Below are 71,563 nucleotides of genomic sequence, written 5' to 3'. Positions count from 1 at the left end.
TATAGTAGAAACCTTCCCCAGAAGCACACTCATATCTGCAGCGCACTTAAAAATGCATTTTGGAAACTGCACCATCAGGAGGATAGAGGGAGGGGCGGATGTGTGATAAAGCAGCAGGTAACACGCTAATGGTGGAGTGTGGGTGGCAACCATACGGATGTTCACTGTACAATCCTTTCAACTTGGCTGCAGGTTTGGAAACTTTCATAATAAAATGGTGGGGGATGGAGAGGGGACAATTACCCTCTATAGTGACCCATTCTAAATTTAAAACAGACTCTTGACCAGTGTGACCCCTGAGGCTGGAGAGTGAAGGGCTTGTGCAGATTGGATTCGTTTCATTCGGGAAGTCTTCCTGTGGGGGGCAGCTTCCTGCCTGCCAAGGCTTGAAACCCGCACTGTTCACAGACTGGGTGAGATTCGCAGGCCCCCTCCCGCGGGAGCCGTGCACTCTGCCGCCAGTCCCTGCCAGCCCCCTGCCTCCACCTTGTGCAACCCTGGGTAGGGGTGCCTCTCCCATGCCTCACCTTCACATGCCAGCTTCCAGCCGTCCAACTGCACTCACAGCCTCCTGCTGGCCTGCGCCTGGCTTTCCTCACCTTTCCCAAAGGGCTGCCATATGCCTCGGCACTGCCCTGGAGACGGGTGGGGACTCTGGCCTGCACAGTATCTGCTGAGGCTCTGAGCCCCGGCTTGCCGCAGAAAGGCTGTCCGAGCCCGGGGAACGGTTGGGAGATTTGGTCACTCCAGATGGCCTCCCTCCTGCCTGCAGATTCTAGGCACTCCGGAGCTGACAGCGCAGGACAGGGCAGGAAGAAGGGGCAGGTGAAGAAGCTCTCTGGAGTTAGATCCTGAACTAAATTGTGGGTCACACTCATGGGCGGTCTCACAGAAGGTGGTGGGATCCAGCTCCAGGATAACTGGCACAGGTGTGGGAGTAAAATGCAAGGTGTCCACTTGTCTGATGCTCCTCCCCCACTACTCTGATCTCCTGCTAGTCTGTAACTGGGTGCTTACTGATACAAATTCTTGGTTCTTTTTCTTTTTAATGTTTGTTTATTTTTGAGAGAGAGAGAAAAGAGCATGATCAGGGGAGGGGCAGAAAGAGAGGGAAAGAGAGTGAGAAATACAGAATCCGAAGCAGGCTCCAGGCTCTGAGCTGTCAGCTCAGAGCCCCTATGCAGGGCTCAAACCCACAAACTGTGAGATCATGACCTGAGCCAAAGTAGGACGCTTAACCCACTGAGCCACCCAGGTGCCCCAATTCTTGGATCTTTTAGTCTTAGCCTTAGCAAAGTGTCATCAGGAAGGAAAATATGCTGCCATAATAGTATATGGGAGACTTTGTAAAGTTAAGGACCATAGATAGAACTGCCTTCTGTCTCTGCTAATGCGGGGATGGAGAATCCACTGACAGGCTCTTGGCCCCCTTGGAAGATGGCGCTCTCCATGCTTTTTTCCCTGAGCGACCATACTCACGTTCACACTTGTCCTGTGAGCCGAGTGAGCCTCTGCCCTGGATGCCTGCAGAGCTGCGGGGACACCCAGCCCCTCGCCCTCCTACAAAGGAGAGCGGGACAACCTTCCGCTGGCTGTCGACTGGGCTAGGGCCTGCTCTGCTGTCCTTCCTCCTGCGAGGCGGTGGATGCTGGAGCTCAGGCTCCCTGGTGTGAGTTTTGGCTCTACCCCTGACACTCGACTTTCAACAAGCAGCTTCGTCTTTGCGTCTCAGCCGCGTCAGCTGTGACATGAGGGAGGTGACAGTCCCTGCCGAATGGCCCACTTGTAGGAGCTGCTCAAGTGCATGCTGTAAAACCTGATGTATGTCTAGTGAGTGCCATTCGGTTAGCCACTGCTGTCCTCAGCACCTGCGCCCGAATCATCCCGCCCTGGGCTGCAGGGCTGAGGCCAGAGCCAGAACTCAGCATCACTGCACACCGTGGCTGTAATGAATTACCACAACGTCAGTGGCCTTTAACAACACAGATGTATTCTCTTGAATTCTGGAGGTCTGGGCTAACATCACTGTGCTGACCAAGCCATACTCCCTCTGAGGCTCTGGGGAGGATCCATTTCTTTGCCATCTCCAGCTTCTAGAGCTGCATTCCTCACATTCTTTGGCTCTGTGGCGTCTTCCTCCATCGTCAAAGGCAGCAGCTAGCATCTTGCTTCTGTTGTCCCATCACCCCTGTGGTCCAGTCTCCTTCTGTTTTCATCTTATAGGGACCCTTGTGATGGCATCAGGGCCCACCTAAAGAACCCAGGAGAACCTCCCATCTCAAAACCCTCCACTTAGTCACATCTCCAGGAGGAAACATTCACAGGTGCTGGGGATTCGAAAGTGTACATATTTGGTAGCCATTCTTCACGTGACAACCGAGACAGGAAGAGGCTCTCTGGAGTCATGCTCCCATGGCTTTGGCTTGGTCAATTCTGGACCAACTTGGAGCACTGCCCCAGACTTGGCTGGGCCACACAAGCTGCGTGGCACCCTGTTAGGCAAGCACGTGGGCCCCGGGCCCTGTCTGTCTGCCCAGAGTTGGAGGGCACAGTCAGCGTCTCATTGTATTGGCTCCCAAGTGTCCTAGGGCACGGCAGATGCTAGGCGGTCCGCTGTGTGTTTGTACAGGCAGGCGCTGATGTGTTGTGTGTGTCCCTTTAGGCCATGGCGAGTGTCACTGTGGAGAATGCAAGTGCCACGCAGGTTACATTGGGGACAACTGTAACTGCTCAACAGACATCAGCACGTGCTTGGCCAAGGATGGCCAGATCTGCAGCGACCGTGGGCGCTGTGTCTGTGGGCAGTGCCAGTGCACAGAGCCAGGAGCTTTTGGAGAGACGTGTGAGAAGTGCCCCACCTGCCCAGATGCCTGCAGCACCAAGAGGTAATGGCGCCCTCACTCCTCTTTCTCACCCCAGACCAGGCCCATCTTTCAGCCCTTCGGCCCTCAGGGCTGGCCTGCCTCCAGTCCCCATCTCCTGCCTCCTCCACTGCCCAGCCTTTGCTGGGGAGCAAGACGTTAATGAAACTTTAACTGTATATTAAAATAGTGTTCCTTGGAGATTTTGTAAGAAAATAAAAACAGAACAGAAAAACAAGACTGTTATTCTGTTCCTCAATTTAGGAGTTACCAGATTACTGAATTAAATTCAACTGGTTTGGGTACCAAAATAGTGGCTTCTGAGAGCTCCTTTTGAGTGCTATTGAGTATTTTAAAGGAGGATGTAGTGGGCACCTGTTCTTCAGGCAAGGTGGATCCCCTCCCCACCATTAACATTTCCCAAATAATGTTCCACAGGACGCCTGTATGGCAAATGCTGCTTTGAACAAAACATAATCAGAAGGTGGATCAGATAGGAGGGCATTCGACCTAGATAAGCCATGCCAGGAACAAGCCGCAATGGCTTTCGAATTTTCTGCTCCATTTATACAGATAATGGAGCACTGGCCCTGCACTGCAGCTGAATGCAGAGATTGTCTGGCCAGTGGGCCCTGCGCCTCCACGGACTCAGCCACGGGGTCACATTCTCCATGCTGACCCCGCCCCTAGCTCTGCCCTTCACCCTCTGCCAGAGCGTGAATGGGCAGGAATTACAGGGACCCAGGAGCTATGCCATCAGGAAGGCATGAGTGACCGTTGCTGTTGAATTTGCTAGAGGAACAGCTGTGTCTTCATCCACACCAGGGGCCCCGGCGTGGGAGCTACAGGCGCAGATAATCAGAAACAAATAATAGTACAGACTTCGTTTCTCTTGGGCTGGGGAACGCAACTGTGCAATTTTCTTTTGGCAGATTTCCCCTCCACATGTCTGGCTCGGGCTGATAATGAAAGGAGTTCATGTGCTCCGAGCCTGCCATGGCTGCCGGTCGGGCCTTGCTCAGAAATGTTCTGGGTGGCACAACCCCTACTTGGATGCTTGCCTCAAATAATCCAGGCGTGGGTAATTGAAAGCTGGCTGCAGATCGAGAGACAAGATAGACAGGACCAAATTTTATTTTGTGTAATTGGAGAAGAGCCGGGGAAAGTAAGGGAGAAGAAAAGCAGATCCACTTTAGACCGGCTGAGAATGGAGAAATAACGGAAATCCAAATAGAAACGTCCCAGGGGAGGTGGTGAGGGTCCTGGATCTAGACCCCAAATAGCTGGGGCCACGTGAGCATGGGGTCACAGCCATCACCCACATTTTACGGCAGAGGGAGGCGCGCTCCCCCAGCCCGTCCCGCTGAACTTTTTGGGGCCGTCCTTGGGACACATGAGGTTCATGGAGGGAGGGGGGCAAGCTAGGACTGCACACCTGTAATGAATAAAAGTAGATAAAGCCCGTTTCTTCCGTTCCTCTGGAGCAGCAAGGCAACGCAGCTTCGGGCGCAGGTTAGTTAAAAGGCCCAACGACCTTTGCTTTAGGTCAAAAGGGCCCAATAACCATTGCTTTAAATGTTTAAAGTCTTCATTTCCTGGAAGACACAGTACCTGATAATCTGTCATCCACTGAGCAATACTAAAGAGACAAGGAGAACAAAGAGATGACCGACCCTAAGGAAACCTCATACTCCTTTTTCTTTTATCTCTGGGACACATTGAAGTGGTTTCTTTCAAGGCCTCGTTGCAACTTTTTTTTTTTAACAAATTCCCTTTGAAAGTGACTTATAAGATGTTTTTGTACGTGTTGGTTTGCCAAGAACCACCAGGTTTTGAATTCCTTATGTCTTCCCCGCCCTCCCGACTTGGGGTTTCAGAAGAGCCAGTCTCCACTTTCTAGAACTAACCAAACATACCCTTCACCTTGGGTGAGTTCACACTCAGGCTCAGCTGATTTCAATTAGCAGGCTCTCTGAGTAAAGTCTCTCTCAGCAACTTGTTTGTTTAAAAGGCCAGACTTATTTTAACACATGACTACAATATATCACAGGTCTCAACTCAGTATGTGGAGCACACAAGTTAGACCGAAAGTCCACATGGAGAGACAGGGACCGTTTCCTGGAAGTGGCCCTGTGGCTTAATGTGGTTTGATGACAATGGCTGCAGTTGAAGGCCCGAATCCGAGAGGAAGGGCAGCGTCGGGGGTCACCCGCAGAGGCCAGAGAAAGGGCCAGAGCTAACCCGCCCTTCCTGGCCCCCAGCCCAGTCTCAGCTGCCTGCCCTCTGGGACTCTGGCCTCAGGGGGAATGCACACATTACCAACTTGCTTGTAAGTCCAGAAAGTTTCCATGAAGTGTTCCAGGAGAGTGGGATTTTAGGGCCAATTCTGGCATAGCTGCATTCTTTTTTTTTTTCCCCTCATGTTTGTTTATTTTGAGAGAGAGCATGACCTGGGGAGAGAGTCCCAAACAGGCTCTGTGATGTGAGCGCATGAGCCTGATGTGGGCTCGATCTCATGAACCATGAGATCATGACCTGAGCCAAAATCAAGAGTCTGACACTCAACTGACTGAGCCACCCACGTGCCCCTGAATTCTTAAGAAAGTTCTACCTGCTTTCCTCCTTAAGGTTCAGATAGGGAAGTGAGGACTTGGGAGGGGCTTACCAAGAGGCAGGGCACTGGGTGCTGGGCAGCTGCCACAGCGTCTCCCTGCCCCACTGCCTCCCCTGGCCACGAAGGGGGTGACTGATGAAGTGTCCTCCAGCCCCCTTCCAGTTCCGCTGCTCCCCCTGCAGTCCTGGCGTCAAGCTCAAGGAATTAAAAAACAGATGATGATAATTCAGGTTGTGCATCGTGGTTGTACATCCCTCTACATTTTTGCCAGAGAGCTTTCCAGACACAGAGCCTGACTGGTCCCCATGGGCTGTGGGTGAGCAGGGTGGCTGTCCTCCAGGTCACTATGGCTCTGTGAGGTCACTGCCTGTGCTCTGCAGGCTTGGCCCTTAGGCCCTAGCCCAGTTTCGAGGAAGCTCCCCTCTAGGGCAGCCACCCCCATCCCCACCGGGCGCCATCGGCCCACTGCGTCCCCGAGAATCCACCATCAGCTGGTCGTCTTGCCCCAGCCCACGCGTCCCTGGGGTTCTCTTTGTGCTCCCCCCTCCCACAGTCCCCCGGAGAGGTTGAGCCCTTCTCTCACCACTGCGGGCTTCACAGACCCCCCAGGAAAGCTTTGCTTCTCTGGCCCCACGGCCTCGGGAGTCTGTTCTCGCTGCTGTAAAGTGAAGGTGGATGAGGACTGTCTGGAACTGGGTCTGACTATGGAAAGTAGAGCACTGATCCTTAAGTGAGCGTTTTACTTAAGCACTTTTACATAATAACAATATGACTGAAAAAACTGCACCTGAGGTGGGAGGAGAAGGGGCTCAAAGACTTTTTGGCTCCTAAGCCGCTTTCTCCAGAAGGCCCCTGTTGAAATGTGGGTTTCCTGGGAGGAGGCTGCCACCCTGTAGCCTCTACCAGAGTCTAGTGTAGACCAACTCCTAGAGGGTAGAACCCGCCAGGCAGGCTCGTGCTTGAGGCTCTTCTGGACAGTGGCTCACAACCCTCCGTGTGAATCTGAATCTGGGAACTGAGGCTCTGCCCCCCAGATGTGGGCCCGGTAGGTGTGGTCAGGCCCTGGCAGCGGTATTTTCTGGAAAGCCTTCTGAAGAGTCTACTCTGTGGGAGGGTTAAGGGCCCTGCCTAGCAGTGATCCCCTAGTAGGAATCCTGGGAAATGGGGTAATATGGGGGCTTCAAGCACTGGCCAAGGGTGTGAGGACCCCTCTGCAAGCCCAGAAACCCCATTTTTTAATCACTCCAGAGTTTCCTGCTTGGGTCAGACTCTTCCCAGGCATGTGACACAGCCGAGTGCAGGTGGGTTTCTGGGGCACCTGGGTGGCTCAGTCAGTTAAGCAGACAACTCTTGATCTCAGCTTAGGTCTTGCTCTCAATATCATGAGTTCAAGACTCCGTGTGGAACCTACTTAAAAGAAAATTGAAAAATCTCTAACCTGCAACTTCATAGGTAGACCAGACATGCCTCTACAGTCACCTATGTTCCTCCAAGAACCCTCAGGCTTCGCACATAATGGCAACCAGAGGCCAGCAGAAACATTGAGTGAAGCCAAAAACCTGACAATAGGATGAAGTAGAGCCTGCAGGGGCCCAGGCCCAGCAGAAGGGCGGGCAGGGCACCCTGGGAGCTGGGTTACTTGGTGGGAACCACTGCACAGCGTCTAACACCTGCATTAATTGCCTCTTTCCCAAAGAGACTGTGTCGAGTGCTTGCTGCGTCACATGGGGGGCTCAGCTGACAACCAGACCTGCCAAAACCTGTGCAAGGACGAAGTGGTCACGTGGGTGGACACCTTCGGTGAGTGGGCCCGAGTGGCTCTGGGTAGCCGTCCCCTTTTGTAGCCTGGCAGACACCTTGAGGCTTGCTCCTCTGTGGGGACAGTCGATACTCAGGGCCACCTGGCAGGGAGCAGGGCAGTTCTAGCCTGGAATTGGAAAGCATAACATCAGTGTCCTGGGCACTCCTGTGGGTTCCCAGGCTCTCTGGGGTGTAAGACTCCCTTGTTTGTAACTTCCTGCACCATCACTGGAGCCCCTCCTACTCACCTCCCATGCTCTTGGAGAAGTTGGTATATTAGTTAGCACAAGTCATGTTGGCTGCTCTAACAAATCCCAGACCTAGTGACTTAACTAAATATATGTCACTCACTACGAGTCCACTGAAGACGTTTCTGGTTGACAAGGCTTTCTATGAGGTCATTCAGGAAACCAGACCCCCTCCACCTGAAGGTTCTGTTCTCCTCATGTCCCTCAGTCAGCAAATGGGGGAAGACAGTAAGGGCTCATGTGAGACGCTCTTATGGGCCAGGCCTGGAAGTGGTGCTCACGACTCCAACTCAGTTGTTTGGGTACATTTATCTGGAAAGGTCTCTAGGAAATACAGTTAAGTTGTGTGCCCAGGAGGCAGGGAAGCCATGTTTGATGAATGGCTGCCTAGTCTTTACCACATTGGCCTCAGCCTGGTGTGGCTCTTATGATGCTACACGGCATCAGAAGGGGCAGGGGTCTTGTGTGACCCAGATTGCCACCCCAACTGTCTTCACGCCACAGTCCCGCAGCTCCGGCTCACTCCTTGTTCTGTTATCTTGCCTGGCAGCTCTCATTTTAGGGTTCTTCTCATTCTGACCACTCCACTTTGACTCCCTCCATCCATCCCTTTGCTTTGCCTCTGGACAAATGACTCTAAGTCCATTCTGAGTGGGAGCCCACAAGGAGGCTCAGACAGAGGTGCACAGACCTTTGCTTCTCACCCTTTCTGGGCTGCCTCCATCCCTTTACTAGTACAGCCATTGCCATCCAGGCTGAGGAATTTCTAAGTGCAAATCACATATCTTAGCCCCATAGGCACGTGACCGGCTTTGGAAGTGGTCTGGAACACTATATCTACACCGAATCACAATGGCCCTGTGTTGGGCCCCTCATACAGGGTGGTATCAATGTAGATTTGTGCATCTACTTTGGAAAATGGCCTGGCAGCTCCCTCCAAGTTAAACGGAGTGATCACACAATTCAGTAATACCACTTCTGGGTATATACACAAGAGAACTGAAGACATGTTAACACAAAAACTTGTGCATGAGTGTTCATAGTTAGCATTATTCATTAGGGTGAAACATGACAACCGTGAACTGATGAATGGAAAAAGAAAAGGTGGTACCTCCATCCAGTAAATGGAACCACGCGTCCTGATGCACGCTGCCAGAGAGATGACTCTTGAAAGTACTACGCTATGTGTGGGAAGGTAGACAGAAAAGGATGTGTACTGTAGGATTCCATTTACGTGAAATGTCCAAAATGGGCAGAAGCACAGAGACAGAAAACAGATTGGTGGTTGCTGGCGCTGGGGAGAGAAAGGAATTGGGATGGAGCACTAACAAAAATGATGTCTGTTTGGGGTGATTGACATGTTCTGGAATTGGATGGAATAGTTATACAACATTGTAAATAGACTCAAGCCACAGAATTGTACACTTAAAATGGTGAAGGGGGAAACAAGGCTGTGTACCAAGAAAGGGATTCTGCCTCTGAGGCTCCCTGGCTGGCAGCCTTGCCCTCTACCTTGACCACAGCTGCTGCAGCCCCGGCCTCCCATCTTGGCTCTGACTCACCTCCTCTGTAGACATCCCTGGTTCCGACCAGCCGCTGTGGCCAAATCAGGCCCCTGAGTGTGCTGAGTCATGCGTTCAGCCAGCACTTGTTCGTCGAGCACCTTCTGCGTGCCTGGGCTCGTGCTAGCCCAGGGGAGCCGGTGGGGAGCCTGCTAAGTCTTGGCTCATGGCCATTTTCCTGCTGCTGCTTCTGCTTGCTGCTTCAGGCCTGGCTCACAGCAAGTTCTGCCCGCAGGCCTGGGACAGTGGGCCCCCCTAGGCACACAAGGTCGGAAGGAAGGAGATGCTGCCTTCCTGTGGCCCCTGTCTTGCTCTGGCCCCCTTGCTTTGAGCCGTCATGCACAGCTGCCTCTCAGTGTAATCCTCAGTGAGAAGCTTTCCGTTCAGATTCACCGTGTATCCTTTTCCTTCCTTCTCTCAGGCTCTCTTCATACACATACACCTGTACCCACCCAGGCCAGGCTTAGGGTTGGGGCCTAGGAGAAAAAGTTCAGGCCTTCACATCTGATAACCATACCAATTTGTCTGGTTCCAGGTTAAAACTCTGTTGTGCAGGGGTGCCTGGGTGGCCCAGTCGATTGAGCCTTTGACTTTGGCTCAGGTCTTGATCTCAGGGCTCATGAATTTGAACCCCATATTGGGCTCTCTACTGTCAGTGCAGAGCCTGCTTCAGATCCTCTGTCTCACTCTGTCTCTGTCTCTCTCCTGCTCACACGCTCTCTCAAAACAAAACCACAACAGAAAGTTCCTTTGAGCAACAGGGTCACAAAGGCAAGAGCTAAAAAGCACTTCATGCCATAACATCCACCCATGGCTGTCGTTCAGGACTGATTGGCCATGGCTGAACAATGTCCCCTTGACCTTCCACTTCCCTGCTTCCTTTCCCTCCTGGAAATCAGTCTAACCCTTTTCCAGAGAAGCCTTGGAGTGCAGGTGACATCTGGATGGGGGTTGTGAGTCCGTCATGTTGGGTTAGCGGCAGTGTGGGGTCAGGCGGGTGCTACTGCCTGTGGAGGAGTGGACAGGTGGTCCCGGCTATACCCTGGCCTCGGGCGCTGGCCCGTGGCCTCTGTGTGTTGGCACCACAGCAGGTGCCAAACTCTTATCCAGATGTTCTTGTCACCCTTGGGTCCTTTTGGGTTTACACCCCAGCAAAGAGCTGCTGGCGCTTGGCCACTACTACTGGCTCCTCCATCACAGGGACTCAACTGTGAACTCCCAGGGCCCAAAGAGCATCAGGATGACTCCTTCCTTTCTGTGTCCCTTTAACTTCCAGGGCAACCCCACTTGCCAGCCTCACCCCCAAGTATAATGCCTTATTGTTTACCATCGCTCCCAGCAAACATTTTGGAGGTCTCTTGCGTTCCCCAGGAATTCCTTACACCTCAGGAGATTCATGTCCCCAGAGCAACCCAGATTCCACACTGGGCCCACATTCTTGATGTGAGAAACCCACACTTGCATGTGAAGGTCCAGCCTCCCCTGTATGCCTCTCTGCACCCCCTTTCCTAACTGAGGTCTCGGCTCCCCACCCTGTCCATCAGCACACTGAGTTGCTCCAAGAGGACATTCGTGCCTGGTTTTCTTCCAGTGAAAGATGACCAAGAGGCCGTGCTTTGTTTCTACAAAACCGCCAAGGACTGCGTCATGATGTTCGCCTACACGGAGCTCCCCAGCGGAAAGGCCAACCTGACAGTCCTCAGGGAGCCAGGTGGGTGAGGTCCGGCTCTGTTTCCCCCCGGGAGCTCAGCTTCTGACACCTTTCCCTGCTCTAGGCTTGTTGCCCTTCTGTCCTCCCTGCCTTTCCAAAGCCCAGAGGGACAAGGGGCACAGTTCCTTATAAAGAGCAGAATCTGACTCCGCCCATGCCCGCGGCTGGAGTTTGGAAGAAAGATGGTTGCACACCTGGGACGCACTGCTGGGCAGAGCTCTGGAGGTCCTGGCGTGGAAGCACGGGGGTTAGAGTGTCTCATCCTGGAAGAGACGGGGCACAGGGGTAGAAGCAGCCATAATACACATTTCACCTGCAGGGCTGATGGCAATGAGCAGCTGCGGGCTCTGCAGGGGGTGTGCGGGGGCGGGGTGGGGGGTGGACGTTCAAGGCTGGGCAGGCCAGCGCCTGCCTCTGGGAACATCTGGACACACACACACAGACACAGACTCACATATGCGGCCCTGGTGGGGCGGCTGCACTTCCCACCGTGGAGTCCGAGAAGGGCAGACGGGGCTCTGTTAAACTGCCACGCTCAGCTCCTGGGCCACTGAGGAGGCCAAGCCTTCATGCAGACATTGATCATTCTGCCTCATGCCTTGGACCCAGGGACCGATGGCTTTTTGTTTTGGAATAATTAGCGTTTCTAGTATGACACCTTTTAATGTTCTCTGGAGGGGGCAGGGGTGAGGAGAAAAGGTTTTGCTCCCCTCAATTTATAGCATTGCAAACTGTTTTTCCAAACTGGGCCAGGCCACGTAATATGCCTTCTCTGGGCCAGCGGCAGAGGGAGTGCTGTGGTACCAGCCCAAGATGCATGCCTGTAAGAATGAGGCTTTGTTTCCAAATGCTGTCTTTGTGGTTCTTTGAAAATAAGCACATTCGCTCCAGAGGGCCACGCTATGTATGGGCTTACAAGTGTTGGCTGGCCTCCAGCCCGGCCCTTGTGGATGCGGCTTCATGAAACCTCCTCCTGCCCAGTCTGCTCCTGAAGCCATGTACGTGAGGGCTGAGACTTGTCCAGTCTGGAGAGTGGAGAATGGGCCAGGCCGGTGCATGTGCACTCACCTAAGGGAGGTGCTGCTGAGCACACAGTGCAACACGGCGTGTGGGAGGAAGGGGGGCGGCCACCCAGGGTCTCTTCCACAGGTGGCCTCGGGAAAGCTGCCTTCCCCTTTGTGTGCATTGGAGAAAACCTCCCAGCACCCCCAGGTCTCCCAGAAGCAATGTGAGAATCTAAGAGAGAAGAGAGGGAAGGTGTTTGGTAGAAGGTGGAGGGTAGAGAGGCGCACCTGTCGCTCCAGATACTCCTGACGTTGAGGGGGGAGGGGATGCTATCCTAGTGGCTTTGCTCACGGCGCCTCCTGCTCCCCTCCAGAGTGTGGAGCTGCCCCCAATGCCACGACCATCCTCTTGGCCGTGGTTGGCAGTATCCTCCTGATTGGGATTGCGCTCCTGGCCATCTGGAAGCTGCTCGTCACAATCCACGACCGGAGAGAGTTTGCGAAGTTCCAGAGTGAGAGGTCCAGGGCCCGCTATGAAATGGTAAGCCAGTGTGGGAAGCCAGAAGTAGAAAAAAAGTCAAGCGTAGAGATCTGGTTGAGGATAGACAAGCTTTAAGGCCCACTAACATCTTTGGCATTCAAATCAGAGACCCAGCCTGAGAGGTGGTGTGTGCCCAGTTCTGGAGGGTGAGAATGCATGGTCCAGGAGCACAGGCGGCTTTGTGTAGAGCCCCACCCTGGGCCCAGCTCAGGACCCTCAGAGGGAAGAGGCACTTGGTGCAGCCTCGGCAGGAAGAGTCTGGACAGTCGTAGAGCGACTGCAGACGCAGTAAAGGACCCCAAGTGCGCAGAGTCTATTACAGCACCCAATTTTGCGAGTCTTGTCTCCCCAGGCAAACTGTATGCTCTCGAAGGACTGAGCACAGTGAACACCTCTGAATCCCCACTAAGTTTCTGTTAAAGTTGGAAGGAACTTCAGAACTGTCTGGCCCAGCCCGTTTGAGAGGGAAGAGTGGAAGCCAGAGACAGGGAGGGTCCGTCCCAGGGCATGGCAGGTAGAGGCAGGGGTGGTCTTGCAGCATGGTGCTGCCACCGCCTGCGTGCCCGGGCTGCTGCCTCCCGGGGTGACTGACCGAGGAAGGGCCTCCGACCCCGACAGTGTGTGTTCAGATGAATGGACGCACACATGTCCTCTTGCCTTCTGTGCTCTGCAGGCTTCCAACCCTCTATACAGAAAGCCCATCTCCACACACACCGTGGATTTCACCTTCAACAAGTTCAACAAACCCTACAATGGCACAGTGGACTGACAGCTCCTCCTCGGAGGGCCAGAGGGGGCTGACGATAAGTCAGAGACTGATACACCCTGGACAGCCGCTCGATTGGGTCGCAGCTCCCTAGAGGGACATGCAAAGACACCTTCCTGGGAGCCTGGGCCGGAAGCCCGTTGCCTGAACAGGAGGACAGCCAGAGTGCCACCTGGCTGCTGGGCCACAGCCATGTCAGGCCGCCACCCGTCCAAGCTTGGGAAAGGCCCGGGACTTTGGCGCTCTCAGCTTTCCGCACCACATCCAGCTTGCTGACTCAGGAGTGCTGCCGGGGGTCTAGGCTGCCCCTCCCTTCCAAGAAGGCCGAGCCTCCAGCCTGGCCAGAGGAGAAGGCTCTTGGGAGTATCAGAGTGTGCGGAACCAACACACACTCGGGCTTTTGTCGTGTCGATCATTTTTATATGAAATAAAAAGATCATGCATTTATGGTATCGTTCTGATTACTGCGAATTGTCTGCCTGATGTCTGTCCTTGCACAGGGGTGTTGGTGATGGGATTATTAAGATGTCTGCTGAAGACAAGGTAGTTGCAAATGTCAGTTTTCCAAGTCTGTCTGTGTTTGTTTAGTACTTGTGTAATGAAAGGGGAAAAGATTGGGATTGAAAGTAAAGATTAAAACCAAAAGATTTTGTGTTTGCCTGACACTCTGTCATGTGTGTATTCCTATCCGAAGTGGTCTTAAGTGGTCTCTGGTGGGGGGTTGAAAAGGCTGTGTACTTCCTCAGGGGATCCAACAGGAGCCAATTCCCTGTTTCAGACTAGGGCTCTTCAAACAGGGATCCCTCATGGGATTCCCAAGGGAGAGGTAAGCCTATGCCTTTGGACCCTCCCAGTTTTGGCTTAAAATAAGACCTCCATGCTAGAAATTGTCAACACCACCACACTGGCCTGCCTCTCCTCTTTCAAGGTGCTGAGGCTGGAAATGGATTGTGCACATAAAGAAAGGTCAAGATGTGATTTCCACACAGTCACTCTATACACCTTATTAGGAACAGGGGGCCCCTGGGTGGCTCAGTCGGTTGAGTATCTGACTTTGGCTCAGGTCATGATCTCGTGGCTCATGGTTTATGGGTTCAAGCCCCACATCGGGCTCTGTGCTGACAGCTCAGAGCCTGCAGCCTGCTTCAGATTCTGGGTCTTCCTCTCTCACTGCCCCTCCCCTGCTCACGCTCTGTTTTTGTCTCTCTCTCCCTCAAAAATGAACGAATGTGAAAAATAAGAAAAACAAACAAATAGTTCCCTTCCAGTGCCTTCCCTGCTCAATTCCTATGTCCCAAGCCAGGCCTAAAGCACAACACCCATTTCAGGTTTTGTCAGGGACCTGACAAATTATCTGATTCTATCCCCTATTTTTGTGAGAGAGGCAGCTGTTTGCCTAGGCAGGTGTTAGGAGATTAACTAATGACAGCCGAGTGCTAGCCTCCTAATACCTGCTCTTTCTTGTAGAATGTCTTTCACTGATCATCCCCCCCCCCCCCACATACACACACTTGGCATCACTTCAGGGCTATTAGGCTTTCATTCCAAATTCATCTATTCTCAGCCTTGGACCAAATTCCAAGGCTTCTTTCCTTCATTTAAAAAAAAATGTTTATTTAATTTTGAGAGAGAGAGCACACATGTGCAAGTGAGGGAGGGGCAGAGAGAGAGAGGGACAGAGAATCTGAAGCGGGGTCTGCACTGACAGCAGCGAGCCGCATGTGGGGCTCAAACTCATGAACTGTGAGATCATGACCTGAGCCGAAGTTGGACATTCAACCGACTGAGTCACCTGGACTCCCTGTCCTGTTCTTTCATTTTGGCAAACACTAAGACAAGTGTCGGTCGGTAAATAGGGCCTATCACCTGGGAGAAATATGAACAGATTCTGAGCTTCCTTTGTTCTGTGTCGTTAGGATGAAATAGAGGCCTTGTGACTTGGTGAAGCTGCCTTAAAACCTTTTTGTAATAAACCCGAATGTAAATTTATAAATAAAATGGTGGCTTTGAGACTCTAAATTGAGAAAAATATGATTTTGGAAGAAACTGGGTTTCTCTACTGTTTAATTATGGTTTCCTGGAGACAGTCATCAACTTGTTGAGAGTCTTATTTTCTATCAGGCAGCTCTGTAAGGGCACTCAGTTCCTGAACCACACTCTCTAATAAAGGATTACTTGCTCTTAGCGTCCACCTGACAGACAAGTTAGGTCTATTTCATCTGCGACACTTGCCGCCATTGTGGGAGCCAGCTGCTCACAGCGCCCTGCTGCCCCCTGCTGGAAGCTTCTGGGACTAGCTTTTTGGAGACCTGACTATTGAGATTCTGACCCAAGTTGTGATTCTTACTCGTTCCTTCGTCGGTGTGTCCATGCTGGTACCCGGCCCGACCCCCACACATACACATCGCCACCAGCACTCCTCCATTAATAGAAATAATGGAGCAGGAGCCGGAGGTGGGTTGCAAAGCATTCTCAAACCTGTGCAGACGGGCGCTGCCCCTCCTGCCATCGCTGTGGAAGCACACAGGTGGGAGTTCTCATGATTGCAGAGGGACCTGCAAAGAGCACCTGGCAGTCTCTGGGAAAGCTTTTCCTGGCATCTGGTTGGAAAGATGTTTATGGATGCACTTGTTGGAAAGGAGGGGTAGGGGCTTTTGCCTTTGTAATTAATCGATAGTAATGTAATATAATGTAATATAGGTTTCCAAATGGTGCTTATTTTTATTGACTGATTTTAAACAACTTTTTCTAACTGCAAAAGTAATACATGGAAAAGATGGAAGGATATAAAGATAGCATAAAGAGAATCTTTTATAATTACACCAAGTAAGGGTAACTACTTCAGCCTTTTTTATATGCATATATATGTGTACATACACATAAAAATTTAACCAAATTAGAATTCAACTATCGCCCTCTTTAATGTTTATTTATTTATTTTGGGGAGAGAGAGAGAGCACAAGCTGGGGAGGGGCAGAGAGAGAGAGGGGGACAGAGGATTTGAAGAGGCTCTGTGCTGACAGCAGAGAGCCTGATGCTGGTCTCGAACCCATGAACCATAAGATCATGCCCTGAGCTGAAGCTGGACACTTAACCGACTGAGCCACATAGGCACCCCAACTATCGTCCTCTTTAAAAGGACCAGGGACAGGCACCTGGGTGGCTCAGTCGGTTAAGTGTCCGGCTTCGGCTCAGGTCATGATCTCACAGTCTGTGGGTTCAAGACCTGCATCAGGCTCTGTGCTGGCAGCTAACTCAGAGCCTAGAGCCTGCTTCAGATTCTGTGTTTCCCTCTCTCTCTTTCTGCCCTTCTCCCACTCATACTCTTTCTCTGTCTCAAAACTAAATAAACCAAAAAAAAAAACCCCACCTTAAAATAAATAAACATTTTTTAAAAAAAGGACCAGGGTTCCTCATTCCACTTGGGTTGACTAATTCCTAGACTAAAGTAACTAACAGCCACCTCTTTGGGGGAAGAGAGATGTTTTTTAAGTTTGCTTAATTAGGATCAAAGCCTGAGGTTCATTATTATCAAACTCTTGGGATGGATTACAGGTAACAACCAACAGATGGACGGATGGGAAGGGAGGAGGGGTGTCACGTATCCCCTTTTAACTGGCCGACTCCTCCCTCTCTTGAGAGGGCTTCCGGTTGCGGGCTCCCACCTGCTTCTGGGAAGGGCCGCCTGGGCAGCGGGCCGCTGCTGGGGGCTTTGTGGCCGCCCGAGAGGGCCCGTGGAGAAGAGGAGGAGGCTGGCAGCGCTCGGACGAAACTCAGGAGGAGGTAAGCGTGGGACCTGTGTGTCTGAGGCACCGAGGAATTCGGGGTGGCCTGTGTGGGGCCGGCTCTGAAAATGCAGACACAGCGTGGGGGCGGAGCCGGTCTGCTGCTTAGGCTTGTCTAGTAGTAACCGTTCCACCAGCCGTGGCTTTAGCGTGGCCGGGAATGAGACCTTCTGGTGCCTCTCATTCGGGCAACGGGCTAACTAACAACTTTGTTTCTCCCACCTGGCTTCTGGCCTCCGCCAGCTCGGGTCTCCCGAAGTCTTAGGACCTGGCTCCATTCAGGCCTTAGTCCCTCCAGGGAGGATGGGAAATGGAGGGGGGAGGAGAGATGGGAGGGATGGTGGTGCTGGCAGAGAGGGCCATGTCTGTAGAAGCCTCCTGTCCAGCTCCCAAGGCCCCTCCTGGTGAGGTCGCGTTTGTGGGAGGAACTCTGGGCTGGTCACTGCCCCTCCGCCTAACAGTGGCCTCTGAGATGGCTGGGTGATGTGTCCCAGTGAGAAGGTGTTCATATCCAGTTAATTTCTCATAAGAGTTCAATGCCAGGAAGTTCTGATGCTTCATTTTGTCATATGATGGGACCTGCAGGATCTGGCCTGTTTGGGTATCTTGATTGTTGGGAAGCTGGGAACTAAATGCAACAAAATAAAACCTACCTCTGGTTCTTGTTGAGATCCTTGACCGCTTCCCTGAACTGTCTGCCCTGCTGCCCCTTCCGCACCCCTTTCCTCCCTGTGTATACACTTCCGGATCCTTCTGACCATGCCCTGCTGTATTATTTCTTCACCTGAAGGACCTTACATCTTGATGCATAAAGGCAAGATCTAACCGTAAGCCCCAACCTTCTAGGATGGGAGGAAACTTAACTTTTTTGTTCTGTAAATACTCCTGACTCCTTGTCAGAATAATGCATTTAAAATATACAAATAGGTAACATCATAAAGTCTGGACCTACTTATGAGGGCAACTGGACCATTTGCCATCTTAGTTTGATCCCAGAAACACCCGGGGAGGCTCATCAATTAAAGCTTCATTGGTCTTACCTGCTTCAAATAGCAAATCCCTGAGGCTAACAGCAACCCCTTCTCATCTGACACTCACAGTAGGCCCGCGTGGTGTTCAGGGAAGGCATTTCTGCATTTTACCAAAGAGGACATTGAAGACAGTCATCCCCAGTGTGAGTGTTGGCAAAGGAGACCCCAGCTCAGGGACCCCTTCTCTGGTTTTCCACACTGTACCATCCCCTGGAAAACGTGTCACGGACTTCTTATCCTAGAGCTCACATATAAGTGAAATCATATGGTATTTGGGGTTTTTTGGTTGTTTTTTTTTTTTAATAACTTATTTCACTTGTCTGGTTCCGCCTCGGCCAGCAGGGCAGTAAATCCTTGCGGGTTCGTTCCTGAGGGAGGGAGAGACAAATAGGGCAGGAGGGAGATGCAGAGAGTGGAGACAACACATGATTTCTGATCAAGCCTCTTCTTTATTCAGAAAACACCGTATCTTATAAAGGTTTCGAGGGGGGAGAACAAGGCAGCTGACCTAGGTCGGTTGCTAGGAAACAGGGTTAAGGGATTAAGGCTGGAGTAAAAGAGGAACCAAACTAAGGTTTTTAGCACAGCACTGAAGGGCCGATACCACCCTGCCTGTAGGCGATTGATCTTTGTTCTTCTGGCTTCTCCTGACAGGGAGTGGTGCTCCCCTGCCTATTTTTGTAACTCCCCTCAGGGAGTGACATATCCGGCTAGCAAATGGCCAAGCAGCTAAATCTTTGCAGCTTCCCACATTCACTTAGCATGATACCCTCTAGATCCCTCCATTTTGTCACAAGTGGCAAGATCTCATTCTTTTTAACGGCTGAGGAATATCCCAGTGTGTGTGTGTGTGTGTGTGTGTGTGTGTGTGTGGGTGTACACAACATATCTTCTTTATTCATCTATGAAGGGACACTTGGGCTGCTTCCGTAACAGGGCTATTGTAAATAATGCTGCAGTAAACATAGGGATGCATAAATCTTTTAGATCGATTTCCAGATTTCCAGAAGTGGAATTACTGGATTGTATGATATTTCTTTTATTTATTTATTTATTTTTTTTTTGAGGAATCAACATTTAGTTTTCCATAGTGGCTACACTAGTTTGCATTCCCACCAACAGTGCACAAAGATTCACTTTTGTCCACGTTCTCACCAACATTTGTTATTTCTTGTCTTTTTGAAACTAGCCACTCTGACAGGGGTGGGGTGACACCTCATTGTGGTTTTGATTTGTATTTTCCTGATGTTTAGTGATGTTGAGCATCTTTTCATGTGTCTGTCAGCCATCTGTGTGTCTTCTTTGGAAAAATGTCTATTCAGGGCTTCTGCCCATTTTTTAATCAGGTGGGTTTTTTTTCTTGGTATTTAGTTGTATGAATTCTTAATATATTTTGGATACTAACCCCTTATCAGATATATCATTTGCAAATACTTTCTCTTTTTCAGTAGGTTGCCTTTTCATTTCGTTGATGTTTTCCTTCGCCATGCAGGAGGTTTTTTTGGTGTAGTCTCACTAGTTGATATTTACTTTTCTTTCCCTTGCCTGAGGAGACATCCATACATAAGTTGCTAAAGGTAGTGTCCAAGATATTACTGCCTATGTTTTCATTTAGAAGTTTTAGGATTTCATGTCTCATGTTTGGGATTTTAATCCTTTCTGAGTTTATTTTTGTGTGTGGTATAAGAGCCTGGTACACTTTCATTCTTTTGCATGGAGCTGTTTTCCCAACATCATTAATTGAAAAGACTCTTTTCCCCATCATATACTCCTGCCTCCTTTGTTGTAGATTAATTGATGATACAGGCATGGGTTTATTTCTGGGCTCTCTATCCTGTTCCACTGATCTATGTGTCTGCTTTTGTGGCAGAATCCTACCATTTTGATTACTACAACACTGTAGGGTATCTTGATGTCTGGGATTGTGAGACCTCCAGCTTTTTTCTTTCTCAAGATTGCTTTGGCTATTCGGGGTCTTTTGTAGTTTCACTCAAATTTCAGGATTTTGATAAAATTTGGTATTTTGATAGGAATTGCTTTGGGTGGTATGAACATAATGATATTAATTGTTCCAAACCATAAGCATATAATAGCTTTTCATTTGTGTCAAAATCTTTAATTTCTTTCGTCAGTGTCTTAGAGTTTTCAGAATACAAGCCTTTCACCCCTTAGATTTATTCCTAGGTATTTAATTTATTTTGATGTAATTGTAAATGGGATTTTTTCCCTTAATTTTTCTTCCTGCTACTTAATTATTGGTGTATACAAATGCAACAGATTTCTGTGTGTTAATTTTGTATCCTTCATCCTTACTGGATTCATTTATCAATTCTGATAGTCTTTTTTGTGCGGAGTCTTTAGGGTTTTCTACATGTAAGTATCATGTCATCTGCAAAGAGTGAGTTTTACTTTTTCTTACCATTTTGGATGCCTTTTATTTCTTGTCTGATTGCCGTGGCTAGGACTTTCTATACTTTGTTGAATAAAAGTGGTGAGAGTAGACATCCGTGTCTTGTTCCTGATCTTAGAAGAAAAGCCTTCCATTTTTCAACACTGAGTGTGATGTTAGCTCTACGTTTTGCATACATACAGCCTTTGTTATGTTGAAGTGTGTTCCTACTAAACCCACTTTGTTGAGAATTTTCTCATGAATGGATGTATTTTGTCAAATGGTTTTTCTGCATCTACTAAGATGATCATATGTTTTTTATCCTTCCTCTTGTTAATGTGATATATCATGTTGATAGATTTGTGAATATTGAGCCACTCTTGAAGCCTTGGACTAAATCCCACTTGATCATGGTGGATGTTCTATTTTAAATATTGTTTAATTATTTTGCTAATATTTTGTTGAGAATTTTGCATCTATTTTCATTTAAGATATTGGCCTATAGATGCTTTTTGGTTTTGTTTTGGATTAGGGTACTGTCTTTGTCTGGTTTTGGTATCTGTCTGGTGTTTTTTTTTCCATGTACTTTTAAATTTCCCTTTTGATTTCTTCCTTGACACAGTCATTGTTTAGTAGATTGTTATTTAGCCTCCATGTGTGTGTTTTTTCCAGATCTTTTCTCATAATGGATTTCTAGTTTCATACAGCTGTGGTCGGAAAAGATGCTTGACATGACCTAAACCTTCTTAAATTTGTTGAGACTTGCTTTGGTGCCAAACATACGATCTATTATCCTAGAGAATGCTCCGTGTGCACTTGAAAAGAATGTGTATTCTGTTCTTGGATGGAATGTTCTGTATATAGGGTAGGTTCATTTGGTCTAATGTATAAAACCATTGCTGCCTTGTTGATTTTGTCTAAATGTTCTATCCATTGATGTAAGTAGGGTGTTAAAGTCCCCTATTATTGTACTGATGTCAGTTTCTCCCTTTATGTCTGCTAATGTTTTTCATGTATTAAGTGCTCCTAAGTTGTATGCATAGATATTTACAATTGTTATATCCTCTTTTTGGATTAATCCCTTTATCATTATATAGTGTCCTTCTTTGTCTCTTGTTACAGTCTATTTAGATGAGATCAAGCACATTCAGGGCTATATGGCCGTAGACTCGTACAGTCTGTTTTTTTTTTTTAATGTTTTATTTATTTTTGATACAGAGAGAGACAGAGTATGGGGGAAGGGGCAGAGAGAGGAGGAGACACAGAACCGGAAGCAGGCTCCAGGCTCTGAGCTAGCTGTCCGCACAGAGCCCAACATGGGGCTCGAACCCTCGACCATGAGATCTGACCTGAGCTGAAGTCGGAGGCATAACCGACTGAGCCACCCAGGCGCCCCTTACAGTTTGTTTTAAAGTCTATTTTTTCTGATACAAGTATTGCTACCCTGCGCCCCCCACCTTCCATTTGCATATGTTTTTCTATCCCTTCACTTTCAGTCTGCCTGTGTCTTTAGGTCTGCAGTAAGTCTCTTGTAGGCAGCAAATAGATGGGCCTTATTATTATTGTTTTAATCCATTCAGTCATCCTTTGTCTTTTGATTGGAACATTTAGTCTATCGGCACACCTGGGTGACTCAGTCGGTTAAGCGTCTGACTTCGGCTCAGGTCATGATCTCACCGTTCGCGGGTTCGAGCCTGGAGCTAGCTCAGAGCCTGGAGCCTGTCTTCAGATCCTGTGATTCCTTCTCTCTCTGATCCTCCCCTGCTCACACTGTCTCTCTCTCTCTCTCTCTCTCTCTCTCTCAAAAATAAATAAAAAAAATTTAAAAAAAAGGAACATTTAGTCTATTTACACTTAATTATCGTTAAGTATATACTTATTGCTGTTTTGTTCATTTGTCTTCTGATTGTTTTTGTAGCTCTTCTCTGTTCCTTTTTTATCTCTTGTGGTTTGCTGATTTGTGTTGATTTTTGCTTGCATTTCTTTCTTTTTACTTTTGTGTGTCTATTATAGATTTTTTATTGTGGTTACCACTGGGTTCATGTACAACATCTTACAGTAGTCTTTATTCAGTGGACGGTCACTTAAGTTCTAACACATTATGAAAGCACCAAATTTCTTCTGCTCTCCCTCCATGTTCTATCTATGTCATCTTTTCCATTTTATTTTGTGGATCTCTTGGCTAATATTTGTGGGTATAATTGATTTTACTATTTTGATGTTTTAACCTCCATAGTAGCTTTATAAGTGATTAATCTCTTTACTGTAGTTTTGCTTTTACCTGTGAATTTCTTTCATAATTTTCCTTTACTTAGGACCTTTTCTTTCCACTTAAAGAATCTCCTTTAATGTTTCTTGTAAGCCTGGCTTAATGCTGATGAACTCTTTTAGCTTTTGCTTGTTTGGGAAACTCTTTACCTCTCCTTGTGATAAACTTGCTGGGTAGAGTATGGGTTACCGAGTTTGTTTGTTTTCCTTTCAGTACTTCGAACACATCCTGCCACTCCCTTCTGGCCTGCAAAGTTTCTGCTGAAAAGTCAGCTGATATCATTATGGGGGTTCCTCTGTATGTAACTCTTTTGCTGCTCTTGAAAATCTCTCTATATCACTATTTTTTTGCCATTTAAATTATTAATTATCTTGGAGTGGACTTCTTTGCATTAATTTTGGTGGGGGCTCTTTGTGCTTCCTTGATTTGTTCCCTTTCCCAGATTAGAGAAGTTTTCAGCTATTATTTCTTAAAATGAATTCTCTGTGCCCTTATCTCTCTCTTCTCTTTCTGGGATCCCTATAATGCAAATTTTATTACACTTGATGGTGTTGCTGAATTCCCTTGACTTATTCTAATTTTTTTTCATTACCTTTAGTTTTGCTGTTCAGACTGGCAGCTTTCCTTATACTGTTTTCTACATAGCTGAGCCATTTTTCTGCATTCTTTAATCTGCTACTGATTCCCTCTAGTATATTTTTAAATTTCAGTTATTGAATTCTTCAGCTCTGACTTGTTTTTTTATAAATATAATTTATTGTCAAATTGGCTTACTTACAACATTCAGTGCTCATCCCAACAAAGTGCCCTCCTCAATCCCCATCACCCATTTTCCCTTCTTTCTCACGCCCACGTCCACCCTCAATTTGTTCTCTTGTGTTTAAGAGTCTCTTGTGGTTTGCCTCCCTCCCTCTCTGTAACTACTTTCTCCCTCCCCTCCCCATGGTCTTCTGGTAAGTTTCTCAAGATCCACATATGAGTGAGAACATATGGTATCTGTCCTTCTCTGCCTGACTTATTTCACTCAGCATAGTACCTTCCAGTTCCATCCAGGTTGCTTCAAATGGCAGGATTTCATTCTTTCTCATTGCCATGTAGTATTCCATTGTATTTTTAACCACATCTTCTTTATCCATTCATCAAGTGATGGACATTTAGGTTTTTTCCATAATTAGGTTGTTGAAAGCACTGCTATAAACATTGGGGTACATGTGCCCCTATACATCAACACTTCTGTATCCCTTGGGTAAATTCCTAGTAGTGCTATTCCTGGGTCATAGGGTAATTCTATTTTTAACTTTTTGAGGAACCTCCACACTGTTTTCCAGAGTGGCTGCACCAGTTTGCATTCCCACCATCAGTACAAGTGGGTTCCTGTTTCTCCACATCCTCACCAGGATCTGTACTTTCCTGATTTGTTCCTTTAGCCTCTTTGACTGGCATGAGGTTGTATCTCAGTGTGGCTTTGATTTATTTGCATTTCCCTGATGATGAGTGACTTTGAGCATGTTTTCATGTGTCTGTTAGCTGGCCATCTGGATGTCTAAAGTGTTTGTTCATGTCTTCACATTTCTTCACTGGATTATTTGTTTTTCAGGTGTGGAGTTTTGTAAGTTCTTTATAGATTTTGGATACTAACCCTTTATACAATATGTCATTTGCAAATATGTTTTCCCATTTTTGTCAGTTGCCCATTGTTTTTCTTGATTGTTTCCTTTGCAGTGAAGAAGTTTTTATCTTGATTAGGTCCCAATAGTTCATTTTCGCTTTTAATTCCCTTGCCTTCGGAGATGTGTTGAGTAAGAAATTGGCATAGCTGAGGTCAAAGAGGTTATTGACTGGTTTCTCCTCTAGGGTATTGATGGTTTCCTGTCTCACGTTTAGGTCCTTCAGCCATTTTGAGTTTATTTTTGTGTATGGTGTAAGAAAGTCATCTAGTTTCATTCTTCTGCATGTTGCTGTCCAGTTCTCCCAGCACCACCTGTTAAAGAGGCAGTCTTTTTTCCATTGGATGCTCTTCCCTGTTTTGTCAAAGATTAGTGGGCTATGGATGTGTGGGTCCAGTTCTGGGTTCTCTATTCTATTCCATTGGTCTGGGTGTCTGTTTTTGTGCCAATACCATACTGTCTTGATGATGACAGCTTTGTAGTAGAGGCTTGTAGTAGAGGCTGGGATTGTGATGCCTCCTGCTTTGATTTTCTTCTTCAATAGTACTTTGGCTCTTCGGGGTCTTTTGTTAAACAACAGTGGTGAGAGTGGACATCCTTGTCATGTTCCTGATCTCAGGGTAAAGCTCTCAGTTTTTCCCCACTGAGGATGATATTAGCTGTGGGCTTTTCATATATGGCTTTTATGATGCTTACATATGTTCCTTCTATTCTGACTTTCTTGAGGGTTTTTATTAAGAAAGGATGCTGTATTTTGTCAAATGTTTTTTTCTGCACTTATTGACAGGATCATATGGTTCTTATCCTTTCTTTTATTAATGTGATGTATCACATTGATTGATTTGTGAATATTGAACCAGCCCTGCAGCCCAGGAGTGAATCCCACTTGATCATGGTGAATAATTGCTGTTGAATTCGATTTGCTAGTATCTTGTTGGGAATTTTTGCATTCATGTTCATCAGGGATATCGGCCTATAGTTCTTTTTTGTGGGGTCTCTGTCTGGTTTAGGAATCAAAGTAATACTGTCTTCATAGAATGAGACTGGAAGTTTTCCTTCCATTTCTATTTTTTGAAACAGCTTGAGGACAGGTATTAACTCTGCTTTAAATGTCTGGTAGAATTCCCCAGGGAAGCCATCTGGTCCAAGACTCTTATTTTTGGGGAGATTTTTGATAACTGATTCAATTTTTTCACTAGTTATGAGTCTGTTGAAGTTTTCTATTTCTTCCCATTTGAGTTTCGATAGTGTGTGGGTGTCTAGGAATTTGCCCATTTCTTCCAGGTTGTCCTTTTTGTGGGCATATAGTTTTCCATAGTAGTCTCTGATAATTCCTTGTATTTCTGAGGGATTGGTTGTGATAAACTCATTTTCATTTGTGATCTTATCTATTTGTGTCCTCTCTCTTTTCTTTTTGAAAAGTATGTCTAGGGGTTTATCAATTTTGTTTATTTTAAAAAAACAACTCTTAGTTTCATTGATCTGTTTTGTTTTCTTGGTTTTTTTGTTTTTGGATTCTACATTGTTTACTTCTGCTCTGATCTTTATTATTTCTCTTCTTCTGCTGGGTTGGGGTTTTCTTTGTTGTTCTGCTTCTGGTTCCATTAAGCAGAATCCATTAGATTTTGTATTTGGAATTTTTCTTGTTTCTTGAGATAGTCCTGGATTATAATGTATTTTCCTCTTAGGACTGCCTTTGCTGCATCCCAAAGGGTTTGGATTGTTGTGTTTTCATTTTCATTTGTTTCCATATATTTTTTAATTTCTTCTTTAATTGTCTGGTTGACCCATTCATTCTTATTAGGAAGTTCTTTAACCTCCATGCGTTCGGATGTTTTCCAAACTTTTTCCTTTGGTTGATTTCAAGTTTCATTCATAGCATTGTGATCTGAAAGTGTGCATGGTATGTCCTCAATTCTTTTATTCTTATTGAGGGCTGTTTTGTGACCCAGTGTGTGATCTGTCTTGAAGGATGTACCATGTGCACTCGAGAATAATGTATATTCTGCTTCAGGATGAAAAGTTCTAAATATATCTGTTAAATCCATCTTGTCCAGTATATTATTCAGGGCCATTGTTTCTTTATTGATTTTCTGTCTAGATGATCTTTCCATTGATGTAAGTGGAATATTAAAGTCCCCTGCAATTACCACATTTTTGCCAATAAGATTGCTTAGGTTTGTGACTGTTTTATATCTTTGGGTGCTACCGAATTCAATGCATAAACATTTATAATTGTTAGCTTTTCTTGACGGATAGACCCTGTAATTATTATATAATGCTCCTCTTCATCTGTTACAGTCTTTAGTTTAAAATCTAGTTTGTCTGATATAAGTATGGCTACTCCAGCTTTCTTTGAATTCCAGTAGCAAGATAGATGGTTCTCCATGCCCTCATTTTCAATCTGAAGGTGTCCTCGGGTCTAAAATGGGTCTCTTGTAGACAGAAAATAGGTGGGTCTTGTTGTTAATTGTTTTTTTAACCTATTCTGATACCCTATGTCTTTTGATTGGAGCATTTAGTCCATTTACATTCAGTGTTATTATTGGAAGATATGGATTTAGAGTCATTGTGTTATCTGAAGGTTTCATGCTTGTAGTAATGTCTCTGGTCCTTTGTGGTCTTTGCAACACTCACAGAATCCCCCTTAGGATCTCTTGTAGGGCTGGTTTAGTGGTGATGAATTCCTTCAGTTTTTGTTTGTTTGGGAGAACCCTTATCTCTCCTATTCTGAATGACAGACTTGCTGGGTAAAGGATTCTTGGCTGCATATTTTTCCTATTCATCACACTGAAAATTTCCTGCCACTCCTTTCTGGCCTGCCAAGTTTTAGTAGATAGGTCTGCTACTACCCATATGTCTATCCTTGTAGGTTAAGGTTCGTTTATCCCTAGCTGCTTTCAGAATTCTCTTCTTTGTATTTTGCCAGATTCACTATGATATGTCATGCAGAGAATCAAATCAAGATACATCTGAAAGGAGTTTTCTGTGCCTCTTGGATTTCAATGGCTGTTTCCTTCCCCAGATTGAGGAAGTTCTCAGCTATGATTTGTTCAAGTACCCCTATGGCCCCTTTCTCTCTCTCTTCTTCTGGAACTCTATGATATGGATATTGTTTGTTTCGTTGAATCACTTAGTTCTCTAATTCTCCCCTCGTGATCCAGAATTTTTTTTATCTCCCTTTTTCTCAGCTTCATCTTTTTCCACTATATTATCTTCTATTTCGCCTATTCTCCCCTCTGCCTCTTCAATTCTCACTGTCATTTCTTTACCTGTAATTTCTTCCTGGAATTTCTTTTGAGAATTTTTCCATTTCATCATTTTGACTAGTTTTCTGTCTCTTATATGGTTTTAAAGCTTGTTATGTGCCCTGCACCTGCGAGCACTACTACATTAAAGAGGTGTCATACATTGTCCAGGGCCTGGCCCTTCAGGAGGTAACTTTTGGAGTGTTCCTTGCACTCTGTTGTTGTGACTTTGGCTATTTTATTTCTCTACTCGTAGAGTACTTGTTTTGTACCCTCCAGCAGGTGTACTTTGATTTGTTCCTTGAAGTAGCCCTGAAACAAAACAAACAGAAACAAAAACACACAAACATACAAACAAAAACCCAAAAACTAAAAACCAGAAACACCAGCTACAGGTAAATAACAGGGTGAACATGGTGCTGATGGAAGAGGCCTTCTCCCATACAAAGAGAAATGACTTGGATGGGGAAAAACAAAAAATAAAAATTTATCAGACAGAGAAACTATATGGCTTAATAGAGAGAGAGAGAGAGAGAGAGCGAGAGAGAGAGAGAGAGAGAGAGGAAAATAAAGTGGTAGGGAAAAAGAAAAGAAAAGAACGTCTAGAAAGAGAAACTGTATGGCTTAATCCAGTGAGAGAACAGAGAATAAAGAAGGAGGTGTAGAACATGTATCACAAGAATGGATCACTATGTCTGCTTAAACAAACCAACAATCAGAGTAACCAGACTAGAGCAGGGAAGAGATAAGGAGGAGAAAAAGACTATCTCTACATAAGAACTGGCTGAGAATTAAACCAGGCAATGCAGCAGCGCTGGCATGGAGGAGGGGCTGTCTGGTTCTTCAGCTCAATCCTGCTCCAGTCGACATGGTTTCCTGCGAGGGGCGTGGTTTGGTGTAGGCAGGTCCAGACTCCACTGTAGGTCCCGCTGTCCAATTCCTGAGGCCCCACCTGGGTGGTGATGGAGAGAAAAATAGCAATACACCAGTCTCTCCTCCACAGACCAGGTGTCTCAGACCACTCTCTTCACTGCCATGGGCGCAAATAAGGCAGTTTGTCCTGCTCCATGGACTCCCTTGCCCTCATGCTTGGCTGGGATTCAAACTCCTGCTCTGTGTGCCCCAGTACTGGGAAATGCCGCTCCCCGCCTCCGACATGTGGTCTCCGGCTGGCGGGTGCAGGCAGGCTTTGTCTGTCCTACAGCACTCCAGGGAGGGGATCGCTTTCTCCTACTGTGGACTGCACCCCTGACCGAGCCTCCGGGTCCAGCGCTGACTCCCATCCTGCCCAGGTGTGCAATCCAGGCAGCTGGCTCTAGTCTGGGGAAAACCCCTCAGCTAGAGATTGACTCTTTCTCTGTCCCAACCCATGGTTTTTCTCCTGTCCAGATGCAGTCCTCTGCTTCCCCAGCCTCTCATTCTCTTCCCTTTGTCTCCGCCGAAGGGGATCCCTCCCCTCCATTTGTTTTATCTCTCCCAGTTTGAGTCATGCACCTAGGGCCCATCAGGTTGTCCTGGTGGGTTCCCTGGAAGTGACTGTCTCTTTGTCTCCCAAACTCTCGGGAGTTCAAAGTCCTTTGGCTTCAACACTGTTTTGTTTGAGAGATGAGGGAACTTTATATCCCTCTACTTCTCTGCCATGTTGGCCCCTCTCTCCACGAAGTCAGTATTTCAACCAAGATTTGTCAAGCTGCAAATTCCAGGCTCTCTCCACCAAACTCAATACCTGGAATTCGTTGTCTTGCTGCTTCAAAGAATGAAGAGGTGGCCCCAATAAAATGACCAGCAGGCAAAAGTTTATTAGAATAAAAGATTAGAAATTAAGAATAGTATGAAAACTATTTATAGAGAGGGGACATTTGGAAGTGAATGCCCATCAGCTCTGACTTGTTTTTTAAATCTTCTGTCTCTGTGTTGAAGTTCTGAGTTCATATACTCTTTTCTCAAATCCAGTGAGTATCTTTATGACCATTACTTGGAATTATCAGACATGTTGTTTATAATCATTTTATTTAGCTCTTTTGCCAAGATTTTTGTCTTGTTCTTTCATTGGGACATATTCCTGTATCTCCTTATTTTATCTAATTCTGTGTGTGTTTCTATGTATTGAGTAGGTCAGCTATAGCTCCTGGTCTTAAAACTGTGTTTTTTGTAGAAGTCCTGTGTCACCCTGTAGTGCAGTCCCTGCTGGTCACCAGAACCAGGAGCTCCTGGGGTACCCAGTGGGGGCTGCATGTGCCCTACTGTGTGTGGCTGAGCTCTGGTGGCCTTCAGCCCAGCAGCTCAATGACCTGTTGTGTCTGCTGTGGGTGCACTGGACAGGGTTTGGTCTCCGTGCTGTTGAGAGTCCTGTTTGAGGCCACCACTTTGGGCTCGTCAGACTTGCTTCTGCAATTAGTTTCTCTGTCACAATCTGGGGTAGGTCTTGCTCCCTGCCTGTTTAACTGATAGGCTCTTGGTGGTAGGCAGAACTGGCCATCAGACTCGCCATCTGCAGTTAGTGTGTCTGCCATAGTTCAGGCAGACATTTCTTTTAGAGAGGTTACTGAAAGCAGCCAAAGTGGAGCACTAGGAAACCTGATTCTTGGTGGAATAAAATTCTTGTCTTCCTGGTAACCAGGGCCAGGTCTTGGAGAGCTGTGACACATTAAGTGTGTTAGCTACTGTTGCATAACAAACCATCTCAGAATTCCATGACATGTAATAATCAATTATTATGCTTATAGAGCAGTGGTGTCTCCTGTGGATGACTGGTGTGGGCTCCACTCTCCCTTTTTCTTACTCTTCTGGGACCTGTGGGCTAACCAGGGCATGTTTTTCTCATGGTGGTGGCAGAGGTGAAAGAAAGGTGAACAGAAACACATGAGCCTGGCCTCAGAATGAGTGCCCTGTCACCTCCACCCACATTCCATTGGCCAAAGACTAACATCAGTGGGGGTTGGAAATATTCTCCACCTCAAATGCGACTCAGCAGTTTGAGTCACCTGGGAGGGGGAAAGAATGAGGACAATAGAACTGCCACTTTAGTTTGGTACTTTCTATTGAATTCTGAGAAGATTCAATATCTTCCTGAAAGAACGTGTCCCTTGAGACTGACAGGAAGGAAAAACCGGCTGATGTCTCTTAGGTTGGTTGGTATGAAAGTCCTTTTGAAAGTTTAGAAACTAAGTTCCATAACAATCAGGAAAGTGAGTCCGGAGCATTTCCTGTATTCAACAAATGTGTGGTTGATTAAATGATGAAACAATATACGTAGTGTTGCAAATCTACATATAGACATAAAAGGGTAAAAAAGTTGAATGTATCTACCTATATAGAAAGGGAGTAAAGAGAGTATAACAAAAATACCAAATTAAGAGTCCAGAGACAGGGATTCTTGGGGCGCCTGTGTGGCTCAGTTGATTAAGCATCTGACTTCAGGTCATGATCTGACATTTGGTGAGTTCAAGCCCTGCATCCTGCTCTGTGCTGACAGCTCAGAACCTGGAGCCTGCTTTGCATTCTGTGTCTCCTCCTCTCTCCCCTCCCCTGTGCCGGAGTCCAGCTCCAGCAGGGCCAGGGTTCCCTGAAGGACGGACGGTGTTGGCGAGAAAGAGTGAGAGCCTTGAGTTTCTTTCTGATCACCAGGCAGGCATCTCCGCTCTGACCGGAGAGTCAGCTTTATTTATGGTAAAAATGTATGGGGTCAGTACAGAAGCGGCATTTGCCTTAGACAATGATTTCTGATGATACATTTCTTTGGTATGTAAAAATTTTCCAGAACATAGATTGGTAGAAGACTGATGCATAACCTTTATAAGTAGTGATTGATGTAGATGATTTAGATGCTTATATGGGGAAGGAAGGTGTCTTCAGCATTCAAATACAAGACAATGTTTTTAACACAGCAAAGGCAAAAGTTAGTTCTTTGTGAGCAGGGGTCAGTAGCCTGTTTTCTTGAGGAGAAGTAAAACAGGTTTCTCAAGAAATGTAATTATTTGCTCCCATAATCCCAAAATAAGAAATTCCTATAATTCCTTCACAAGGTGCAGTCAGCATATTTTAGGATAAGGGGTCAAGTCACTCCTGATACTAGTCAACAAGGTACCTTGGGGGTCATGCTCAAGCAAAAATTGAGTGGGTGTGGATATCGGTCACCATCTAAAACCTTGCAAACCTGCCTTACCACACAAGTTTTCTCAACTTAGTTCAGAAAATGGCTCCCAAAATCCCTGCTCACTCCGTTTCTTGCCCTCAAAAAAAAAATTTTTTTTTTAAAGAGGCGATTCTCATTCTTGTTCTGCTTGTAATCAGCTCTTCTACAACCTTATGCAAATCAGTTCTCAGGGGTCCTTAATTTCTTCATCTGTGAAATGGGGGGATTGGATCAGATGATCTCTAAGGGGCTTCCGATTTCAGTTCCCTAAGATTCTGAGATTTCCTAAGATTCCAAGTCACCCCTTGAGCTACTAGCAGATCCCAGCTCTATTGGCTAGACATACCCACTGTACCTCTGTACCACCAGCTTCCAGCTGATGGGCCCTTTGAAAGGCACAGGCTCAGGGCATCTCACTTGCTAGCATATTAGTGCCCCATGAGCAAGAAGCCTAAGAAACACAGTTGGCTGCTACCACCTGATGGGATCGTATGGCTGGGCTCAGGATTATTGGTTATGACTGTCCTCTCGGGCCCGCGTGTATCACTAACTCCTGTGTCCAGGCTTCCCGTGTTAAACGTGACTCTGCTACTGGTCTGATTCAGTTTTTGGTAATCTTTATCCTTGAAATTCAGTAAGTTTTATAGGATATCCCTAAATCTATGCCTTTGTACATGACTCCTGCCTGGAATTTAGTGGGCTCGTTTAATCTGCAAACTCCAGTACTTTTCTAACTAGAGACGCCAGTTGTCTCTAAAACCATTTCCTCTCCTCCCAGAATGTCTTTTATTCCTGCCTCTGTCCTCGAAGGCTCTCCTCTACTCCCTATTTCCATTTCTTTGTTTCCTTGTTCTGAATTTTGATGGTTTCTTCCACTTGCTCTCCCAGCCCGGGAACGTAGTTCTCAGTATTCTCATACCATCTTTAAAGTTTTCCATCCCACTTTCAAATTCAAAGCTAAGATTATGTAAGTTCTCCCAAAACCCAGGTCTCAGTTTTGGTATTTTCGTCTCCGAAGTGTAGTGTCCCCTGTGGCAGCTTGGTGTTACCAGAAACCTGTGCTTGTGAGCATTCAGAAACCGTTTGCTGGGCCGCATCCCAGGCACAGAGCTTCTGCAGTGAACCCAAGACTGACGGGCTCCCTGCCCCCTTGGAGCTATTGTGGGCGGTTTTCTTTGCTTTCCTCCCCTGGTCGCTGGATTTCCCCAGGCACTTTGTTTTGTCTGCCCTCGGCTCTGTACCCCTTGAGGTGGGAAGACGCTCCTAGAGCAGCAGACTGCGGCTGGTAGGCCTGCAGACCTCTGAGGGCCAGCGTTACAGTAACTAGGACGGTCTGTCAGAAACCTGTTCCTCCCGAGTAAGGAAAATCTCGTCTCTCTGGGGTGTGCATGTGCGTGCGCACTCACACACACACACACACACACATACACACATGTGCCACTCCCCACAAGTCCTAGCCTCCCCACCTTCTGCCTTAATGGAGACAATGCCTAGCACCTGCCCTCTTCTTTGGAGCTCTCGGCAGAGCCTGTAGTCCTGCCTCTAGGCCTTACCTGAATGAACCCAGCCGTTTTGTTCAGTAGATGGGTAAGTGGGAGTTGAGAGGAAATTCCATTAAAGGTACTTTCAAGTCGGCCACCTTCAGCCTCCAGTGCCTTGTCAGTCCCCAGGAGCTGTTAGGGGGCTTTTCCTGGAGATAGCTGCCGTCAGCACGGTTAAGGCCGGGCTGGGACGGACACCCCCAGCCTGTGTTAGCCTGCAGTGAGCAGATCTCATTACCATCCTGGGTCTCTGCTCCTGGGGCGGTACAGTAAGGGAGCCAGACCAGATTTCGTAGGTGCCTCCGGCACTACAAACCAATTGGCTTATGCCTTACTAAATGCCTAGAATAGTGGAAGAGGCCAGGGATAGAGTTCTCCACTCCAGTGGTCTCACACATGTTCTGGGTGCCCTGTGAAGGCTGTTCCCACTTTTGTTAGTAGGACCGGCTATAACGCTCAGCGCTATGCTCCATAAATATGCCTCGACTGAGAAATGGCTACACAATCTAATGTCTCCAAAATACTTACAAGCTGAAAAGTACCCTCATAGGTCCTGAGACAGCCAAGTTATTTATCTGAATCAGTTTGTGTTCCCAAGTTTTTTGAGGCCAGGTGGGGTTTTTGCTTAAATAAAAGGTCTGGGAAAGAACTGGGGTTACTCTCAAACATCATAATCACAGGAAGCACTTGTTAGAAATGCCTTACCCCAAATCTGAGGCAGAATCTCCGGTGGGCCCCAGAATTCTGCATTTTAAATGCATCGTCAGGACCTCTGATTTCATTACCTACTGGGCCCTGGGTGAGCTTGAGGAGCAGAACAGGGAGTGCATACACTGATGTGGCCAGAGCTTACACCCGTGAAGGGAGGATGTAAGTGACCCAGCAGGAGTGAGCCGCCCCAAGATGTCTCACTGGATCTGAAAAACAGGTCTTACCAGTTGGGTAGTTGTCAGCATGCTTCCCCATGTGCTGATGGGAATAAGAATGGAGAGCCTTCAGCTGCAACTGCCACACTGACCCTCTACTAAACAAGACCTTGAACATGCAGAGTGGGGCCACCTGTTGCAAAATGGTCACCTGAGCTCCTACCGGTCACTCCCCTCCCCCCAACACACTTCCTGAAAAGATGAGAGAACAAAGAGGGATCATGCAGAAACTCAGAACTTGTGGGAAAGAGCAGAGGGAGAGGGGCTGCTCAACGGGCTATGGCACTTGCATGAAAGTGGGGCCTGTGAAGGTGGAGGACGCTGGCCCACCGCAGCAGAAACCCACAGATGCTGGTAACGCGTCTGCTCTGTTGCTGGGCTCCTTGCTCATTTCTGGTGAAGGCAGACTTCCTTGTCAACAGCGGTTGGGATAGTTGTGCCTGCAACTACCTGAGCAAACCTCCCATTGGAACCTTCGATGTCTTGACCCTACTGTCTTTAAATAAATGACAGAGCAGCTTGTCCACCTGTAATCCAAGTAAGGCACGAGGAGGCCGCGCCTGCCTCCGCACAGGCCCACCGCTGCCCACGTGCAAGGAAAGCCAGGTACTGGCCTCAGGGTCGCAGCTACCATCACCTTCCCCACTTCCTCTCTCCCTTTGGATACCCTGTCCCTTTTAAATAGACAAGGAGAACAGCAAATAAATATGATTTGGGCATCACATAAGACACAGAATAAAGGACACAGGAAATAGTGTACTGATTTGGGCCTTTTGAAGTCTTAAAAGAAAGTCTGATCTAGAGATGGGGGGAAATGCTCAAATATGAACAACTCAAACACAGGCAGGACTGTGATTGCCTAACCAACATCAGCCTCAATAAAAAGAGCTTGAAAATAAATTTATTATAGTAACAATGCAGTGATTACTCATTATTCAGTATTTCCTAAAGACTGGGCGAAATCCAGAAGTCATTCCAACACAGAATCCACAGAAGAATCCAATCCATTAAATGCTGATTATTTCACGCTATGCATCTCAGGAGACTGTGTATCTTCAACTTCTTCACAAACATGTATCCGAGAGGCTCAAATTCCAAGTCTACTCAAATAAGCTTCCCAAGCAGCTTTACGGTACAACTCAGCTGCTTCCAGACGATTAGGTGACATTATTATGCCCCGGCCTACAATGATGATATCAGATCCTCGTTTGCCAATAACTTCCTGTGGGCTATTATACTGCTGGCCAAGACTATCCCCTGCAAAAACACCAAAGTCATTGTTAATAACAATATGAAAAAAAATCACAAAACTGATTATATGACTTTTCTGAAAAAGTAGCTAACCAACTTTAAATGAGTATGTGCTACTGCTTTCCATGCCTCTTCTGGACAGTACGTGAGTAAAAGCAGGTGAAAGTGACTCTTTGGATAGGCCAGAGCCCCCCATGGCAGAGAATGATGCTAGCCAACTCTTCTTCAATGTCTAATTTTAGAGCATTTATAACTGAACAGTAACAAAAACGGTGAATCATCTATTTTGTCAAGAAAGTTTCATTACCAAAATAAATCCAATAAAAACTGACCTTCCAATTAGACACTTACACTATACATCTCAAAACCACTGTGACACTGTTGAAAAATTCCTCACAAACCTCTAATCTGACCACAACCAAAGTCTTTCTGCCACCCATTAAGTGCCAGACTATGTACAAATCCTAATTCTTAATTTTGACTATTGCCTTTCTTACTCTATCACAATCTAACTTAATATAATTTGTGGGGTTTTTGTTTTTTTTTTCATGTTTCTTTGAGAGAAAAAGAATGAGTGGAGGAGGGGCATAGAATCTCAGCAGGCTTCACACTGTCAGTAGAGCTCGGCATGGGGCTTGATCTCATTAGCTGTTGAGAAGAAATTGGGAGTTGGAGGCTTACGTGACTGGGCCACCCAGGTGCCCCAATAATTTGTTTCTAATTAAGTATAATTACATAGAATATCCTAGTATTCAGGTGTATATAATGATTCAATATTTTTATACATTAGGAACTGAGCCCTGAAATAAGTCGTTACTGTCACCATATAGTTATGACAATGTTGACTATATCTATACATTACATCTCCCTGGTTTATTTTATATCTAGATGTCTACCTCTTCATCCCCCCTTCATCCATTTCATCCATTCTCCAACTGCTCCCTCAACTAGTAACTAATACTTTGTTTCCTGTATCTATGAGTCTGTTTCTGCTTTGTTTGGTTTGATTTTTTAAGATTCTAATATAAGTGAAACCATCAGGTACTGGTCCTTGACTTATTTCACTTAGCAGAATACCCTCAAGGTACGTTTGTCACAAATAAGAAGACTTCACCTTTTTCCCCCAGTGTAGATATATATCACATCTCCATTCATCTGCTGACAGATACTTAGGTCGCTTCCTTAGCTTGGCTGTTGTAAATAATGCAGCAGTGAACATATGGGTGCATATATCTCTTCAAATTGATATTTTTTTCTTCTGGTAAATACCCAGAACTAGAATTTCTGGATCATATGACAGCTTTGTTTTTAATTTTTTGAGAAGCCAGTACTGTTTTCACCATAGCTGTACCAATTTCCATTCCTACTAACACTGGTGGACTAGGGTTCCCTTTTCTCCACAACCTTACGGACACCTGTTACTTTTTGTCTTTCTGACATTAGCCACTCTGGCACGAGATATTATCTCATGTCCCCTGATGATTAGTGATGCTGATGTCTTTTGATGTACTCGTTGACTACCATCTATATGTCTTCTTTGGAAAAATGTCTATTCAAGTCCTTTGCCCATTTTTTAATCAAGGGTGTGTTGTTTTTTAAATAAAATGTGTAAGCTCTTTATATATTTTGGATATTAACCTTTTATACTTATCTATGTTTTGCAAATTCCTTCTCCCATTCAATGAGTGCATTTTCCTTTATTTGATGGTTTCCTTCACTGTCCAAAAACTTTTCAGTTGGATGTAATCCCACTTTAGTTTTTGTTGCCTTTGCCTAAGGAGACTGATCCGAAAAAATATTGCTAAAAGAGCTTACTGCTTATGCTTTTTTCTAGGAGTTTTATAACTTCAGGTCTCACATTCAAGCTTAATACATTTTGAATTTATTTTTGTATGTGATGTAAGAAGTGGTCCAGTTTCCTTTTTTTTCCCCATGTAGCTGTACAGTTTTCCCAGCACCATTTATTAAAAAGACTAAGAGGTGCCTAGGTGGCTGAGCTGGTTAAGCATCCGACTTTGGTCATGATCTCGCAGTTCACGAGTTAGAACCTCGCACCGGGCTCTGTGCTGACAGCTCAGAGCCTAGAGCCGGCTGCTGATTCTGTCTCCCTCTTTCTCCGGCCCACCCCCTGATCACGCGCTCTCTCTCTCTCTCTTGCTTTCAGAAATAAACATTAAAAACTATCTTTTCTCCATTGTGTATTCTTGTCTCTTTTGTCGTAGATTAACTGACCATAGAATAGTGGCTTTACCTTTGGGCTCTCCATTCTGTTCCACAGATCTATGTGTCTGTTTCCATGCCCATACCACACCAAGTCATTGACTACAGCTTTGTAATTATAGTTTGAAATCAGGGAGCATGAAGCTTCCCACTTTGTTCCTCTTCCTTGATTCTGCTTTGGCTATTTGAGGTCTTTTGTGGTTCTATACAAATTTTAGGATTCTTTATTCTAGTTCTATGAAAAAATGTCATTGGTATTTGATGGAGACTGTACTGAATCTGTAGATTGCTTTGGGTAATATGGACATTTTGTAATTCCTTAAATCCATGAGCACAGAATACTTTTCTATACATTTGTATCATTTTCAAAATTCTTTCATCAAGGTCTTAACAGTTCTCAGGGTACAGGTCTTTCACTTCCCTTGGGTAAATTTTTTTTTTAAATGTTTTATTTATTTTTGATACAGAGAGATACAGAGCATGAGAGGGGGAGGAGCAGAGAGGGGAGACACAGAACTGGAAGCAGGCTCCAGGCTCTGAGCTAGCTGTCAGCACAGAGCCTGATGCGGGGCTCGAACCCACGAATGTGAGATCTGACCTGAACCGAAATCGGAGGCTTAACCGACTGAGCCACCCAGGTGCCCCTTCCCTTGGTTAAATTTATTGCTAGGTATTTTACTCCTTTAGATGCAACTGTAAATAAGTTTTCTTCTCTTTCAGATAGCTTATTAGTAGTGCAAAGAAACATAACTAATTTCTGCATGTTATTTTTGTATCCTGCAACTCTACTGAGCTCATATATTCTAATAGTTTTTTAGTGGACCTTTTGGATTTTCTGTAGAGACATACCTTGTTTTACTGCATTCCACTTTACTGTGCTTTGCAGATAGCGCATTTTCCCCCCAAAATTAAAGGTCTGAGGCAACCTTGTATTCAGCAAGTCTACTGGCCTGATTTCTCCAATAGCCTGTGCTTACTTTCTATCTCTATCACATGTTGGTACCTGTTCCAATATTTCAAACTTTCATTATTTTATTACAGTAACCTGTGACCAGTAATCTTTGATATTACTGATGTAACTGTTGCGTGGCACAACAAACGTAAGATGGCGCCATAGAAGACGGCGAAATCAATAAATATGTGTTCTGACTGCTCCACCACCACCATCTCTCTCCCTTTCCTTGTGCCTCCCTATTCCCGGAGACAAAGCAATAATTGAAGTCAGGCCAAGTACCCTACCGTGGCCTCTTAGGTATTCAAGTGAAAGGATGAACTGCATGTCTCCCACTTTGAATCAAAAGCTCGAAATGACTAAGAATAGCAAGGAAGTCATGTCAGGAGTCAAAGTGGACTGAAAACGAGTCCTCTTGCCCCAACGAGCAAAGCTGGGAATGCAAAGTTAAAATTACTGAAGGAAATTAAAAGTGCTACTGTACCGAACACGTGAGAGATAAGGAACACCAGTTTACTGCTGATAGTGGAGAACGTTTTAGTGATCTGGATCAGAGACTGAACCAGCCCATGACACTCCCTTCAACCAAAGCCTAATCCAAGGCAAGGCCCTAACTCTCTTAAAGTCTATGAGGGATGAGAGGTGAGGAACCTGAAGAAACGCTGGAAGCTAGCAGAGGTGGGCTCATGAGGTGTAAGGAAAGAATCTGTCTCCATAGCATAAAAATGCAAGGTGAGGCAGCAGGGGCTGATGTCGAAGCTGCAGCGAGTCATCCAGAACATCTGGCTCAGGTAATTAATGAAGGTGGCTACACTAGCAACAGATTTTCAATGTAGATGAAACAGCTTTCTTTTGGAAGAAGATGCCATTTAGGACCTTCATAGTTAGAGAGAAGTCAATACCTGGTTTCAAAGTTCCCACCTCTCTTGTTGGGTGCTGATGTAGTTTGTGATTTTAACCTGAAGCCAATGCTTATTTACCATTCTGAAAATCCTAGGGTCCTTAAGAATTATGCTAAATATACTCTGCCTCTGCTCTATAATAGAACAACAAAGCCGGGATGACCACACATTTGTTGACAACACGGTTCCCTGAACATTTTAAGCCCACTGCTGTTAAGACCTACTGCTCAGAGAAAAAGATTGTTTTCTAAATATTACTGCTTACTGACAATGTACTTGATTTCTTAAGAACTCTGGCGGCGATGTACAATGACATCAATGTTGTCATGCCTGCTAATACAATATCCATACTGAACCCACAGATCAAGTGGTAACTTCAAATTTCAAGTCTTATTATTTAAGAAGTAGGTCTTGTAAAGCTGTAGCTGCTATAGACAGAGGCTCCTCTGAGGGAAAGCACACTGAGAAGCTTCCGGAAAGGATTCACCATTCTAGCTGCTTCATGGAAAGAGGTCAAAATACCAGCACTCACGGGCTCCAACCCTCACAGATGACTCTGAGGGCGCAAGGCTCCAGTGGAGGAAGTAACTGCAGATGCGGTGGAAACAGCAAGAGAACCAGAATCAGAAGTGGAGCCTGAAGTCTCATGATAAAACTGTAACATGTGACTTGCTTCTAATGGATGAACAAAGACATGGTTTCTGGAGATGGAAACTACTCTTGGTGAAGATGCTATGAAGACTGTTGACGGGAGAACAAAGGATTCAGAATATTACCTCTACTTAGTTGATCAAGCAATGTCAGGTTTTGAAAGGCCTGACTCCAATTTTTTAGTGGTTAAAAATGCTATCAAACAACCCTGCACGTTCCAGAGAAATTGTTCATGAAAGAGAGTCCATCAACATAACACACTTCACTGCTGTCTTATTTTCAAAAATTGCCACAGCTACCCCATCCTTCAGTAACCGCTGCCACCACTCAGCAGCCACTAACATCGAGGAAAGTCCTTGCACCAGCAAAAAGACTGCAACTTGCCGAAAGCTCAGATGATGGTTAGCATTTTTTAGCAATAAAATATTTTTCTTTTTTTATTTATTACCAACTTGGTTTCCATATAACACCCAGTGCTCTTCCCCACAAGTGCCCTCCTCCATGACCATCACTCCCCTTCCCCCCTCTCTCTTCAGCCCTGTTTGTTCTCGGCATTCAAAAGTCTCTCATGATTTGCCTCCTTCCCTCTCCCCAACTCATTTTTAATCAAAGTATGTACTTTGTTTTAGACAGAAAGCTACTGCACACTTAATACTCTACAGTATAGACACAACTTTTATACCTGCTGCAAAACCAAAAGTTTTACTTGGCTTGCTTTATTGGCAGTATTTACTTTATTAGAACTATTTATTCAGTCATCTGGAACTGAAGCCACAATATTCCTGTGTATAGTATATCATTTCATCTGCAACTACTGAGTATTACTTTTTCCTTTTCAATTTGGAGGATTTTTATTCTTCTTGCCTAAATGCTATCAGTAGGACTTCTGATGCTATGATGAATATTTTTTTTATTGAGGTATAACTGACATGTAACAGTTTCAGGTATACAATGATTTGGTATTTGTATACACTGCCAACTCATCACATTGTCCAGCTGACAATTATCACCTTAATTAAAAAATTTTTTTGTTATGAAGAATTAAGACCCTCTTAGCAACTTTCCAACGCGAAATACAGTATTACTAATTACAGTCTCTATGCTGTACATTACATCCCTGTGACTTATTTTTATAACTGGAAGTATGTATCTTTGACACCCTTCACCCATTTCACCTACTCCCTTACCCCCAGCCTCTGGCAACCACTAATCTGTTCTTTTTATCTATGAACTTGTTTTGTTTTTATATTCCGTATACAAGTAAGATCATATGGTATTTGTCATTCTGTCTGACTTATTTCATTTACCTTAATGCCTTCAATGTCACCCATGTTGTCACAAATGGCAAAATTTCATTTTTATGTTGTAACATTTCATTGTGTGTATATTACAGGGTATACGCACGCGTGCAAACACACACACCTTTATTCATCCACTGATGTAGTTAGGTTACTTCCATATCTTGGCTGTTATAGTGCCACAAAGCATATGGGGACATATGTATCATTTTGAGTTAGTGTGTTTGTTTCCTTGGATTCATACCCATAAGTGGAATTAATGGGTCAGATAGTTGTATTTTTAATTTTTTGAGGAAGTTCCACATGGTCTTCCATGTTGGCTATACCAATTTACATCCCACCAACAGTGCAAAAGGGTTCCTTTTTCTCCACAGTGTTACCTTTTTGATAGTAGCCAATCTGACAGGTGTGAAGTGACATCTCATTGTGGTGTTGATTTGCATTTCCCTCATGATTAGTGATGTTTAAGCGTCTTTTCATGTGGGCCACCTGTATGTCATCTTCGTAAAATATCTTTTCATATCTGCCTATTTTTTAATCGGGTTTTTTTTGTTTTGGCTGCTGATGTATATGTGTTTAGTATGTTTTGGGTATTAACCCTTTATCAGATATATATGATTAGCAAATATTGCCTCCCATTTAGTAAGTTGCTTTTTAACTTTGTTGATGGTTTCCTTTGCTGTACGTAATCTTTTTAGTTTAATATTTTTCCACTTATTTTTGCTTTTGTTCCTTTTAGTTTGGTGTCACATTAGAAAAATCACTGCCAAGACTGATGTCAAAGAGCTTACCACCTGTTTTCTTCTAGGAGTGTTATGGTTTCAAGTCTTATTTCAAGTCTAATTCATTTTTTTTTAAATAGTTTATTGTCAAATTGGTTTTCATTACAACACCCAGTGCTCTTCCCCACAAGTGCCCTCCTCCATCACCACTTCTCTTCCCCACTCCCCCTTTTCCCTTCAACCCTCAGTTCATTTTCAGCATTCAGTAGTCTCTCAAGTGTTGCATCTCTCTCTCTCCCCAACTCTCTTTCCCTCTTCCCCTCCCCCTGGTCCTCCATTAGGTCTCTCCTGTTTTCCTGTTAGACCTATGAGTGCAAACATATGGTTTCTGTCCTTCTCTGCCTGACTTATTTCGCTCAGCATGACACCCTCGAGGTCCATCCACTTTCCTTCAAATGGCCAGATTTCACTCTTTCTCATTGCCATGTAGTACTCCATTGTGTATATGTACCACATCTTCTTGATCCATTCATCAGGTGATAGGTCTAATTCATTTTGAATGAATTTCTGCGTATGGTGTAAGAGTGACAAAGTTTTATTCTTTTGCATGTCCAGTTTTCTCAACACAATTTTACTGAAGAGACTGTCCCTTTCCCATTGTATATTCTTAACTCCTTTGTCATAAATTAAGTGACCATATTTGCATGGGTTTATTTCTGGGTTCTCTTCTGTATTCTACTGATCTTCGGTTTGTTTTTATACCACTACCGTAACTGTTTTGATTACTATAGCTCTGTAATTATAGTTTGAAATCAGGGAACATGATACCTCTAATTTTGTTCTTTTTTTCTCTAGATTGCTTTGGTATTGGGGGTATTTTTAAATTTCATACAAGTACTAGGGTACTTGTAATTTCAGTGAAAAATCTCACTGAAAATTTTTATAGAGAATGCACTGAATCTATTGATTATTTTGAGAAGTATGGACATTTTAACAATATTCTTTTAATCCATGAGCATGAGTATCTTTCCATTTATTTGTGTCTTCAATTCTTTCATCAATGTCTTACAGTTTTCAGTATACAGGTCTTGAACTATTTTGGTTAAATTTATTCGTAGGTATTTTCTTCTTAATGCCATTGTAAATGCGATGGTCTTACTTCCCCTTTGACAGTAGAATATTAAGTGCATAGAAATGCAACAGATTTTCGTATCCTGTAACTTGACTGAATTCGCTTATTAGTTCTAACAGTTTTTTGGTGGTCTTAAGGGTTTTCTATATAATATCATATAATCTACAAACAGTGACAGTTTGACATCTTCATTTCCAATTTGGATGACTTTTCTTTTTCTTCACTACTTTCTGTGGCTAGGACTTCTATCTAGTACTATGCTGAATAAGAATGGGCATCCTAGTCTTGTTCCTGATTTAAGAGGACAAGCTTCTATCTTTTCACTGCTGAGTACAATGTTAGCTGTGGGTCTATCATCCATGGCCTTTATTATGTTGAGGTATGTTCCCTCTATACTGACTTTAAATCTTTATCATAAATACTGAATTTTGTCAAATGCTCTTTCTGCATACACTGAGATGATTGTATTATTTTTATCCTTCATTTTGTTAACATATATCACATTGATTTTCATAAGCTGAACCATCCCTATGTTCTTAGAATTAATTCCAGCTGATCTGCTGCATGATCCTTTTAAGATATCACTGAATTCAGTTTGCTGTTTTGTTGATGGATATTTGCATCTATGTTCATCAGTAAGATACCAGCTTTTAATTTTCTGTTCTTAGGGCATTCTTGTCTGACGTTGGTATAAGACTAATTACGTAGCCCACATGCTATCTACCCTGAAAAATGTTCCAGGTGCACTTGTGAAGGACATGTATTCCATTGCTTTTGGATGGAATGTTCTGTATATATCTATTATGTCCATCTCATCTAATGTGTTGAAAGCTGATATTCCTTTACTGGTTTTCTGTTTGGATGGTCTACCTACTAATATGAGATATTAAAATTCCATACCATCGTATTACTACTTCTCCCTGTAGGCCTATCGGTACTTACTTTATATATTTAGGTGCTCCTATGCTGGATGCAAAAAGATTTACAAATGTTACATCCTCTTGTTGGAGTGACTTATCATTATGTAATGCCTTAGTCTGTCTCTTATTAGTCTTTGTTTGAAAGTCTGTTTGGCCTGATAAAACTGTATTTCTTTTGGTTTTCATTTGCACAGAGTATCTTTCCCATCTCTTTACTTTGTCTATGTATGATGTGAGTTCTTACACTGTGCCTCCACCTGAATGGAGTCTCTTGTAGCCTACATGCACATGGATAGGTCTGGCTTTCAAAATCCACTCACTCTTCTTTTGACTAGAGAATTTAGTCCATTTAAAGTAATTATTGTTAAGGGGAGCCTTCGTGGCTCAGTCAGTTGAACATCCAACTCTTGATTTCAGCTCAGGTCGTGGGATCTGAGCCTGCGTCAGACTCTGTTCTAAGAAATAAATACTCTTGCTCTCTTCCTATGTAATTTGATGACTTTATTAAGTGGTATGCTTGGATTTCTTTATCCAGTGCATCTAATAAAGGATGTTGTTTTACTGTTACCATAAGGCTTATATTAACAATTTACATCTATTTTAAATTAACAAATTACGTTTGACAGCATTCTAAGGCTCTACATTTTTAGGGAGTGGCTCAGTCAGTTCAATGTCTGGCTCCGGCTCGGGTCATGATCTCTTGGTCTGTGAGTGCAAGCCCCACTTGAGGCTCTGCCCTGACAGCATGGAGCCTGCCTGGGATTCTCTTTTTCCCTCTCTCTCTGCCCCTCCCCTGCTTGTGCTCTTGCTCGCAATATAAACTTAATGTAGAGCTTTATTGTTATTTTCTTTTTATTCCCCCTCTTTTACATTTTCAGTATCACATTTTACATCGTAACTTATAATTGTAACTACGGGAATTAAAGAGTATTTTTTATTACTTTGTCTTTTAACTTAAAAGGGATTAATATAGGGGTACCTGGCAGCTCAGTCAGTTAAGGATCTGACTCTTGATTTTGGCTCACGTCATGACCTCAGTTTGTGAGTCTGAAGCCTGTGTCAGGGTGAAGACTGCCTAGAATTCTCTCTTCCTCTCTTTTGTCCCTACCCCACTCATGTTCACTTGCTTTCTCTCAAATAATTTAAAAAAGGGAATTAATCTTATATTTGCCTTTCCAGTGAGACTTAATTCTTTCATATGTTTTGTTGTTACTAATTAGTATCCTTTTGTTTCAGCTTAAAGAAGTTCCTTTAATACTTCTTATAAGGCTGGTTTAGTGATGATGAACTTCTCCGTTAGCTTTTGCTGTTCTAGAAAACTCTTTTATACTTCAATTCTAAACTTTGCTGAGGAGAGTTCTTTGTTGCAAGATTTTCTTCTTCACTCTGAATATATCTCACCACTCCCTTCTGGCCTCAGTTTCTGCTGAAAACACTACGGACAGTCTTATGGGGCTTCTCTTGCATACAGACAAGGGAGCTGTTTTGCTCTTGCTGCTTTTAAGAGTCTCTCCTGGTCTTTAACTTTTTTGATAGTTTATTTTTCTCCAAGTTTTTATTTAAATTCCAGTTAGTTAACATACAGTACAATTGACATTTTAATTATGTGTCTTGGTGTGAACTCAGGGTTCATCTTATTTGGAACTGTCTGGGTTGCCCGGATCTGGTATCTGTTTCCTTCCCCAGGTTAGGGAAATTTTCAGTCATTACTTCTTCCAATAATTTTTGTGTCCCTTTCTCATTTTGGGACCCCTATAAAGTGAATGTCAGTCCACTTAATGTTATCTCATAAGCTATTTTCATTGTGCTGCTCTAACTGGGTTAAGTTCTCTTACCGTGTCAAGTTCACAGATCCTTCTGCTTCATCCCACTTGTGTCTTTTTCAGTTCAGTTATTGTTATTCCTCAGCTCTTTGACTTCTATTTAGTATTAGATTTTCTTTTTGTTGAAGTTCTGTGTTCATCCATTCTTCTGAGTTTGGTGAGCATCTTTATGATTATTACTTCGAACTCTTTATCAGGTATTTCATTAGTTTCTTTTTCTGAGGTTGTGGCCTATTCTTACATTTGGAACATAGCCCTTTGTTCTTCATTTTGCTTGTTGCTGGTTAGTTTCTGTGCATTATATGAAATAACTCCCTCTTCCAGTCTTGAATAAATGGCCTTGTATAGGAGATCAACTTTGTCATTCAAACCTCCCCTTGCTCTTAGACCGCCTGAACAATCACAGGTTTGTGAGACTACTATTATATTTTTAAGGGTTCCTAGCAGTTGGAGGTATGCCAAGACTTGTCATGTCCCAAAGGGAAGGATCTCAGGCCCTCAGGCAACAGCTTTTAAAATTAGATACATAGGGGCACCTGGGTGGCTCAGGTCAGGATCTTGCTGTTTGGGAGCTCCAGCCCCGCGTAGGGCTCTGTGCTGATAGCTCGGATGAAGTGTGGAGCCTGCTTCAGATCCTGGGTCTCCCTCTCTGCCCCTCCTTCACTTACAATCTTTCTCTCAAACCTTAAAAAAATTTTTTTAATAAAAAAAAAAGTTGTGAGACCACAAGCACAGGCACCAATGGCCTCCAGACCCAGGTTATTCTGAGCTGTTTCCTGGGTTGCAGGAGCAAAAATCAGGGCCCCAGAGGAATGCCTATGCTCTTTTTCTAGGAGACACTGGCAAGCTGTAATAAGGCAGAGGGAGAGTGCAGAGATGGTACCTACCTGCCCGTGTTCCCTGAAAACAGCTCTGCAGATCCCAGGTATGTTCCAAACCTGGAGCCTGCCCCTCAGGCTGAAGCTTCACAACAAGCAACTACACCCCTTTCACAGAAAGACTGTGGGTGGTAGCCTGCAGGATCTCTCTCTGAGCATTAGAACCCATGGGACGCAGGAACATAAGCTCCTCTGGCCTCCTAAGGGGAAACGCCTTGGCAGCAGATGTAAAAAGCAGGACACCAGCCATGTGTAAAAACATCCTTCTGGGAGGTATGGGTACTGTGGAGTGCGGTAGGGGAGAGCATGAAGACGGCGCTCACCCGTCCCTGAAGAGGGATGTAGTAGGCTCTTAAATGTATGTGTTAAATTAGGTGCCTGCCCCCTAGGGCAGCACTTTAAGTAAAAAAGGCTCAGTTGCTAATATTAAACTCTGGGCACAGTCAGCTACATCTGAGCTGTGTGTGAGCCCTTTAAGATTGCTAGTCTTTTTTTTTTTTTTTAAAGTAGTTTCACCCCCAATGCAGAGCTTGAATTCAAGACCCTAAGACCAAAAAGAGTTGGACACTTAACTAAGTGCCCCTGAGATCACTAGTCTTATGGATGTAAGCCCTCTTTGTTTACAAAACTGTGTCTCTTGGGTATAGGTCTTAAAAGTTGGGAGTATCTGATATGCAATTCAACTCCTTCACTCCTCAGGAAGCTGCTCTAAGTTTTGACTTCCCTCCTAAATTAGCTTTATGGTGAGACTGAGTTCCAGTCTGAGACTCACTTTGATGTCGTTTTCTCATCATTTGCCAGATACATCATGGTCCTTGCTCAGCCAGACATTAGGATTTTTCCAGAGAAAATGTTCCAGGTATAGCTGAAGTCTCCGTGTGTTTGTGGGAGGAGGTGAGTTCAGGATTTTCCTACATCACCCTATTGAACCAAAGCCCCACATTTTCCTTTTTAGATAAATTCTTTTGTTCTTGAACTCTTCTGCTAAATGGCTGACCTTTTTTAAAAAGCCTAGATCCTAGTCAAATAATTATGGGGTCTAACAATGAACATTGGGATAGAGTGCTTGTATCAAGACATTATGTGAATCATGTCGGCCTCTCAACAACCATAAGAGGTCAACACTATTACCCCCATTTTACACTTGACAATGAGACCAAATTGTCCAAATATACATGGTTACGAAATGGAAGGGCCGGGAATCCAAATCTGACTCCAAACACTTAGTGCCTGACAACTTTTGACATACAAAGCTGGGCGAGTTGTTCCGCTGCAGCCTGCTCTGTGGCGCATACGGTCAAACCTGGGAAATGGCAATAGGAAACCCCTAATACTCTTTAACCCAGGGGTTCAGCCACTATTCATTCACATACCTGAATTTTCATTAGCCTAGGAGTTTAAAGTACAATTAAAAACAAACCACCAAAAGGTGTTACCTTCCTTAAGTAGGGTTATATTATATAAAATAATTAACCTTGAAGGACCTACTAGGAATTCTAGTATTTCAGTGTTTAAAAGAAAAGCAAGGTTTACCAAACTCATACTTTCAATCATTATGTTCTCAGTATTACATCCCAGTAACACCAGCCCTTTCAACTGTCCTTGTACAAATGCTGAAAGAACCATATGCTGTATGAGTATTTACAGACCATGTATGAAGCACAGGGGCATTGTTCTGGAGGATATGCAATCTTCAGAAAAAGTTCTCATCCTCAAGGAGTTTTTAGCCTAGAAGAATATTCCAGAAATACTCCACATATGCAAAAATATATACAAGGATATTCACTGTACAACAGTCCAAATCTAGCAACAGGGGAAATGGTTAACCAACTTTAGCCCAGTTCTAACTAGGAAACACTGTGTAGTTGTTAAAAGGTTACCTCTGGATGTGAAATGTAATAGAGCCCCATCTACAGAAAGCATTCTCCTAAACTCTACCTGCATATGTGAATATAAACAAAGCCAAAGATCTGGAAGAGCACATAACACACCAATTGGAGAGGAAAGCTAGACCGGGGAATGCAGGGTGCAATGGAGAGATGGGTATGACTTATAGAAGAATGACTAAAATCTACTTTGTTCACAATATTTTCACAGGTACTTTCTGAACACCTGACAACTCCACTGAGGGGTGACAAGCTAAGAAGAACCCTAATTCCCACTTCCTATGAGATGGAAAATGGGATAGAATGAACTACCCCCACCACTGATAAGCAATTTCTGGACAGTAATCAATTCAGGAAAACTTTCTAGGTCATCATTTCTTCCCCATTCAAAACCAAAGCCACTTTACTGAGTCCCTGGACATTTAAAAATGCATATTTTTATAACCCAGATTATTCCCTTCACTACAGATTATATTTGTCTTGTTTTTTTTAGGCCTAACTACTTGTTCTATGTTGGGAAGACTAGAAAGAACAATCTAGCTCCACACTCAGAAGGCACAATAGGCATTAACATGTCAACAGTTATGCAAAGTTCTCTAATAAAGAACTGTTGGATTTTGTTAGTTTAGGGCATTCTTCCTTGATCCTAGAATACCTTTAATGGCAGCATATTCAGATCATGAGCTGGGAAAGATTAAACTAAAATGATCAGTTTCTAGGCATGTACCAACAAAAAGTAGCTTTTTAAATTTTCACCCTAAAATGAGACTGCAAGCTATTTTGCACATCTAGGTCACTATTACCAAGCCCAAGGGCTCATTCATTACTGTTCTGGAGGAACACGCTTTCTCTTTAGCAACTTTGTAATAAAACAAAATTTTATGGTGGGTAAAAGCAGCACCTTGGAAAGACCATGACCAATAAACAGATTTACCTCCAGCTTCTAACTGAACTCCTGGAGTCAAGTGAAGAAATTCTGGTTTCATGCTTACTCGGGAGCCAGAAATAAAACCAACCACAAATTCAGAATGTTCCTCAGCCATTTCAACCTAAAGGAATATAATATAGATTACAAGAAAGTAGTTAATTACAGTGACAGTTCTACAAATAAAAATTTGATTCTATTAAGAAACTTCTATTTTAGAATAATGAGTTTAATATCAAGTGAGACAAGACATGTATAAAACAGGTAATCTAGGACTCTACATACTTGATGTAGTAAGACCCTGAGGTAAGCCCTTTTCCTAATCATACCTTAAAAACATTGCAAAATCCTATACTGTATGCATCTAAAATTGAGATGCTGCATGATCACCCACCTACCTCTAGAAAGGATATGTGGAAAGTACTCTAGAATATGTTTATGATGATACGAAACCAAACTGAACTAATTCTTACCTACACAGGGTACTACTCTATATCCAGATACCCAAGGGCTAAAGAAATCTCAAGTACATTTGCCAACAACTGGTCTCTCTCCACAATCTCTACAGCACTTCCTCACATTTATAGAAGGCTCTGCCACGAAGATCACACTGTTCTGTTCGTGCCACCAAGTATTACCAACTATCAAGCCATGTCTTGTCCTTGAGGCAGACCCAGAATCCCAGTGCCAAATATTAGCACCGATTCATGGACCCTGTGCTATGAGATCTGGGAAATCAGATTTATGTTCAATACAGGAATGGGGTTAAAACCCGGCACTTAGGGCCATGTAGTTTCTTCACAGTTCCATAGTCTTTGAAATATAACAAATTCCCACATAAATATTAAGATTTTATTAAAATTCCCATTACTTTAAAAAGTAATAGTTTTTAACCTAAAGGAACTTTATTATTATTTTGAGAGACAGAGCACAAGCAGGGGAAAGGCAGAGAGAGAGAGGGAGACACAGAATCCAAAGCAGGCACCAGGCTCTGAGCTGTCAGCACAGAGCCTGATGCGGGGCTCGAACGCACAGAATGCGAGATGACCTCCTGAGCAGAAGTAGGATGCTTACCTGAGTCACCCAGGCGCCCCTGTAAAGAACTAACTCGATGAGTATCCACCCCATTTTATTCTGGGGCACAGAGTGGGGGTCAGGTATGAACACATGCTGTTGTAAGAGCTTCCCCGAACGACACCAATCAATAGCAAAGACTGAAGATGAAGTGTGTCATCTGGGCTGCTGTCGAGAGAATGTGCACGGCTATGGGACTTGGGGATTCTGAGAAACTCCAAGTCTGGCAAGAAGCCCTTCAATTTCAACTCACGGCAAAATGAAAAAAGCAACTCTATCTTAAAAACCAAGTAAGGATAAGTAGATATTTAACCAAATATTTATATTTCAGTGTTTGTATCTGTTGTGTCCACCACAAGAAAGAAAATACTGTTATCAGGAAACTCTGGCCCCCTAGCATTACTGTCCCCCTAACAACACTTGATGATGATGATGATGACGATGATTTTTTTTGGCAGAGGTTCCCTAAATCTCAAATTTCGGATGTTTTCTTCCCCTGTAACTTCTGCCACAACAGCCTGGGTCCTCTGTCACCGCAACCATCTGTCACTTACCGCTGCTTTCGTGTAGCTGCCTGTAGCCAAGGAGCCGGCAGAGCTCATTTCTGCGATGAGCAGGCACCCCCGGTGCAAAGGCAGGCCTACTTCTCTCAGGCCCCTCACGACCCCCGGACCCGGCACCACGTGAGCATTGACCAGATCTGCCCAGGAAGCTATTTTAAAGATACCACCTGAGAAGGGGGAAAAAAAAGGATAGGTCAATTTTCAAACAAAAACCACCACCTTTTTGCCCAACCAACTCCAGTCTGAAATACTCTCATAGTAACACGCCAGTGCTCGTCAGCAGCCCCATGGGTCCCTGTGTGAAGAACTGTTCAGCGGGGGGCTAGCTGAAAGACTAGGAGAAAACTGACAATTTCTGCACTTAGTTTATCAGTAACACTGATTAAGACTGGTTTTCCTTGGGGCGCCCGGGTGGCTCAGTCAGTTAAGCATCTGGCTTCGGCTCAGGTCATGATCTCATGGTTGGTGGGTTCAAGCCCCACGTCGGGCTCTGTGCTGACAGCTAGCTCAAGAGCCTGGAGCCTACTTCAGATTCTGTGTCTCCCACTCTCTCTGCCCCTCCCCTGCTGCCTCTCTCAAAAAATAAATAAATAAATAAAATAAATAAATAAATAAATAAAAAACACTAAAGACTGATTTTCCTTGCAGGCTGACTTCTGACCACCAATAAAACCTATGCAATTAGAAGTGGGGTGCCTGGGTGGCTCGCTTGGTTAAGCATCCAACACTTGGTTTTGGCTCAGATCATGATCTCACAGTTTGTGAGATCAAGCCTTGTGTTGGCAGAGCAGACCTTGCTTAGGATTCTCTCTGCCCCTCCCCCCCTCACACTCACACACACACAAAATAAACTTTAAAAAAAAAGTGGGACTCTAGTGAAGATGGGCATTTGAGGCCAAAGAGACCAATATTCTGAAATTCCTCTGAAGATAACATATTTTCATTCTGCAGGAATCTCGGTAACTTTACCATCTCCCAAAAGTTCTACTTTTCCTTAGATTTCTTAATTTCAGCAGGCAATTATATTCATTTTAAAAGCTGATAGATACCTCAATTAATTTCTGAAAAAACTGTATGCAAACCTGTAAAAAGTTTGTGTAACTCTTACATCAGTCAAAAAACTAAGCAATGTGATGAAAACATTTTTTTAAAAAGCTGATTTATTTCAAGAGAGACAGTGTGCAAGTGGGGAGGGGCAAAGAGAGAGGAAGAATGAGAATCCCAGGCAGGCTCCACACTGTCAGCACACAGCCCAGTGTGGAACTGGAACCCACGAACAGTGAGTTCATGACCTGAGCTGAAAGCAAGAGTCAGACACTTAATCCACTGAGGCACCAATGAGCCCCCTTTTTTATAAAAAAAATTTTAATGTCAATTTTTGAGAGAGACAGAGTGTGAGCAAGGGAGGGGCAGAGACAGGGAGACACAGAATCCAAACCAGGCTCCAGGCTGTCTGCCTAGAGCCTGACATGGGGCTCGAACCCATGAACCGTGAGATCATAACATGAAGCTGGATGTTCAAACAACTGAGCCACCCAGGCGCCCCGATAGAACATCTTAAGCACAGGAAGCAAGTCACAGACAAATCTATCCTAAAGAAATAACTTAAGCATATATATGTATTAGTTTAAGAAAAACTGTTCTCTCTAAAGATGCTGAATAAGCATTAACCTTTTAACAGACATTTTATCCTAGTTAAGCAAAAGCTGTCATATACAAAGATAGAAACTTCCATAAATTGGGTAGAAAATAGTTTTTCTTTCTCAACCACTATATACCCTGCTTTGAGTTCCTATTTAACAACCAAAAAAGTACACCAACAGATCTTTTGCCAAAGGTAGATGTTACAACTTTACACTTCTATTTCATTGTTTCCTATATCGGCAGTTTTCATCTTTCAAATATTTAGGACTCAGTGTATTCTCCAGGGCAAACATCTGCCCTTTTTGTCTGTCTGTATCCCCTGCGTGCAGCATCAGCACACCTATTTTCTATGGGGAAACTGCCTTTGACCACATCTTGGTTCAAAAAATTTATAGTTAACAACCTCACATCACCAGAAATGGGGCATATATTACCAAGCTAATAAAGGTATTCTAGAACTCATGGCTGAGTGATTACTTTGGGGTAGGCATGAGGAGTGTGTCTACCCGAGAAAGAAGTCAAGGAAGGAGAAAGCAGTGCTAAGAAATGGCAAGAAGACAAATTCAAAGACTTGCACTTGAGCTCCTAGATCCAGCCATGCGTAACAGGCTGCTGTATGGCCAGTGCATTCCTTTTTTCCCCAGGCAGGTGGAGCTAAATGTGTATTTTTGTAGAATCCTAAATAATACTTACCTTCATACTGTTTTTTTACTGTGTTTCCTATATCTGCAAACTTCCGGTCTTCAAATATCAAGAACTCATGGCGTTTTGCCAGAGTTGCTAACTCCTTCATCACATCCAGAGTAAAATCATTCAAAATGTCTACGTGAGTCTTGAGCATGCAGATGCTGGGTCCCAAAGCATCAGCTAGCTGCAACAGCTCTCTAGACTCCGAAATATCTGCAGACAGACACAGATTCGTCTCCTTCTTTTGCATAAGCCTGAGGAGCTTTGCTGCAACTGGGTGGATCCTGGGCAGCTCTGCACGTGCACCAAAGCTGAGTTCTCCTGGAGCTTTGTTTACAGAAAGGAGAGAACCATTATGATTCGCTGCTGCAAAAATGTTCTCCTGAATAAATCGCTTCACTCTCTCGACCGTCTCAGCATCAATTTTTTTCTGTCGCTCAAGAATCTCCAGCATCTTGGACAATGTACACACGGAGTGAAGACGGATCCCGTGTGCCTGCAACTTGTCTTTGCCTCCCTGCTCTCTGTCCAGCAGCACGATGGCGTCAGTGACCTTCAGACCCTCCTTCCAAAGAACCTCAACGGTTTCCAAAACACTAGATCCACTGGTGACGACATCTTCAATGATCAAACAGGTTTCTCCTGGATTAATAGCCCCTTCTACAAGACGCTTAGTACCTAGAAAAAAAAATGATTTCAATTTAAAATTATAGATTTCAGCCAACTCTAGGTGTATCTTGCATTATAAATTTTCCATGTATTTATGAGGAGGTGGGTGATCTAAATCTTATTTTCTGATAATTTCCTTTAGAGCTACTTTAGCTTTATTCCTGACAAACCGTCAATGAGCCATCACACTATTTTGTTCAGTCTCCCTGTATCTGAAAATTGTTACAATATATGGAATATTTACAGTAAAACTAGTAAATTACTTTATAGTGTAAATAAACACCACTTAACATGATTGTGATCAAAATTTCAAATACAGGGTTTCTTAATGCAAGATAAGCTAGTCAAGAAAAGTTATGAAACAATAACCCAATACCACCAATGAAATCATTCCTTTCTTCATCAACAAAAATGTTGATTACTCAAGATCAAATAACTAGCCTATTGAGGAAATAAATCCAGGGAAAAAAATTTCAGCAACCATTTCTTTAGCTCCATCACCACAACTTCACAAATATATAATGCAGTGTGAGTGGTCGTACTTCTCCACTCCAACCCCCACTATAGACTACTTTCAGATAATCTACGAAATGTTAAATATCTAAGGCTAGAGACTTTACAGACTCATTTTATGGTTTCTACTACCAAATTTGTCTTACTAAGAATTGACTAGCAACCTGCCCAATGTTTGAGTTTTATCACAGGCACCATCCTTGTCCTTTCCCCATTCCTTTCCCCCCCTTGAAAATGGGAAGCTGAAGTGAACCAGCTTAGACTAGAAAACAAGACTACAATACTTATATACATATTTAACAACTGCTGATCTTATTTTAAGAAATATTTTTAAAAACATAGTAAAGAGAAATAACAGTTTCCTTATGGCAGGATTCATACAGATAAACACTGCCATCGAGCAGCAAAAATATTTTGCTTTTTTAGATGGAGAATTTCAAACACTAGACAAAAATGTATAACAAACACCCATAAATACCTCGCCACTTAATTCATGGTCAATCTTCTTTTAGCTACATCTCCACCCCTCCTCTACCTCTACAATATTTAGAAGCAAACCCCAGACATCATTATGACTTTCATCACAAATATTTTTAGAATGCATCATATAAAAGGTAAGGACTCTATTAAAAACACTATCGCACCAACATAAAACAAAAAGACCTATTAATTCTTTAATGTCATCAAATGTGAAAAAATATGAAGTCTGTTCCAATATTTTTAGATTGAATTTGTTTTATTTTCTTTAGTAATCTCTATACCCAACATGGGGCTCAAACTCAGGACCCCAAGATCAGGAGTTGCATGCTCTCCCAAATGAGCCAGCCAGGCGCCCCTAGATTGATCTGTTTTTAAAGCAAGCTCACATGTATAAAACCCACACTTGAAAACCTCCTGCCAAGGACTCATGAAAAAAATATCTTCATTTAGATTTAGAGAATTTTATGTGGCATTTCTCCTTATGCAGTTTAATTATAAATAAACATATTAGGAAAGTACAATCTTTTAGACCATGCTGCTGATAAGGGGAGGACTGGTTAAAAATGTTGGGTTTTATACATGTGGGGCAAAAAAGGCATTTTTTTTACATTGTTAAGTCAATACAGAACATTTCACCCCTAGAATCTGAAGGAAATAAAGGTGATTTACAGTAATAGTTAACCAATTCTAAAGGACCTTCATATGAAGAATATTCAAGGTGACCGGTAAAACATCAGTGCCTAGAAGATGAAAAAATTCTAACATTATCAGGTTACATATCAACTTAACGTTTATACTACTGTTACTTTACCATAATCCTTTGTTTCCTTCCTTCTAATAAGCATTGGTATGTGGTTGGTTGAACAGATAACTGTAGCCAATGGTAAAGCTGTATAAGGCACTCCGCATACAGTGTCAAAACTGATCCCTGCATTTTGGGAAGTTTGGAATAAAATTTCTGCAACCTGTAAGAAAATGAACACATAAACTAGATGTTATTGTTATCTTAAGTGGTATATAAATCATGTTAACATAACATTAAAGACCGTAATAACCCCATAGGGGTAGCCTCAAGCTTGATCAGAAAAATATGTGTGTCTTTTTGTTAAATTACCTTCTTTCTCTATAAATCCCAGCTTACAAATATGAAAACACAAGCATGAACCTACTTGTCTTGATGACTCAGGGTCTATGCTGAGGACAACTTGGGATGTGTTAGGGAAGGCTATGATGTTGACCCCAAAGACCAAGAAGGACTCCCAGTCCTCCCAGTTTCCCTTAATAATCTGTTATGAATTTAACTGCCCGGCTGGCTCAGTCGGTAGAGCATGAGACTCTTAATCTGTTATGATTTGACTATCTAAACCTTCTATAACCTGCTAGCTACATTTTGTCTAAAAGTCTTCAGTGAAAAGTTTCATTAAAGAAATTAAGAGAGCAATACTGTTTAATTTGTATCAAAAAGAATCAAATACCCAGGGATAAATTTAACCAAGATCAAAGACATGTACATTGAAAACTGTAAGAAAGCAGTAAAAGAAAGTGAAGACAGAAATAAATGCAATAGTATTCCTTATTTATGAATTGTCAATGTCCATACTGCCCAAAGCAGATATAATGCAATCCCTATTAAGATTCCAATGGCATTTCTTACAGAAATAGAACAAATGATCCTAAAATGTGTATGGAACCTCAAAAGCACCCAAATAAAGCAATCTTAAGAAAGATAAAGCCCGGAGCGCCTGGGTGGCTCAGTCGGTTAAGCATCCAGCTTCAGCTCAGGTCATGACCTCGCCGTCCATGAGTTTGAGCCCTGTTTTGGGCTCAGAGCCTGGAGCCTGCTTCAGATTCTGTGTCTCCCTCTCTCTCTACATATATATCCTTCCCCTGCTCTCGCTCTCTCTCTCTCTCTCTCAAGAATAAAGAAACATTAAAAAAATAATTAAAAAAGATGAAGCCGAAAACATCATACTCCCTGATTTCAGACTATACTACAAAGCTGCTAGAGTAATCAAGAACATGGTACTGGCATAAAAAAACAGACACACAGATCAAACAGAACAGAGCCCAGAAATAAGCCTATACTTATGTGGTCAATTAATTTACGGCAAAGGAGCCAAGAATATACAATGAGAAAAGGACAATCTCTTAAATAAATGGTGTTGGGAAAACTGGACAGCCACATGCAAAAATAATAAAACTGGACCACTTTCTTACACTATACACAAAAGTAACACAAAATGGATTAGACCTGAATGTAAGACCTGAAACAATACAAACTCCTAGAAAAAAATAGGTCGTCAGCTCCCTGACACTAAGTGTTGGCAGTGATTTTTTGGATTTGATACCAAAAGCAAAGGCAACAAAAGCAAAAGTAAAAAAGCTTCTGCATGGCAAAGGGAACCACCAACAAAAGGAATAACCACCTAGGAAATGGGAGAATATATTTGCAGATCATGTATCTGCTGTGGGGCTGACATCCAAAATATATAAAGAACTCATTTACCTCAACAGCAGAAAAACAATCAACCTGATTAAAGCAGAGCACTCACACGCACCTTTTTTCTAGAGAAGACAGATGGCCAACAGGTATATGAAAAGATGCTCAGCATCACTAAACAACAAGGAAATGCAAATCAAAAGCACGATGAGGTACACCTCACACTGTTCGAATGGCTATCACCAAAAGGACAAGAATAACAAGCGTCAGTAAGGCTGTGTCCTGGTGGTAGGAATGTAAATTGGTACAACCACTATGGGAAACGGTTCGGACATTCAAAAAACTAAAAATAGAACTACCATATGATCTAGCAATTTCATTTTGGAGTATTTATCAAAAAACCAAAACACTTAATTTGAAAAGATATATGCACTCATATTTATGACAGCATTATTTACAACAGCCAAGATATGGAAGCAGCTCAAGTGTCCACCAATGGATGAATGGTAAAGAGGATTTGGTAATATATACACCTGAATATTACTCAGGCATAAAAAGGAATAAAATCATGCCATTCATGATAACACAGATGGACCCAAAGGATATGGTGCTAAATGAAATAAGTCAAAGATAAATACCATAGGATTTCACTTACATGTGGAATCTAAGAAATAAAAGAACAAAGAAAAAAAGCAGAAACAGACCCACAAATACAGAGAAGGAACTGGTTGTTGCCAGAGGAAAGGAGGGGGGACAGATGAGCAAAACGGGTGAAGAGGGGTGGGAAGTACAAGTTTCCAGTTATGGACTGAATAAATTATGGGAATTAAAGGTACAGATAGGGAACAGTGACAGATGATAGCTGCACTTGTGAGCACAGCAGAAAGTAGAGTTGTTCAATCACTGTGTTGTACACCTGAAACTAGAGTTGTGTGACAACTATATTTCAATTAAAAAAAACCCTCCCCCCAAAAAAGGGAAAGAAAAAGAAAGACTCATAAATATAAATAACTGGTGGTTACCAGAGCAAAGTGGAGTGGGGGTTAGGGGTAGAAGAAATAGCTGAAGGGAATTGAGGGTTTCAAATACACGTCACTAGGAAGAAAAGTACAGTATAGAGTATATAATGAATAATGTTGTAATAACTTTGTATGGTGACAGATGGCAACTACACTTACTGTGGTGAACATTTCACAATGCATATAATTATCAAATCACTATCTTGTCTACCTGAAACTAACATGTCAACTATACTTCAACGAAACATTTCTTAAAACCAAAAAAAACACCAAAAAACAAAAAACTCTGACTCCAAAAAACTATAAGAAAAAGGGAATTCAGTAAAGCTGAAGGATACAAAATCAATATATCTGTCAATATCTGTGGTGTTTCTATACACAAATTTAGTAGAAAGAGAAATCAAAAAAACAATCCCACTTACAAGCTCATTAAAAAGAATTAAATACTTAGGAATAAATTTAACCAAGAAGGTATAAGATCAGTACACAAAAACTGTAGACTCTGATGAAAAGAAATTGAAGAGGACACAAATAAATTAAATGATAGATTATGCTCATGGATTAGCAATATTAATTCTTGCTAAAAGGTCCATACTCCCTAAAGGGAACTCTAGATTCAATAAAATCCCATCAAAATCCCAATAGCATTTTCACATAACTAGAATAATCCTAAAATACGTATGGAACCACAAAAGGGCCCGAATAGCCAGAGAAATCTGGAGAAAGGAGAACAAAGCTAGAGGCATCATAATCCCCGACTTCAAACTAACCTACAAAGCTGAAGTAACCCAAATAGTAAGGTACTGGCACAAACATGATACATAGATCAATAGAACTGAGAGTCTCGAAATAAACCCACTCTCATATGATCAATTAATCTACAACAAAGGAGGAAAGCATATACAGTGGAGCAGAGACAGTCTCTTCAATATATGCTGTTGGGAAACCTGGACAGCTACAGGCAAAAGAGCTAAACTAGACCGCTTTCTTCCACCATACATAAACTCAAGATGAATTAAAGACCTAAATGTAAGAACTGAAACCATAAAGCTCCTAAAAACAAACAAACAAAACATTGGCTACAAGCTCTTAGGAGTTTTAGCAATGTCTTTTTTTTTTTTTTAAGGTTTTAAGCAATTTTTCGCCCAACATAGGGCCCGAACTCACAACCCCAAGATCAAGAGTCACATGCTCTATCTACCAACTGAGCCAGCCAGATGCCCCCTCCTTATTTTTTTTTAAAGATTTAATTTTTATGTAATTATGTTTTTGATTTGTCTCTTTTGGCAAGCACAACAGAAACAAAAAAAAAACAACAACTGGGAATACATCATAATAAAAAGCTTTTGCACAGCGAATAAAACCATCAACAAAGCAAAATGGAAACCTACTGATGGTAGAAGATAACTGCAAATGATAATATCCAATAAAGAGTTAATATCCCAAACATATAAAGAACTCATACAACACAACACTAACAAAACAATCCAATCAGAAAATGAGCAGGGGCCCCAAATACACATTTTTTCAAGGAAGACATATATACATCATACAGATGGCCAACAGACACGTGAAAAGGTGCGCAACATCACTAATCATTAGGGAAATGCAAATCAAAACCACAAAGAGATAACACCTCACACGTGTCAGAATGCCTCAATCAAAGAGACAAGAAACAGATGGTGGAGACAATGGGAAGAAAAAGGGAGCCCTCCTACAATGCTGGTAGGAATGTAAGTTGAGGCAGCCACTCAGGAAACAGTATATGGAAGTTCATCCAAAAATTATAAAGAGAAATACTATACAATTCAGTAATTCCACTTCTGGGTGCTCATCTAAAGAAAATAAAAACACTGATTTGAAAAGAAAATGCACCCCAACCTTATTTACAATAGATAAGATATGGAGGTAACCGAAGTGCCCACAGATAGATGGATAGAATGGTATATATGCAAAATGGAATATTACTAGGTCAGGAAAAAAGATCTTACCATATGTGATAACATGGATGGATCTAGAGGGCATTATGCAAAGTGAAGTTAGAGAAAGACAAAACCCATATGATTTCGCTTATATATGGAATGTAAAAAGTGAATCAAAACAAAACAGGTTCATAAATACAGAACATGAACTGTTGGTTGCCAGAGGAGAAGGGGGTAGGGCTATGGGAAAAACAGATGAAGGGAACTAAGTGATACAAACTCCCAGTTATAACATAAATAAGTCACAGGGATGTAAAGTACAGCATAGAGAATATAATAAATGATATTTCAATAATTTTGCATGGCGACAGTTGGTACCTACACTTACCATGGTAAGCTATTCATAATGCATATAAATGTGGAATCACTATGCTGCTCACCTGATACTAACCTAATATTTCAACTTCAATTAGGAAGGAAGAAAATTATGTATGGTGACAGATATTAACAAGGCTTACTGTGATCTTTTAACAATATTGCAAATAGCCGATCGTTATGTTGAACACCTGAAACTAATAAAATGTATATCAATTATACTTAAAAAAATCAATTAAGCTCTTTAACACTGGCCTTGGTAATATATTTTAATGTTTATTTTGAGAGTGAGCAGGCAGTGGAAAAAGGAAGGGAGGGAGGGAGGGAGGGAGGGAGAGAGAGAAAGAGAGAGGGAGAGAGAGAATCCCAAGCAGGCTCCACACTGTCAGTGCAGAGCCCAAGATCATGACCTGAGCAGATATCAAGAGTTGGACCCTTAACCACCTGGGCCACCCAGGTGTCCCTAGTAATCGGACCAGTCTCTTCACACCAAGGCCAAGAAAAGCTAAAATAAGCAAATGGAACTACATCAAACTTAAAGGCTTTTGAACAGTGAAGGAAATCATCAACAAAATGAAAAGGCAATCTACTTAGTGTGAGAAGATATTTGAAAATCATATATCCAATAAGAGGTTAGTATCCAAAAAATATAAAGAACTTACACAATATAAAAACATTTTTTAAACAAGTACAAAACTTGAATAGACATTTTTCTAAAAACATACAGATGGCCGACAGGCACATGAAAGGAGGGAATGACAAATGAAAACCACAATGAGGAATCACCTTATACATGTCAGGTTGGCTAGTTTCAAAAACCCTAGAAACCACAAGGGTTCTTAAGGATATGGAGAACAGGGAACCCTTACACACTGTTGGTGGGAATGCAAAATGGTACAGCCAGTATGGAAAACTGTATGGGGATTGTTAAAAAATTAAAAATAGAAGTATCATATGATCCAGCAATTCCGCTTCTAGGTAATTACACGAAGAAAACAAAAACACCAATTTGAAGGATACAGGCACCCTTATGTTCATGCAGCTTTATGTAAAAGTTGAGCCAAGATGTGGAAGCAGGCTAGGTGTCTATCAGTAGATAAATGGATAAAGATGTGGTGTATGTGTATACACAGCACATATATACAATACACACATATACACAATGGAATATTGTTCAATGATAAAAAAGAATGAAATCTTGCCATTTGCAACAACACGGATGGACCTAGAGGGTATTTATTTACTTTGCTAAGTGAAAGAAGTCAGAGAAAGAGCAATACCATATGATTTCATCTACATGTAAAATCTAAAAAAACAAAACAAAACAGAATCATTGACACAGATAACACACTAAGTAACTACTGCTTACTAGCTGGGAGGGGTTGGGGAGGGCAGGTGAAATACAAGAAGGGGATTAAGTGATAAAAACTTCCAGTTATATAAATAAGTCATGGAGAGGTTATGTACAGCATAGAGTTTATAGTGAATAATACTGGGGGGGGAAGGAAGCTCACATACTAAACTGTTAAAAAAGAAAAAGTTTCAGAAGTACGGTGCCTATTGTGTGAAGTACTATTTTATAATATCCTTTTCCACATAAATCATCACATTTAATGCTAGAATGCACACTCGCATCCACCTTACTTTAAAAAAAAGAAAGAAAAGCAAAGGATCTCTCAAGAATTGCTTAGTGAACTAGATCAGGTCTTCAAAATTTTTCGCACCTATACTTCTAAAGATTTGAAAATTCCGTGAATATTTCTATGTTGCAAAAGATGAAAACTGTTCTCCTAGAACTGTTATGTCACTCTTTTAAAAAGTGAACACAACAGAATGCAAATGCTGTAGCGAACACCTCCATTAAAAAAAAATATGAAAATGCTGACTGGGAAAGGTGGAAAATTTTTACATCTCTGGAACTAATTTTCATTCCACTGTGCACAGAATTTTATTCTAATGTAATTAAGCTTTTACTTGGAAACTTTTAGAGCTCACTCTACCATATTTCTCCACAACAAAAATGTATAGAAATTCAAATTTAAATAAAACTGTAAATTAAAAAATTCCTATGACCATAAATCTCTTAAGTGTTAAAAACTTAATGTATTATTACAATAATTACAAGCAGAAGATTAATTAAAACATAAAAATTTACAAATTTTGATAGAAGCAGAAGAATGGATTATTTTGGAAATACTCTTAGCGAGAAGACTGGTAATCCCTCATTTGTTTATGTATTTACTTAAGCTGAATATTACAACTAGGAAGTCAGAGTTTAGTGTAAATTCTATCAGGTTTTTTGGGTGTAAATAATGAGAAATACTGTTGGCAGAAATAAGTAGATATGAAAGGAGTTCCATGACAGCCAGGTTTCTCAACGTTTCCAATTCCTGAATTAACCACCAAAAATCACACACACACACACCAACGTCTAGTATCAAAAAGCAATTTTTAGTCATCAACTTACTTGTTAAAACCTAAGCCAATTTTTCATTAGAAGATTCCCTAGTGATTCTCCTTCTCAGGACTGTGAGACAGATACACCGTGGTATGGATTCTGGATGGTGAAAATAGTCCACCCACTTCAGCTAGTGCTTCAATCCTTTGTATAATAACCTCACAAGATAGGGGTCCCTAACGGAGAGAATAAACCCTTAGGTGGTGAAGGAAATACAGGTGTCTTGTTGATTGAACCGCTGTGAGGACGGAGATGCTCTACATCTGCACTGTCCAATGGGCCACTAGCCACATGTGACTATTTCAATTTTAAAATTCATAATGTTCAAATAAACTATTTTAAAAAATTCATAATGTTCAGTATTCACATGAGGCTAGTAGCAACTCTAACGGACAGGGCATTCAGACCCTTCCACTCAGTGTGGTCAGCAGCTTTGGCTGAGAGCTTGTTAGAAAGACAGAACCTCAGGCCCTTCCTTAGATCTACTGAATCAGATTACGCATTTTAACAAAATTACCAGGTGACTCAAATCTACTCAAAAGATTGAGAAGCAATGTGCTAGAAACCTCTAATTTGGGTAGTTTTTCCTTATAGTGACCAAAACAGTGCTTCCACGAAAGCCACCCTTTGGTCTTCATTCTCGCTCCTAGCCACAAAGTGCAAAATCGAATCCTCCGTTCTAAGCAACAGCCCTTCCAAACATTTAAGCAGTTACTTTTCCTTTGTCCCCACATCTAGTTTTCTTAGGGCTAAATACCAACAGTGCCCCAAACTGGGCTTCCCGAGTCCCTTGCAAAGCACGTGTCAAAAAGCTGGCGGGTCAAGGAGCAGGCTGCTCTCTAAATCCAGATAAACGACTTTTCCGGTTTGGGGGCCCTGCTCCTGGGCTCGCAGTAGAGCAAACTCTCAACGCACGGGCTCTGTTTCTGCCAAAAGTACACACTGTACCTCTACTTCATGGAGGCGGGGGGAGTCTTAGAAACCTCCCTGGTTCCTATAAGATTAGTCATACCCACAACCTACATACTGAAAACATAAGATAAAACCTATCACTTTCTGAAATGCCTTTAGTCATGGTAATTTCTAACTATGTAAAAAAAAAAAAAAAACAACAGTAAAAGCTTGCACCAAATGTTCCTTCCCTGGAGCACTCTGTTTGTGAAGACGTTGTATACAGAGCGGCTAACTTGGGCCCGAATAAAGCTCAATTTAAGAAAGGTTTGTTCATTTTGCATCGACATTCCGCAAGAGCCTAACAGTTCCCAGCCTCTAGGCTTCTCAAATCGACTCCCTAGGGCGACAGTAGGGTTGGCTGCCGGCTTTGCTTTTATGCTGTCACCCACAGCCCAACTCCTTCACCCTCTCCACCTCCTGGTCCCCTTTCCACCCACCCAGCCCCGTTCTTCCCCTTTCCCCGTCTGGCACCTGACTGAGAAGACGTGGTCGAGACACGATGCCGCGCAGATCGATGTAAACAGGGGAAGAGAGCCCGCTCTTCAGTACGAAGTTCCCAAATTTAAAAGCCTGCACGTCGTACAGACCCGTTACCAATGACTCCAAATCTGCTTCCGCGGCTGCCATGGCCACGCGCGGCCTCTCCCTTTCTAAACTCCAAAGCGCGCCAGGCCTGCGTCGCCGACGCCGTCACGCAAGGAAGCCCCGCCTCTTCCGCCCTGTCTTCCGGCGCCTCGCCGCTCACCACTCGCTGCTCCTGGTGTTCAAGGAGCGTGGCCTGGCGGGCGGTGGAAGCGAGCCGGACGTAGTCGTTTGCGCTTCTGCCGGCCGCCTCTGGATCCGGTCGCTGAACTTCAAAGCTCCGAATACCTAGATTGACTCCCGAGTCATAAAGCCAAACCTCTCTAGAGAGTGTGTGTAAATGCTGCCCATTTTATAGCGCAGTGTCGCCTTAATTATTTCCTGGCCGAGCCTGTCGTTATTCGCCAATATTAGTCACGATTCCCTCCTCCCTCCCCCCCACGTACCCTTCCTTGCCCCGACCCTGGTTTCTCCAAAAAGACTGAAAGTTCTCGAAGACAGGGATTTTTACTCAATTCTTGTTAACTTCATGGCATCTGGCACATGACAATGCCATTGCAATTCGTACAGGAGACCATACAGCGCCTACGTAATTGTTACCTCTTCTGTCGGAAGTGTCCTGGAGGAGGACTTGTGTTTATTCCCGTTAGAATAGCTCAGCTGCTTGGAGTGTAATAAATGTGCAGCAGATGTGGAAGGCGGGGGGGTGAGGAGAAGGCAGGAGGATGGTCTCAAGGTTATCTGGGAGGATAACCTTGCCAGCCTATCTGAAAATCCAAACGTATTTGGTCCTTACAAATAAATCCCTTAACGTGGGGAAAGTTCCCATTATGTGTAGAAGGCAATACTTTAAGGGAAATAACTCTTAAACCCACAGGACTCATGATGGTTACTCATTAAATTGGTTCTGATTTCATTTCTATATTTCTATATTTTTCATGTCTGCATGTTCTCTGAAGAGATTGTGCTGACCACACAGTATGACGAACCTATGCTTTTGAGAGTTGTTTCTCATTCCAAATAAATACAGTAAAATTTTGATTAAAAAAATAAAGAGGCCAAATGTTTCTAACAGTTTTGTTCTTATTGGCAAAGTAAGCTAATCAAAAAACATTTCAATCTGTAACACTCTAGCTAACCAGCGGTAGTGCTCTGAATCAGTCTCACTTGCTCCTGGGTGGCTCCTGCAGACCTGTTCATGTCTATATAGGCTAATCCGGACTCAGAGCAGACCATGATGCACAAAGTTCTGAGATCCAGCTCAGATGGCCTGACAATTTTCTGACAAAGTTGGCATTTGGAACACCAGGATGAAGTTAACAACACACACCTGAGATTTACTTGATTTTTTTTTTGATAGAGAAATGCTTTAGCATACTTCTTTCCAAAATGGCAAAAAATGTTGTAATAATGTGATATTTTCATCTTGTCAAAGACTTTCATGTATTTGAGAAAGAGAAAAAAAAATTACTCTTTCTTTTGAGCAATGGTTTTAATTAGAAAGAAAAGAAAAAGACCACCAGAAATAATATCTTTAGTATTGTGTATTTATAGGAATGCATAACTTGTGAGATGTACATTTTGAAGTTTCATCCATAACTTATAACATTTACTGTAGTAATAATAACAAGACATCAGGTCATCACTTTACAACATTACACATGAGTGATTTTGACTTACAAATAAAATATTTACAACCTACCTTTACAAAACGACATTGTGTGCATACAAAATGAACTGCAGAAAAATTTAAAAATAATAAGACAACCAAAAACCCAGAAGATACACTTAAGGCAGACCAGCAAGACACTGAAATAATTAAGGCTGTGGAATTCTTCTGCACCTTGAAAATATAGAGCTATTTATCAATACTGTGGAGTGATTTTAAATCAATTGTTACAAGCCTTATGGAAGTATGTACTTATATGTATATGTGTAATGGTCCCTATGGGGAAACCTATCCACTTATGGATAAGGCCCTTTAACTTAATGGCCAGAGAAGCCCACCCCAAACTCTCAAAAGACTTGGTGGGGAGGGGTCACTCAAAACCAAGAGGTGCCAATGCAGTTTGCAAGTCAACTACTAATAATTCAAATATAAAGATACTCCTGACCCCAGGTAAACAGGTAGCCTAAATGATGGCCCCATTATGTTTCAGGCTTTGTTCACTTGGCTCTGTGGACTTCAAAGGACAGCAAGTAATTCCCAAATGAGTAGACCCTAACTCCACCCATCAGCCCTAATGGTTTTGAATGGCCCTACGTGGTTTTCCAGTAGAAAAACTGACCAACCTGGGCTATCTTCAACTGGATAGATTTCTGCATATGAGCAATAACATACACATACATATTATACACTATATACATGTACAGATGTACATATATCCATATTTTCCAACAGTTTGCACTTTGATCACAACTGTTCTCTGACTAGGATCTCATTCTGACAGGTATATTTAGTGTTTTTCACAGTCTTCACATTGGTCCTAACTACTGGTTTTACTCACCTTCCCCATAGAGCAGGCTAGAGTTTGGCAGAAACAGAAGTAAAAGCACCAGGGTCAAAAAAATCAGACACAGAGATGACAGATATGGCTTAAGTTAGTAAGAGGAGATACATGTTTTGTTAACTTCAAATTCATACCCACAGTCTCTGAGAGTATGGTAACAGTCCCCATAATACTCCAGGATGTGGATTCATCTGTTGATAGAAGTCAGGCATTGATGGAACTCTTACTGCTAGCTGTCCCTGGGCTAGCAAAGTAGCTTGTTAAATATTTTTTCCCACCACCCACTCTTTTCTCAGCTATCCCCACCCTCTGAAATAACAGGTATCTGAATGAACAATCTCGATCGTTTGAATAAAACTAAATCTGACCACATTTTAGAATCTCCCAATAAACAGGCTGACAAAACACAAGAGCCTATGGGTATTTCAGGCTTTCACACTCGTGAAGTTCATTTCAGGCTTCCTATAAATGACGTTTAAAGATGAATATTTGTCTTAGAGTAATTGATTTTTCCTCTCCTCTAACTTCTACACATATGAAAAATGCAGAAATGCCTTTCATAGAAGATATGGCCTATGATATTTCTGTGTTCTACTATTTCTATATAGATTTCTCACGTGAATAATATTTCCTATTAAAATGTCTAGTGCTATGGGCAAATTTCAGCTCTTTCCAACCCTCTAGAATTAATGAAACAGCTGAGAGCCTTACAGTTTTTGGAAAATAAATATTAACACGGTAGCTTCCATTTTCTTAGTGGAGTATATATGAACCTTATCTTTTCTAACCCGGCCCCAGGTTTAATTATTAATTTCCAAATGATTCCTAGACATTAAATAGTTAAGAAAAATCATAATGCAAATAAACCCACTGGAAGCACATACAGTGTTAGCCTAATCCAGACTCCACGGACATGCTACACAGGAGGAAAAGGAATAAAACCCACATTCCTCAAAACCGAACAAGGGAGTGGTGAGTTTGCACTTTTGTTTTACTGCAAAGCCATCTTATGTTTGCAATATTTCCTCCTCTATCAGACTTATGGGACAAAGTTTTAGTTAATACACAGAAATGGCCACCATCTAGTTTGTAACGTATTTGTTCCCTCATGTCCTCACAAATCTAAATTTCCATGCTCTTTCACACAGGCAAGCAAACAGGAATGACTAACTCATGGGCACTAAATCATGGAGACAATGGGAAAGCAAATATGCCACTCCTGAAACAATTATCTAAAAAAAAAAAAAGAAAGTTTTCTCCTTTAAAATCCAACAGTTCCATTCATTTCTACATCTGTGCGTGTAATTTGCTTCTCACAGTGGATGCCAGTGAGATTCTGAAGAAATGAGTTGTGATATCAGACAATATTTTATTCTTACTTCTGCCCTCCCAGTGAGGGAAGTGGCTGTTTGGGTTCTTCTCTGTCAATGTTTCCAGAGCAAATAGCTAGAGAAGAGAGAGCAACAGTTGGTTTGGAGGGCACCCTAATCTGTGTCTGCCATCAGAAATTCTGGAGAAAGCAGTTTATTCACATAAGATCTTCAGCTCCCCTAACCTTTTTCTGTAGACAAGCTTTTTAAATGATTGAAATTACAAGCTAAGACCAAATAACATTTAGACAAAGAGCACCTGGTACTTCCAATTAAAATCAAATTACAGAATTTAATCTTGAGTTTGCAAATGGTATCCTAAAACATGAATATTGAAAACCTGGAATGTTCAAAGTTACTATCAATAAAATTCTCAGCACTGGCAGTGTGTAGCACTTTAAAAAAATCAAAGTGATTTTTAGACATCCCAACTATACTATTTTCCCTACATTCCTGTGAGATTAAAGTCCCTCCTCTACCCCCCCACCCCCAATCCCATTTTAACAATGGGGACTTTTGGGACAGAAAAAACAAAGACTTTCTGTAAGAAAGGACGAATCAGGAATAGCTGAGGTTGAAACCCAAGAATTCCTGGCCTCACCCTATATTCAGATGTTTTCATTTAAAAGATATTTTAACATAAAGAAAAAATGCTGCAGTATCAGTCAATCTAAATACAGTTAACTTCTCTATCTCCCATCCTCCCCTCTGAAAGGCACTACTATGTATAAAGGCTTTGTGACTGACAAAGCGACGAAGCGGTGAAGCCAGCTTTTCCTCTGCTTCCTCTACTCCCCCAAGAGTGTGTGAGGGTCCTGAAGGACACCTCCACATTACCATTTTTTTTCTTAAAAATTTTCCCACATTCAGCTGTAAGTCGATATAAATCTATTTAATTTGAAACAAACGTAAAAGATGCAGTAAATCATTATATCTTTAAAAAATTATTATGAGTTGTCCCTGATCTTTTCTTCTTTCTGCATCCACCCTTACAAAACAAAACACACCTCAAAATTCTATGCAATGAAAAAAAACACAGGCAAGAAATTTATGACTTTAACCAACATTAATTTTTCCCATTTCAACCAGAAGCTCACTCTCAAATAATTCCCAGTTAAGTTTTGATTTCAAAAGCTATGGTCGAAGGGGACCATTTTCTCTTCTTCCCCTCTCTACCAGAAAGCAATATCTGCCAAAACAGGTACAAGAAAGTGGTTACTAATCCTCTGTCCCTCACCATGGTTGCCCACAGATCAACCTCAAGTTCATTTCCCAGCCCCACATTCTGGGCTTCCTTGCTAAAGCCTTCCTTGTTATTTCCAACTCTCTGTGGAGAATTCTTGAGCCAGGATTGCTAAATTACTTCTGTTGGGGAGTAAGCAGGGGCTTTGCAGGCAGGGAACTTCTCTGTTAGTTTAATTCAGTTATCAAACTATATAAAATACACACCCTTTCTCTTGGGGCCTCTGTTAAATTAATTCTAATGATTGTACTTTGGCTCCAGTTCACAGAATCATCCTACTTTTCATTTCTATGTCCCGCTTCTCCTGTCACCTTATTTCCCAGCATGTGTACTTGAGGGGAGGGGAAATTCCATGTAACCGCACACCTGGGCTGTTCCAACTCTGGTGTAAAACCTTTGGCTCTAACATTCTGTCAGCTGCCCTCCCACAACATGATTTCCTGAACTCTCCCTCTCCTGTGCCCTCTGTGCACCACTGTCCGAGGCCGGAATCTTCGCCAGCAGAAACTCAACTAGTCTCTTACATGGTCATACACACTCAAAAGAACTCGGCCCATAGTTCTTTAGTTGCTGTGCACAGTGGATGAAACAGACCTTGCCAAGCCACGTTTGATGGGTATTTGGAATCCTCAGTGTTTGCCCTCCACCCCATGACTAGCCCTAGGGACCAGGCTTCATTTAGGCTAGATCTCACAATGAAGACATGTTTACTAAAAGGTTTTTTAGTAAATATGTTTTAAATTTTAAAATATTATATCAGATAGTATTTGTATATACATGTAGGTTTAAATGAAGACGAGGGAGGGTTGGTCAAGGGTGGTGTCTGAGGGAGGGTGCCTCGGTGACCCAGGGCCATTCGAAACTAGGAACCAAATAACAGTCGGAATCAGTTTCCATGTATTTGGTTAATCCTAAAAATACGAAGTGCTATCTAGTTTTATTGCTTGTACTTCCTACTAATTGATTAGTCTATAATCTTGGATGGATGAGGTGGAGGGCGGATGAGGAAGTTGACTCTGAGACCAATGGAAAAGACAGATGAGCATTAATTCTATATTTCCGTTGTGGGAATAAGTGTTTTTATATATTAAAGTTCAGGCTTCATTTCCACCATTCCTTTTCATTTAGATAGATTTATAATTCTATTTATCCTTCCTAAACTCTCTGCTTGCACTTTTGTGCAGCTCAATTTTAATTTTCTCAATCCTATCATAGGAGAGAAGCAATGTCACTAAAACTGATTTGAGGACAAACACTTGAGTTATATTTTTAAAAGATTATTTGCATAATAGCAACTTTTAAAACACATCCTAGAAAACAAAGGGTGAGTCATGTACCAACACACACAAAAAAACCCCAAAAATTGTTCCCAAAAACTAAGAAAGAAAAACAACCATGAAAT

The 71,563-nt window shown here is 43.0% G+C and overlaps 2 protein-coding genes and 2 long non-coding RNA genes across 5 annotated transcripts in view; 2 read left to right on the top strand and 2 right to left on the bottom strand.

The window, feature by feature from the left end:
- The window catches only part of ITGB5 (integrin subunit beta 5), a 117,661-nt gene extending 103,891 nt beyond the window's left edge, over nt 1-13,770 (top strand). Inside the window, exons 11-15 of the mRNA XM_029938723.1 lie at nt 2,663-2,885; nt 7,172-7,275; nt 10,677-10,796; nt 12,175-12,341; nt 13,015-13,770. Of these exons, the coding sequence (XP_029794583.1) occupies nt 2,663-2,885; nt 7,172-7,275; nt 10,677-10,796; nt 12,175-12,341; nt 13,015-13,110 (710 nt within the window). The 3' untranslated portion in view covers nt 13,111-13,770. The remainder of the gene's footprint in view (nt 1-2,662; nt 2,886-7,171; nt 7,276-10,676; nt 10,797-12,174; nt 12,342-13,014) is intronic.
- On the bottom strand, nt 3,978-5,792 carry LOC115291828. Its single transcript, XR_003908692.1, has 2 exons — nt 5,527-5,792; nt 3,978-4,296 (listed from the first exon to the last, which is right to left on the bottom strand). It is a non-coding gene; the product is annotated as an uncharacterized LOC115291828 (long non-coding RNA).
- Nucleotides 13,771-16,823: 3,053 nt separating the features above from the next.
- Nucleotides 16,824-49,857, top strand: LOC115291827. 2 transcript variants are annotated; one of them, XR_003908690.1, is made up of 4 exons: nt 16,824-16,890; nt 46,803-46,894; nt 47,649-47,741; nt 48,945-49,857. It is a non-coding gene; the product is annotated as an uncharacterized LOC115291827 (long non-coding RNA). The 2 variants fall into 2 exon arrangements; XR_003908691.1 differs by lacking the exon at nt 16,824-16,890 and adding an exon at nt 40,382-40,475.
- UMPS (uridine monophosphate synthetase) lies at nt 34,978-65,130 on the bottom strand. The gene is made up of 6 exons (XM_029939463.1): nt 64,928-65,130; nt 56,100-56,253; nt 53,633-54,304; nt 51,287-51,462; nt 49,668-49,782; nt 34,978-35,355 (listed from the first exon to the last, which is right to left on the bottom strand). Exons 1-6 carry the CDS (start codon nt 65,081-65,083, stop codon nt 35,186-35,188), a joined length of 1,443 nt encoding a protein of 480 aa, XP_029795323.1. The 5' UTR covers nt 65,084-65,130; the 3' UTR covers nt 34,978-35,185.
- Nucleotides 65,131-71,563: the final 6,433 nt, after the last annotated feature.

The sequence above is a fragment of the Suricata suricatta genome, chromosome 5 (genome assembly GCF_006229205.1).
Source record: "Suricata suricatta isolate VVHF042 chromosome 5, meerkat_22Aug2017_6uvM2_HiC, whole genome shotgun sequence".
Classification (NCBI taxonomy): domain Eukaryota; kingdom Metazoa; phylum Chordata; class Mammalia; order Carnivora; family Herpestidae; genus Suricata; species Suricata suricatta.
Note: the sequence above shows the minus strand (reverse complement) of the source record. Positions and strands in the feature narration are given on the sequence as shown.

Excerpts from the sequence above, each read along its gene's own strand:
- UMPS (XM_029939463.1), bottom strand. The coding sequence starts at position 65,083 with ATGGCAGCCGCGGAAGCAGATTTGGAGTCATTGGTAACGGGTCTGTAC. Across the intron at positions 51,463-53,632 it reads AGTAAAAAAACAGTATGAAG|GTGGTATCTTTAAAATAGCT; the intron begins GTAAGTATTATT and ends CCCCCTTCTCAG. Across the intron at positions 49,783-51,286 it reads GCAGCTACACGAAAGCAGCG|GTTGAAATGGCTGAGGAACA; the intron begins GTAAGTGACAGA and ends ATATTCCTTTAG.